A 72,089-nucleotide genomic window follows, 5' to 3' on the forward strand; every position below is an offset into this window, starting at 1 on the left:
CGTAAATTGGTACAACCACTATGGAAAATGGTATGGAAGTTCCTCAAAATATTAAGAATAGAATTACCATGTAACCTAGAAATTCCTCTTCTGGAGATCTACCAAAATATTTGAAAACATTTATTTGTAAAGATATGTGCCCCTCTATGTTCATTGCAGCATTATTTACAGTGGCCAAGACATGGAAACAACCAAAATGGTCTTTGATAGATGATTGGATAAAGATGTCATACTTATATACAATGGAGTAATAATCAGCCATAAGAAAAGATAAAGTGCTGTCAATTGTGACAACATGGATGGATCTTGTGATAATCATGCTAAGTGAAATAAGGTAGACAGAAAGAGTTGAGAACCATATGATTTCACACCTATGTGTGAAAGCAACAAACAAACATGACAAACAAACAAAGAGTCATGGACAGAGATAGTGGATTAGTGGTTATCAGAGAAAAGGGGAATAGGGAGGAGGTAAATAGGGGTAGAAGGGATGAAATATTTGGTGATGGAACAAAATATGACTTTGTGTAATGAACACAAATGCAATATACATATGATGTATTACTGAATTGTACACTTGAAATATATTTAATTTTATTAACCAATGTCACCTGAATGCTTTTAATTAAAAGAAAGAAATAACTAATAGGTAGGTATACAGGTATACAACAGAAAATGAATTGTGATTGAAAACATACATTTTGAAATTGTTTAAATATAGGACTTAAATTTCTGTGGATAAAGAGGAGATTGACTAGCGATCAAAGTGTTTGATTAAGTCTATAATATAAACTTGAGAAAATCCAACTTTTAATGGCTGGGTAAAGAATCATTATTTAAAAACAATAAACAAACAAAAATAAATAAAAATAAACAAAAATGATCAGAGATGTAGGGTAAAAACTATCAAAGGATAATTTCATGAAAGCGAGAAAAGAGAACTTTAACAAGGAGGAAAGGTCATCACTAATTAATTTGTTGGGAGATAAAATGATATGAAGATCAGAAATGTACATTGGGTTTAACTAGTAATATGGTTTCCATTGATGTCTTTAGCTACATTTATATATATATATATATATATATATATATATATATATATATATAGTGTGTATGTGTGTATGTGTGTGTGCATGTGCGCGCACGTGAAAGTTAGGGGAGAGAAGATACATTGGGGTAAATAGAAAATACAAAGATGGAGAATGATGATATTCTGTGGTTCTTTCCAAGAGATTGCCTATTAAAAAAAGTTAGTTTTGGAGGGATTTGGAGTTCTAGGATATTTTAAAATGGGAGAAAAAAATGTTTGAATGCTGAATATCATTTAGAGTAAAAGTGGGTTAAAAATAAAATCATTGATATCTAATATTCCTAAGAAGATGAGAGGTATGAGACCCAAAACATAGATAAAAATATAGAATTTTATAAGAGATACTTCTATTAAAACAGAAGTGAGGGGGGAAAAAACGAATAGATAGAATTTGAAGATGTTCCAGTCGAATGATTTTTATTTAACCTGTGATTTAGGAGGCAATTTCATCTGATAAAAAGTGGGAAAGTTTTGGTGGGAAGTTAGAAACACAGGATATGAGAAAACTTCAGAAATAGCAATTGCGGAGAATAAGAAATTAACTGAGAAATTACTGTAAGATTGACAGGAAGCATAAGTGGTCCAGGTTTAAGGCAGGAGATTATGAATTTTTAAAAATATGCAGTTTTATAATAATAAAAATAATACCAAATGCATAGAACTTACTGTGAACCAGGTATTGTTCTATATTTTTACATTTTTAAAATTATATAATTAAAGAAGATATATAATTTGTTTAAGGTCAGACAGCTAATAAGTGTTGATGCTAGATTAACGATTTGTACCATTAGTCATCAATGGTGTGTGCTGTTACAACCAATTGAATTTTTACCCTACCTTTGCTATCAACATACCAACCAATTCTTCCAAAGCCAGCAATTAGAAAGAAAAACCATGACTCTATAATATTTCTCTCCATTCTTCAAATATTCAATAATGAATTATTTATTCTCTAGATAATTCAATACATTTTTACCCTCAGATACAAACTTTCCAAGATATTTTTTTCCACTTCCAGTAGATATTCTTTTATCTCATTTTAATTACAATAGGGGCATTTGTTAATTTTCACATGCCCTGTTTCTCTCCCATAGTAATATCTTTATTTATTTATTTAGAGAAAGACCAAAGCCAGTATGAACCTATCTCCTACTTGTTCCCACTCTCCTGGTTAGAAGAGAGGACATCAGACTTTGGTACATTTAGGGCAACTACTCCTCATATAAACCTTAAACAGCAAAGAAATATGTACACATAGAAGAATTGCACAAATTTCCCAACCTCAAGCAAATAACCATGCTTCTTTGGATTAGCTGAATTACAAAGCAATATTTTATTACCCACTGCAATTCATTGTTAGTTTTTTGATAATTGAACATATCATAAACAACATATATTATACTTTTTCTTATTCATAGATCCAAGAATAAAAACTGCTCAATAAATATCAAAACAAAACCATTAGCATACAATACAATTAAATTCCATTTTTGCATGATGTAAATTAGCTATGAATAGAAATTTTTCTAATTATTGTTAACAATTTATCTTTTAAGTTATTAGAATTTTCACCAGAAAATTGTGCATTGCATTGATGAAGTATCCCGTAGGATACATTGGGTATATTCAAAAGGGGGAAATGAAGAGAATTTTGGTGAAGAACCTATTCACAAACGGGATGAGAAATGGTAGGCTATTATGGGGATACCCTTAAAACTGAAGCAGCAAAGACACTAAGATTGTGTGTGTGTGCATGTGTGTGTGTGTGTGTGTGTGTGTGTGTGTGTGTGTCTATGCATATTGAGTTTATAATGTCATTGATCTGGAACTTTAATCAGCCTTAAAATAGTAAAAATCTTGCCATTTGCAACAACATGGAGCATAGATGAAGACATATGCTACGTGAAATAAACAAAACATTAAGAAAAATACTGTGTGATATAACTTATATGAGGAATCTATTAGAGTGAAGGGAAAATAAGAGATGTTGTTCAAAAAGTGCAAAATTAGTTACGCAAGATGAAAAAATTCTAGAGATCTAATGTACAGTATGGTTACTATAGTTAATAATACTGTATTTTATATTTGAAATTTGCCACAGGATAGATCTAAAGTGTTCTTACCACAAAACAAAAAAAAAACATGGTGACTATGTAAGGAGATGGTTATGTTAATTAGCTTGATTTCGGTGATCATTTCACAATGTCCATGTATTTCAAAACATCAAGTTGTACTTCTTAAATATATAAAATTTTTATTTGCCAATTATACTACAATAATGCTAGGGGGAAAAGAGATTTCCTTTGATCTATACAAATGGAGTAGGAGAAAAATGTGTCTTGTTCTCAGTCAAGACAAATCTGTGTTACTCACACAAAAAAGCTTGAATAAAGAAGTGAAGAAACATTTTTTGGAGTAATGTGGTGTGTAGTCTTACCTATTGTTTTGTAACAGGACTAGCAATTTTGGTTTTCAGGCTTGATAAGAACGCTATTCATTTAGTATGACAGCTCAACAATGTGAAATACTTACGGTCTCTGAACTAGTAAAGTAAAAGCTAGTTCTTACTTTCCCCCCCCCCTATCCATGAGAACTATTATTCCACATTTGAAAGTACAATGTAAATTTTATAAGGTTCCCAGCAGTAAATTTTGTCATTTTTATTCTAGAGAGGCTGATAAAGGGAGGAAATGGGAGGGAGTCAGAACCACTGCAGAGTTCGACTCGGTTTGCTGTTTGTCACCGCCTAAACTCATCATGGATACAGGGTTATGAAAGAAACCTGCTGGAAGAATAAGGATTTTACTAGAACATTTGTAAGTTATATTAAAGTGAGATTTATATTGATACTTAAGATAAAAATTAATGCTTACTTTGTTAGCTGCTGTGATGTAAGAAAATGTATAGTGTTGAGAAACATTATCCTCTCAGCCAGAAAAAGTTATACAAGTTATAAACAGAATAGAGGAAATGAAGGGTATGGGGGAAACAAACAAAAAAAACCGATCTATGTTTTTTTAAGAAAATGTGTAGGAAAAAGAGTAAAGAAGAAAATAGAGAAAGGCAGGGACGACCACAACATAAATTTGAGAAATAGGAACATTAAAAATAAGAAAGAAAAATGGTACTAATACCATTATTTTAAAAAGCGTAGAAAAATAAAAGTTGAAGGAATAAGCATAAAATAGAAACTGACACGAAAATATTCTCATTCACTTATTTTTACTGTGTATTATTCAATATATATTTTTGAGTTATAGCATGCATTATTTACTTTGAAATTATTTTAACTTATCTTTAACTCCATTTCTCAAAGTTTAATAATTTAAATGTACAACTCTCAGTTCAGATATCAGCTTAATAAAGCCTTTAATCAGCTTACATATATTGCCACAGGAGAGAGACTATGTAGCATAGTGGATAAAAGCTCGGACTTCTCCTGGTTTCAAAATAAAATACTTGGTAAAGGATTCACTCTCCATGTTTCAATTTTTTCAAATGTAAAATGTAGTTGGTTACAATAATACTGTCACAGGCTTTGGCCATGAGTATTACATGAATTAATACATGAAAACACTAAAATTAATTATTATTAAATAGTATGTGCTTAATAATATTACCATTATTATCAACATCTGTAGTGTATTAATCTGTACCTATTCATAAATAGTTCTAATAATATTTTATTAGATTATACTGTTTTCTAAACTGTTTATTTCTAATTCATTTAAGGGATGCGTAAAAGTTGCCAAAATCATATAAAGTGTTCTCTTATTCTGCTTTCCCTATGTTAGCATTTTATGTAACCATGGTACAATTTCAAACATCAGGAAATTAACATATTCTAATATGTTGATTTATTAGACCTATAGGCCTAATAAAATTTTATCAGCTTTTCCAGGAACATATTATTTCTGTTTCAGGATTCTATCCAGGATCCACATTATTTATAGTATTATATTTCAAGTTTATATTTTCTCAGCCTTTGTCTTTCATCGTGCTGATACTTGAAGAGTATTGATAAATTAATCATTTTATTGAATATCCCTTAATTTAGATTTATCTAATAATCTCTCATCATAGCAGTAATGATATTCATTTTTTGAAAGAATACTGTGGAAAGAATGCCAAAGAAACAATGCCGTATTCTTTTTAGTGAATCATATCAAATGGTTTATAAATTAATACATTTTACTATACATGTTGATAAATTTAATCACTTACTTAATGTGGCTTTCATGTCTCTCCATGGTAAAGTTACCGTCTTTCCCTTTGTATGTAACAAATCTCTTGGGGAGATAATTTGAGATTACAAAATCCTGATTCTTATTATATTTTTGCCTGATAATTTGATCAATTTTAAACAGATCTTATCTTCAAGATTTACTATTGTGGTATTTGCTTAATGGTGATTTTCTATTTTCCATTTACCTTCTTTATCATTTTGAATTGTAAGAAAGAAGTCTGCCTGTCATTCCTCAATATTTATATAGTAGATTATTTTAGCGATAGGAACTTATGAACTTTTATGGGTTAAAGTTCAATATTATCATTTATTTTGCTGTTCGAAATTTTTTTCTAGTTTTTCCATTAGGAAATTCTTCAGAATCCTATGTTTTCTCAGTAAGCCCTTATCTTTTTTGAATACTTCTTTACTTTCTGACAACATATGATGTTTCAGCTCTTTATTTCCTCTGCCCTGAAGTCATTCACTTCTCTAAGGAGTCAAGGTTCCTTTCATAAGAGAATGGTATTAGAAAGCAAAATGAAACACTAGACATGCTGATTTATAGTAGGGTGTTATTGCTTCCAGCATACATACATGTATATGTGTATCAATATGATTGTATTTATCTCTGTGTGTACACATACATATATAGCTACATATGTATATGAGCACAGAGATTGTTAGGTTTGTATATTAAACACAATGAGTTTATAATGGCATTTTATAGCAAATATCTCAGTATAAAGTTAAAAATCTGACTAAATGTTGAAAACATATCCACATATATTTTTGCTGGATACTCAGCCAATATGAGTTATGGGAAACTCTAGGACAGCTGCAGGTTTGTGAAAACACATATGTGCTCAAAAAACAATAGGCTTGGTAGGGAAGCAAACTTAACTGGAATTGTAAACATGAGGAAGAGGAGACAAGAGAAAGAGAAATCAAAAGGGAAGGAGTTAACTAAATTAACTAGGGCAGTGTGGTAAGAGGAAAATAGAGCAGGACTCAAATTTAACTATTTAATACCAGAGGGACCTCTAGGGGTAAGGGGAGAAGAAGGAGAAGAAGTAGTTGGAGAAGGAGAAGGTGAAGGAGAAGAAGGGGGAGAAAGAAGAACTAGAGAAATTGAGATTTAAAGAAAAACTTCAAAGATAAGATTATCATTGAAAGATAAATTTATTTCTGATCTCAAATTTGAATGAGAAAAAAATAATTGAACCTATGAAGGTTTTTTCAAAATGCCAATAGGATGAGCAAAATGCAGAATGAAAAATAATATTTTTATTCTTAATAGTAATACTGAGATATGGAATATTGGACCTGAAACCTATTAAAAGTTAAATATAAAGTAAAATGTGAGAATTATCCTTTAAATTGGACCCAATAAGAAACATGTAACAATTAAACTAGTAGTTCATTTTAGAATGTAATAAATATATTTATGGTTTACAACTCTTAATAGAGATCAGAAACAAATGAGGGTAAGACAAGTCATTTTAATTGTAGGTCATCTTCAAACAAAAGTGAACTGAGGGTGATGTAGAAAAGGAAAGGCGAAGGAGGTTATTCTTGGTCACTTGAGTCCAACACTGTGGGTTAACATTGTTACTAAACACATTATTTGGAAGGAAAAACATGTCCCTCTTTCAGTGACACTCCTGGGAAATTTTTAGACAGGATTAAGTAATTAGGCCTGGCATGGTAGAAACTGTGTGCTTGTGTGAATATAATGTATCCAACCACAAGTTCCATAACATGAACCCACACAGGATATGGATAGCAGAATAATGGCCCACTTGAAGATATCCCAAGTCCTAATCTCTAGAAATTTTGAATATGCTACTGGGCATTGAAAAAGGGATTTTGAGTGTTATTAAGATTATAAACCTTTAGATGAGAAGATTTTTCAAGATTAGCTGGGTAGTCCTAATCTAATTACAAGAGTCTTTAAAATCTGAGATGAGAAGTGAGAAAGATTTGACTTGCTATTAGAGGCTTTGAAGAAGAATGAAGGGGACTACAAACCAAGGAATGAGGTGGCTTTTGAAAGCTAGGATTAGCACATAGCCAGCAAACAAACAAACAAACAACCCTCCCAAAATAAAAAACAAAACAAACAAACAAGCAAACAAACAAAACAGAGCTTTTGGTTCTATATGTAAAGGGACAACAACTGAACCTAACAACAAATTCTCCCTTAAAGCCTCTGGAAAGGAATGCAACACTCTGATATTTTGATCTTAGCCCAGTGAGTCTTGTGTCAAACTTCCAACTTGTAGAATTGTAAGATCATCGATTTGCATTGTTTTAAGCCATTAATTTCTTGTAAATTATTCTAATTGTGGTAATTTGTTATACAGCAGTAGGAACTAATACACTGGGTTTTGCCATAATTCTGTATACATACATAGAAAAAAATCAGCAAATTGAAAGGACTGAATTAAAAACTGTTGCACTAAAATGGCAAAAGGGAAATTAATCTTTGTTCAGCATTTATTATGCATTAAATGTGTTTAGCATCTTTCAAAAAGTTATATATAATCACTTCAGTAACTCTATGAGATAAATATAATTTTACTAATTCAATACAAGTAGAAACCAATGTTCTTTGGGAGAGATTGAATAACACTGTGAAGGGTATGTAATTGTGAAAGAGTGAGATTATAATATGCAGCTAAGTCAGCCTTCAAATTTATATCTACAAGAGGCTATGTTTCTTAAAACATCTGGTCTGTGTAAGTCCTATGATATGCGCTTTAAATGTAGTATCTTATTTACAAAGTGTTTCTGCGATCTACTAGAAGCAAGCACTTTAAAGAAGGAAACATCAGTCAGAACTTTTTTTTATTAAAGATTAAATTAGAACAAAGACTGAACCTTGAATGTGAGATGGGTGATGAAAGGCGTTTAGGTTGCTGGAGAATAGTAAGAAAAGCAGCAGGAAGCTGGAAAGCTGCATTTGTGTTTCGCATTGCTTTCTCTCTCACTGTCTCTCTCTCTCTCTCTCTCTCTCTCTCTCTCTCTCTCTCTCTCTCTCTCTCTATATATATATATATATATATATATATATATATATATATATCAAAAACATTCACAACACTAGAATTATGTGTGTATATAATATAAAATGTGTATATGACTATGCACATTTTATAATATTGATATTGGCTTTTGATGTATATTTATGTAGGCTATTTTGTCTCATCTGACCATACTAATAAAATGTGAATGTTCATTAAATAAACAGAACATGGGAATTCACCTAATTGTTAAAAAAATAAACTTTAAGAAACACATAAGACTTATGGCTAAAGAATATTTTGTTTCTTATTTATAATCTATGATAACAATTTTAGAAATATAGATTATAACTGTAATCTATAGCATATTTATAATTCATAATCTGTACTTATTTAAGCTATATTCTAGAAGTACAACCTGGAAGTAATTTTAAAGCTCTAGTTTTAAGAACATAAGCAACCTTTGCTGTTTTATAGTGAATCACTCACTATGTAGTTAAAATTCTATTTAAATTTTGACTGTCCCACCAGAAGCAATGAGACAATTTTGTTCAATTTCCTTTCATTTTTTCTTCTGGTTTTGCCAACAGAATGAAATATTGGCATGCATGCTCCATTTATTTTGTGAGGTATAATAATATGCTGTACTATTTTGACCTTTTTGAAAGTATGAAATTTAATTAGTTGACTATTTTCCACTAGTCATCATCTCAACCTCATTGAGTTGTAAGAAAGGGTAGGCTAGCCATAAAATGTGTGAAAAATGATTAAGGATTTAACATTTCATATATCTTTAATCCTCATGATCCTTTCAGTTCTGTTTCAGGAATCTCAGATGTACAACCAGCATTTGATCGTATTGAAGTCATGATAATTATAGTACAGTGCTCATTACAACACATATATTACAATGCTTAAAAAAAAATTTAGCTCACTCTCACATATCTAGGAAATGATACCCCTTTAAAGTGAATGTACAGTGCACTGGAGAAGGATATTTGCCATGAGGAACATTATTTAGTATTTTGATATCTAGGAGTTTTGCTCTTTACTGCTACCGAAATGAAGGGCAGTTATTAGATGAAGAGGTACTGTAAGATACATGAAAGAAATAATCTATTCTGTTCCACTATTTTAAAAATATTTTATTATAAGTCTTAAATATTTTCTACCAGTTTATATTAATTAATAAATAAATCTGTGCTTCCAGAAAATAATAAATAGAGCACTTCAGCATTGTTTTTTAGAATGAATATATGGATAATAGAAATTGCATATGTAGTACTTTGGTTAAATAACTACATTTCTGGAAAATGAATTTCCTATTCTAGAAATAACTTTTGAACATGTGTGATTTATTTATTTTTTATTCAAATGTTTATTTCTTTTTGTGAAATGCTAAATTATAGCCATCATTAAAGTACACGATATTTTAACGTAAATGCGGTATTCTAGCTTTCCAATTGCTATCCAAGGAAGATCTGGAAAAAGGAAAATTTTTCTTTGTCACTTCTTAATGATTATCTATTTCCTATGTACTGTACACAAATTTAGTTAAAGGTAAAAATGACTTTTTTAACAAATACCCATTACCATAAGTATGAGTGCTTAAAATGATCTGTACTGGCATATTAAGTTTACTAAGATTTTTAAATCTAGGACATTTTAAACATGTTTGCTGTTGTTTGTGAAACTTGGGAAGCAGACAATTCTTCACTTACTGTCACCATGACACACACATACACACACAAATACTGAAAAACAGCATTATTCTGTTCCAAATGATTTAAGGAGATAGGCTTCAATCAGAAAAGTATTTTCTTTTTATATACTTATAGTTTCATCTTCCTCAACATTCTCATTGGTTCTCTGAGCTCTTCTGCCCATGGCTAAATTCATTTCTCTGTGCCACTAAATCAAATACTAATCAGACTCTTTCCCTCAAAATGACATATTTTAAAATAATTCTAGTCCACTTATGCACTTTGTATGAATGGGAACACTTTAATTAAGCCAAGTGAACAGGCTTTGAATTGTTACACAGTAATTCACACTAAGGGAATAGTTATAAACAGTATAATAATTCAAGTCCATGAATATATTTTTATTATTACAAAGTGATATTTTAAAAATTCTCATTTGTTTGAGAAAGCACAGGAGGACACTTACACTTATGATACCACTTTCCTAAAATGAAAATGATCCTGTGAAATACAGAAGCTAAGGCCAAAAGAGAACGTCTAGATGCCAGATTTGTTAATCTTCATTAAAAGAGTCAATGTATTTTGTAATGAGTCTTTGGCTTCTCTCTTGCAATGGCAGAACACAAGAGAAAAATATTTTTTAAAAACCTATTTACATATGCATATTTTGATGTGTTTTTTAAATACAAAATAATACTGTATATGTTAATTGTAACATGTTTGAAAAATTATTTGGCAGCTACGCAGAATTTCTGATTTCATGCGTAATGCCATCAACAAAGGTTTGTCCTCAAGTCTAGATTGTGACATTCAGGAGTGGTAGATAAAACATGTGGAATATGGAAGTTGTGTTAATTTTTATAATGGCAGCCACTGTATTATTTTATTATTTATTATTACTATTCTCATCAGGTAGTTATGATTCTTCTAACACAACTTAAAGCATCTCATGGATGATCTCTTCTCTTTAATATCTTTTTTGCCTAAAATCACATTTCAGGTAGTACTCAAGATGTTCACATTTTCAGCTCTTCCACTAAGATTCTGCCTAAATAGTCAGAGAGGAGGTAGCAACATAGGTAACATATCCTTCAGACCAAATTTCAGATGTCATGTTATCACTATTATTCTTTATGAGTGTGTGTGTGTGTGTATGTGTATGTGTGTGTTGACATTTTAAGTAATAAATGGAAACAGTTTTTTTAAGTAAACTTTTTATTAGATATGCATATCATAGTGTTATGATATTTATCATAGTGCTATAACTATGCTAGACTTTATATAAAAAACATGTTGATTAGTTACTTAATTTAGAATTATGTCTACTGCTGTTAACCAATATTTCTGATTCTCTTTTTGTGTGTTGTTTCTCCATTTCTTTGAAATTAGAGGAGGCATAGTGAACTGCTTTTAAGCAGAATTTATTTTGCTTCACTTTTAGGTGGACACATTTAACATTTAAAAACCAGTTTGTTTTCCATACTTTTTCCACAGGTCACCATGAAAATGGAACCACAAAGGTGTTAGGTAGTTAAGTAGACATGAGCGACCAGGGAATGAAGGCCCTACTAAAGACCTCCCTTAGGACCTCACCGAAACACCCATATTATAGTTAGAAATTATCCCTATATCCCGAGGCACAAAGGAGTAAAAAGCCAGAAAATAGCCGCTGGCTTGAGTCCAGCCACAAGTGCTTGCATAATTAGTACTATACTAACCTTCTTATAACTTTAGCCTTATTATGCCATCATCATATCATGTATATGCCTGGATGTTCATGAATCTAATTATAACAATGTTCATAAATCTAATTATAACAGACCGAAATCTGGAGGACCTCATACGTAGTAGGCAAGGGATTATATAACAGTGAAATGTCAATCAAAATGATCTCACATGCCAGTCATCTAGCACCACCCCTGTAAACATACATCCAGAAGCCAATATAAGACTCACATCCCGAGTTCCACGATGCTGCAGGCTTCTTTGGCATAATGTATTTTTTTTTAAGTACTTTCAATAAATCTCATTTTTCCTAAATCTTGCTGATCAATAATTCTTTATTGTGTCGGCAGAAAGAATTAAGGACCCTTTAGAGCCAACAGGGCAACAAAAGATTTTAGATCTCCCCAAGGTAACATTGATATGAATCTTCCATGAAATCAGAGTATTTTGGAATGAGAAGTCACCACCTAAGGGGAGTACTCTTAGAGAATTGCCTGAACTCACAGTGAGCAATTAACTTAGATGTTTTAAGTAAATGGTATTTTTGTATTATTTTGGATTATTTGTTACTGAGAGACTGAATGATAATTTTATTCTAAATAATAGTAATATTGTTTAGAATAAAATAATAGCTGAAATATTTACCAGTGGTACAGATAGAAGGGGTGCATGTGTGTGTGTGTATGTGTGTGTGTGTGTGTGTGTTTAATAAGTAAAAACAGGTACATGATCTAAAGAACTGTGGATGAGTAAATTGAATAACATCATCACATGAAGAAGAACAGGAAAAATAAACAGAGATTACACATGAAATTTTTCTGTGAAGAAATTCTACAAAACCAAAGCTACTGATGCCAGAAATTCCTTCTTATGACAAATTTACCCATGAGCTTCAGGTTTCTGTAAATACAGCCTATTGGACATTACCAGTGGTGTTTAAGGAAGCACCTCATATTCTATATTTTTAAATCCTAACTCATTATTTTCCCCCCAAAAGATTCTATAATTTATTTCATTACTTTCTTAGTCACTTTATCCAGAAACACAGAAATAACTGATTTCTTCTTCTCAACTTACCCTTTCACCTAGAAGCAAATCCTATGGATTCCAAATTTTTAACATAGTTCTCTTGTTCCTGTCTTTCTTTCCTGGTCCTGTGCTACTTCATTATTCCTTGTCTGTGACAGCCAATTAACCAGACTTCTTATATCCATTTAATTTAACATTTAACCAAACTTCTACAGAAATCCTTAGAGAAGTATTTTTAAATTGCAAATCTGGTCTTGTTACTTCCACATATGAAATCTTCAATGTTTCGAACCTCTCTAGGAGAAATTCTGATGGAATTCTGATCCTGTGAGATACCTCTTTTAAAAAATTATCTTGAACAAATGAGTTTAGGACTCACTTATGTTTGATAATTTATAAAGAACATAGATATATTAGAAACTCAAAGAATGCAAGCTTAATCTTGTTTAATTGATATTTTTTTCAAATTTACTTATCAATGAATCCCTTTTATTCATATATAATATCTATTAATACTCTACAGATTTGCTTTTCCACATGGACCCAAAGATAAATGTCAAATCTTTCAGAATGTTGTTTTAGCCCACTTACTTCTTCAGACCTATCTCTAGTCTTTAGTTTTCTGCTCTGGGATTAAGAAAAACATTGTATGTCTTTACACAGTCCTAGTTATATCTTCTTGTGTCTGCTTTTGCATTCTATCTAGAATGTCTTCCCACCAAAACATTATTTGCCTAACTCCTTCCTATTAAATCTTTATGTTTGAGGTCAGATGTAAACTATTCCTAAAAGTCTTCCTCATATTTCTATCATTATGATTTCCATAATAAATAGTAACAATCTATTTTTGTTTTTTCCTTTTTAAGAATAAAAACTTGAGATCAAGATTATCTGTTTTTTCTTGCATTTCAATTCCTGGGAGATGTTTTGTGCTCAAAAATATTCATTGAACAAATAAATGAACAAATGCATTTACAAAAAAATAAATAATATATTAAATGATAATTACGTGACTGACCATATATTACACAGGAATATGAATAGTCTTTAAAGTCCTGCACCACTTAACAATGAGGATACTTTCAGAGAAATTGGGTGATTTCATTGTTGTACAAACATCAAAGAGTATACTTATACAAACCTAGACATTACAGCTTACCACTGTAACTGAATGTGCTATACTTTGATACAACAGCAGCACAGTTGGTTTATTTACACCAGCATCACCACAAACAAGTGAGTAATCGTAGTGTAAGACCTGACAGTTTTTCTTTTTGTGAAGCCAAGGTAAGACTTAAGGCTTGATTTCTGAGGATTCTACTTCAAAACTCAAAGCTGGCTATCACCAATAAATGAACTGCCAGCCACAACTAGATAAAAATCCAGGTCACCTCCCCTCACTGAGGCACCTGTCTTTTATAGATCTTGGAACTGACTACTTGCTTTTTCTTTTCTCTTCTCATGCTATAAATTCCTTCTGTTATGTTTCAAATTCACCAATAAAGAGTAGGGCAGGAAACCCTAGGTTCCCACCCTCACCCTAATAAAAACAGAACCCCAGGCTCATGAACCTGCTCTCTCTCTCTCTCTCTCTCTCTCTCTCTCTCTCTCTCTCTCTCTCTCTCTCTCTCTCTCTCTCTCCCTCTCTCTCCCTCTCTCTCCCTCCCTCTCCTCCTCCCCCACTCCCTCTCTATCTTTCTCTCCACCACCCTACCTATGGCCCTGCTATTTTAGCTATATGTCCCCCAGGCTTGCCTCTATAAACTCTAGGGCTTGTAAGTAACAACTCCTTTTTTCTTCAGTTTCCTAATTCTTATTGGTGAATGATTTGTTACTATCATGATAAGAATCACAAGAGTTGTTCCAGTTTTAACACTGGTTGCCAAAGGGGAGATGTTTGTGGAAAGCTCATCTGGCCCAGGTGAGTGCCCCCTAGGCATTTCTAGCTGAGAGTATTGTTATCTAGACACTGAGTTGGCACAAAATGGTAATGTGTTGCCCGAGGACATTATCAATAGCTACATCACTAGATGATAAAATTTTTTCAGTTCTATTATAATCTGGAACTACTTTGTATGTATGGTCCCTTGTTGACTGATATGTTGTTAAATGACAAATATGACTTTATTTACATTATGACTATTTAAAATTATCAGCTTCAGTCATTGGCAAATTGTTTTATCTGTTCGTTTTTGTAACTACACCCAGATTTCAATTGTAGCTTCTTCTTGAATTCAAGATGGTTTTACCTAGATAATAGCACTTACTCCTCCACCCTGACTTCATCCTTCCACCCTTATAAATCTACTCCCTTAGTCATTAAGTCTTAGGGTGTAAGGTTCCAGCCAGTGTCAAATCTTTAAGAATGAAGGCTCAGGTCTATTGACCAGGAGGACAATAACTTTTGATTAAACTAAGGATAACATCTGGCTTTAGGTGTTTTTTTATCCCCAGGCCCATCAAGAGGAAACAGCCTCATCGACAATGGGACCAGATGGGATCCTGCCACAGCTGATTCCAGAACCTGACACAATACTCAATTATCTCAACTCTATCTAATTAATAGTACCCACAACCTACCCCACCCCCATTAGTTTCCATGACTGATGATTTTTCCCTATATAATTTATCCCCTTGAGACATCCAGAGAGCCAGGCCTTTGAGTGATAGCTTGCCTGGGTCTCTGGGACTTGCAACTCTCTAAAATAAATACTTTCTTTGCTACAAAACTTTCATGAATCTCATTGACTTAAGACGTGAGCAAATAGATGGACGCTTTTGCTCCAGTAATACTTTCAATTCTTTCAATAAGTGTGTTTTTATGTGATGAACTTATGTTAGGTATAAAAGCAGATTTCTCATTATCAAGGAATTATCATATTATGCTTTAATAATGTTCTGGTGAGATCAAATCCAAGACCCACGGAGCCAATTGAGATGAATTGTGAGCCTTTATTAGCCGGCCGGCGACTGACTCTCTACCACACAGGCTTAGAAGAGATCAGCCCCGAGCTCCCAGAAGAGGCAGTTTATATAGCCACCAGCACATCCCTGAGCAGATCACCACACCCTGGGTAACAGAATCCGAAGTAAATATTTAATACTGGCTTACTGGAAAATTGTCCACCCATAACAAATAACAGATTATAAGAGTTCCCTTTTGTGAGTTAGGTTCTCTCATAATCATGGACCACTTGTGTTTTGATTTACTGATTTTGCTTCTTATTCTCTGAATGGAAATGTTACCACGGGGGAATGTGAAATCCAGCATTGCCCCAGCTTCATACAGGAGAAGGATCGTGATGTTGTGTATTGTGCTTGGGTTCTTTACCACTGACACAGCAAAGAATTACAGGTCGACGAGATTTTTAAAAAGTGGGATTTATTGAAAGTACATTTTAGAAGGAGATGGACTACACTAAGGAAGGCTACAGCCCTGTAGAATTTGGGAGGTGAAGAGATAAGACAGTATGCCTCAAAGGGACCGATAGGTTTCCAGCCAGAAACACTGTAACAAGGCAGAAATGGAAAGGTCTGTTTATGTTTGGGCTGTGATGGTAGGAGGACCTAGATCATTCCTATGTGAGGTTACCTTGACTGACATTTGGCTGCTATATAATGTTTTGCCTACTGCTCATGTGTTTACCCAGAATTCAGTCTGTTATAATTAGATTCATGAACTTCTAGGCATAGTCATGATATTGTAATGATGGTTTAATGAGGCTGAAGTTTTGGTAGGTTAAGGTAGTAGTACCTCTTCTCCACATACATCCGTAGCTTGTTTAATCAGTAGATTTTATGGCTTTTGTGCTCTAGGATTTAGGGTAATTTATAACCCTAAAAGGGAAGTGTTTCTGGGAGGTCCTTAAGGAAAGTCTTCAAGGGAAGTTTCTATGGTTACAGAGCTGGGTATTTGCTCCTGTCACTCATGCCTAACTACCAAACAGAAAGATGCAGTTATTTCTTCTATTAATTTATATATTTCTCCTTGATGTTTGGCCTCCATCTCAAGATTCTTCTGATTCTATTCAATCAGATTGAGTCTGCATTTAAATAACACATCTGATTTTATAGTGCCAAATGCTTGGGAACCAACTGTTTTTCTTCTCTATTTCATAACCACCAGTTTTTTTTTTTTTTCTTTTTGCTATTTCTCCTAGGGTAACATCATGCATACAATCACCTATATGGGAAAAATCTGATAATCTTAGGCTTCCTTTACTACCTAGAAACTCATGTTCTTGGGTTTCCTATCTTTATATTATAACAAAATCTTTGACATCTAATATTTTTGGGTTTCTAACACTTTTGTGAGCCATTACAACAGAATCCACACTCCCCCCCCATATCAATTATTTTCGTTTTCCAAAATTTGGTGTAAACTGACAGTTTGATTACACTAAATCTAAAATCATAATTTTCAGTAAAAGTCTCATAGTTTATATGGCTTATATTTATAATTTATATAAAACAAAAAATACAATGAAAAACGATTCATCCTATTGTCTAAACATATAGTTTGCCCTGAATACTCTTAAAAGTTTCACTGAAAATCATATTTATCAACTTCGAACAATATATTGGTACTTTTCCAAGTTGGTAATTTAATTATGACTATGAAATAAATCTTTGGTTCTTGATGATGAATCATATGCCCTTGTTCTGAAGCAGACAAAAACCTTTATTTTTAAACTATATTCCAAAATTAAATCTCAATATTTATTTATATATTGATAAATATATACATTTTATTCACTTGTCATAGATTAGCTTCACTCTAATTCTTTTTCTGCATCAATAATCTTTATCTTATTTTAGTATAGTACTTATCAAAACTTCTGTTAAGAGAAAATAAATATTTATTGGTAATTGTCTGAAAGTTATGTGATATATTCATTATTACTCTAAAGTCTGTTTCTGGATTAAGTAAATTCACAAAATAATGGTGTTGGTTCATATTATTTTGGTCCTCCAAGACAGGACTGCCAAGCCAGTGTTTCATAGCTCACTAGATCATAACTATGCTGAGATATGAATTCCTCCATTTCTTAAGGGGGCCACACAGGGTCTGAGGTGATGGATCCTTTAGAACTGTTGCTTTGGCCATAAGCAGTAAGGAAAAAGGGACAGTACACAAATACAGGGTTATAATTCTTTATGTGTACTTTGGTTTGAAACTGGTCAGATGACACTACTATAATAACTTTTAAATCAAAATTTTTTGTGATATTATGGCATGTATTTACATTGAGCTATATTATATAAAAGATGATCTTATAATCATTCCAAGTGTCTTTAAGAATCTTATTTACTACTGTATCAGTCAAGCTTCAACCAGAGAAATAGAACAGTGGACAATTTTATATATATAAATATGTATATTTTGCTTATTGCAAGGAATTAGCTTTTGTGATTGTGGAGAACAAAACAAGTTTGAAATACAAAGTGCAGACCATCAGGAAGGATAGGCTAAAATTCTCAGACATGAATTGAATCTGTTATCTATAGATAGAAGTCTTAGTTCTACTCTTAAAGGCTTTCAACTGATTAAATCAGACTTCTCTAGATTATCAAAGAGATTCTACCTTACTTAAAGTTAATTGATTATGGACTTTTATCACATATACAACTAGCTTCATAGCAATACCTAGATTAGTGGTTGATCGAGTAAATCAGTAAATATAGCCTAGCCAAGTTGATACATAATCCTGGTTAACATAACTTCCATAGCCCATATAATCTTAACAAATTTCCATAGTAGAACTCTTTACCGATCTTCAAGACCAAGTATGATATACTTCTGGGAAAGTTGTTTTAGTTTGTTTGCTTTATGTATATTTATTTTACCTTATTGGTAGCATTAATCAGGTAACTGACCATAAGTTTTGTGAATAAAACACCCTAAGGGGACCTCATTGAGTCATACCCTTGTATATTCTTCTCTCCTTGAGTCTGGGTAAAATCCATGATTTTTTTCTGAAGGAAAATGTAGCAAAAGTGATGAGATGTCACTTTTATGACTCTGATTTTGCCTAGAAAAAGAGATTTCCCTACTGGTTTTGAAAAAGCAAATTAGAGAGGACCACAGAACAGGATTCTGCAATGACCTCTAAGACCTCAGGTCTCCCTCAGTCAATAGTCAGAAACTTGGAACTACAGTCATATGACTGTGAGAAAATAATTCTGCTAACAACATGAATGAGCTGGAAAGCAGATTTTTCCCTAGTCAAGACTTCAGATGAAAATGCAGCAGAGCTGACAGACTTTGTACCCTAAGCAGAGGACCTAGCTAAGTGATTCCTGATCCCTGATTCACAGAAATTGTGATATAATAATAAATGTAACTTTCTTTTAGCCACAAAATTTGATAATTGTTTTATACAGAAATAAAAAATATAATCCCGTTTTCCTATTTCTGGACAGAAAGGCCTAACTCTTGTGGGGTTCTGTTAGCTAGACCTTGTAGCACTTCCATAGATCCTCATCCTTCACTGTAGATTGTATCAATAAGAAAGGTGATATTTTGACTTCTATGAGTTTTACTACTTATTGGTACAGAACTTACATTAAGTAGAGAGAAAGTTTTAATTAAGCTATATAAGAGAATTGTACAGTCTGGTCCCTAATCTGAGGATATTGGGAAATAAAAAAATGGAAATAGAATGTGCAGAGCCAAGTAATAAATTGTGATGTTTTTGGTAGAGCCTCTGTACTGCAAAATCTTTGAACTTAATTATTTTGTTTTAGTTCATTATAAGGCCCAATGTAGGATAAATTCTCTTTACAGGCTTTATAGTTATTGGTAGATTTAATATTTTTACTCTAATGGTTTTTCTGTGAGGTCTTGATCGTGAAGAAATTTGGGTCTTGGAACAATAAGCATTGACCTTTATTCAATACCCAGGCAATTGTCCAGAAATTGTGTGGCTTGTCTGCCTTGGCATCGTTCTGAGACCTTACTCACCCACTTTGTGCTAATTATCCTTGTGAATATCTGAGATCAGTATTCAGGCTATACTCTCAGAAACACATTACTTAAAATAAAGGCAACAGGAAACCTTACCATGTCAGAGATAAAATATCTACTTCGAAAGATATAGAAAAAGCCAGACAACTTCTTAACAAATCTTAAGGTCAAGATATCTTTATAGAGTACTTCTGAGATGACTTGGTAATTAAGCATAGAACAAGGAAGTAGAACCAAAGATAAAGAAATGATAGTATACTTGAATAAAAGATTGTGGCTTAGGAAATAGTTTCAGTCTGAGAGTGGCACAGGCAGATACATATGAAGAAATAAAAGAGCAGAGGTCCTGTATTAAAGGAGACTTGAAACTTCAGAGCATACATTAGATAGATAGACTAACATAAACTTAAAAAGGAGTATATCTAAGAGAACTCTATAGCAAATTTTTCTTTAAAGATAAGATTATAAAAGAGGAGGTTTGATTTGTTACCTGGTAAGAATATGTTGGGGACCAAAAAGATCTATTTAGAAAGAAAGGAATCAATTTAAAGAGAAGACTGTCATGGCAATCCTAGGGAGAGATAGCATCTAGAAAATTCAAAATCACAATCCTTTCCCCTTAGATTTGCTATCTGAAGTGTGCTGAAAATGAACTATATTTAAATAATTAAGTGAGAAAGCAAAATATGACCTTACCTAAAATATGTTGTGAGAAAAGTTAACCTGAGTTTACTCATAGTCAGTATGAACCTCACTTTATATGAGTATTCATATATTAGCAACAGAAATATTAACATGTGCTGTTATGGAATACTCCTCATTTCTTGGACAATGTACCATTAATGGAGAAATTTACACTTCTATAATCCCCATATTTTGAATTCTGAAATTTGTTTAACTCCAAGTGTATGGGATAGGAATTGTGGAATTCTTTAAAGGAGAACCCTTATAAATCTGAAAATAAAGATGCCATTACACAAACAATTAAAAACTACTCCTTAAAGTTTAGGAAAGCAAACAGAAAATATAAACAAAGTATAGATAGTGGCATGCATATTGCTTGCCTCCTGAGGGGGAGGCATTTATGATAATTTATGAAACTAGAATTCTAAGTTATAGGAAAAACTATGATAAACCATGTTGAAGAGGAGCCAAACCAAACAATTAAATTTTGAATCTGACCCCAACATGAATTTTAGCCCCTAGGAAAGTATCACTTGCATATAATTACCTGATCAAGGAGATTTAGGTAGCCTCCAAAAAGACTGTAAATGCTGGTGTAAATCTGATAGCAAAGGGTTAAGAGCTTTCAAAGTACACTTTGTAGACTTATTTTCTACTGTTTTAACTTCATTTGCCCTATTTTCTTTCCTGCATATTTCATTTTTTACTTTTCCTTTTATGTATTTCACCAATTCTCTTCAATCCTATATAAGCAAAATAACATGTAAGCACACACAAATAAATATGTCTATCATGGTAGCTAGATTACTATTTCTAAGGAATAATTTCAAAAACATCACTATTCGACTAAAAAACCTTTGATGGTTACCCATTATTTATTCAACATAAAAATATTATATATTTCAAGTTTTATATCCCACGATCTCCTATATTCACTCAATAATTGAATACAACTTAAATACTACTTTTTAAGAACACAATGGGCCTTCTTGATAACTAATAATGAATGTTGATTTATGTATTTTTCCATTGTCAATTGATGTGTACGAAACTACACTAAAATTTAGTAGGTTAAGGCAACAAACTCTTCTTTTTTGTGACTGTGTGGATTAGGATTTGGAACAAGACTTTTCTAGGGGTTTATTCTGCTTCTGTGGGATCGGCTGAGAATTCATTTTGTTGCAATAAGTAGAAAGGTTCAAGAAGGCTTCACTCACCAGTTTAGAACTTCAGTGTTCCTGCACACGGCCACCTACTTTCTTTGTGATAACTTATTCTCTAGTGCTGCTTCTTGTTTTTCTCTCTCTCACTGCACAACAGCCTTATTTGTTGAGAGCATGGCGGTTGTTTTTACAAAGTAGGAGAAATGAAAGCTGTCACACTTTAGATTTGGGAGATACAGACATCATGTGCTGTATTCTATTGCTTAATGCAAGTTAAAATACATGTACAGAAAAGAGAAAAATTGTTAGTGGACCTATTTAGTGGCTCTCATTTAGTGAAAAATACATGTTAGGCAGAAAACTAAGCATTGGCAATATAGACACTAAAGACATACTTTTATTTAAAACTATCTGTTTACCTCTGTAACATGTCAGGCAGATTCCCTTATTTTATTGTGCTACATACATGTCTAATAATGAGGACAGGTATTAATCAAATAATCTATTTCAAAATTATTCCAAATTCCTAAATTAGTAATGAAGATAAAGTTCAGGGAGCTCTTTCCATTTCTAACAAGGCAAGCATCATTAACTTTGGGGAAATCAAAGAGTAATTTCTGGATAGCTAATAAAGGTTGAATACAAGTAACAAGATGAAGTAGTAGAAAGAGATGGCAGAATTTCAGCCAGAGATAATAAGTCCAAACACAGTTACGATAATTTACCAAATTCAGTTGGCAAGTGCTACTAGATTAGAGAGATTAGGTAAAGAGTGGCTTAAAATGAGGTTAGTCAGTCAGTCTTAATAGTTTTGGGTCTTGCAACTTATAGTAAGGGTCTTAATCTTTTATATTTATAATAATGAGCTTTTAGCATTAAGGACTGATATAAATGTCTTTATGTTTAAAGTTCATGCCGGCTGCATGGTAAATAATGTGAAGAAACAAATGCTTATAGGGGAAATATATTTTTTTATTGGCTATTGAAGTAATTTAGATAAGAGGTGCTGATATTTGGTAGTTGAAGGTAGAAATGGAGTGGGGCTCACGGATGAGATTTTTTAAAGTAAAATCAATAGAACTTGGTTAATTATTGGACAGATTAATTAGTAAAAGAGATATAACAAGGATATAACTTTCTCAGAGTCTAGAATTCTCTTTCTAGGTGTCTGGCTGGGAAGCTGAGAGAATTTTGAAAATGCAGTTCTTCAACACATTTGATATCTCTAAGTTGAAATGTTAAGTAGGCTCTTGGATGTATGAAATATATAAAATGATTTTCTTTTGCTTTGAATTTTATTTAATTAATAGTTTATTTTATAAATTTAGTTTATAATATATCATCATATCTATGTATATATTAATCATATCAGTTATTGTTAATGACTTAACACGTAGCATCTTCCAAAATACATTTTTAATTGAATACAATGTTATCAGAATCCCAATATTTAAGTAAATCAACCTGTACTCACTGGCTGAAAAAAACTTATGCATAAGCATAACTTTGCAGTATGAAAAAGAGGTTTATTAGAGAATTGGCCAATTTGGAGTGTGGACAAACTCATGCTCTAAAGACCTCACTCCTTGATGGTGTGTAGGTTACAGATTTTATAGGGCAAAATCACAAGACACTGGTGGGTTAGGAGTTCAAGGTCATGCCAGGAGCTGATTGGTCAGAGGTGAGATAAGGGTAATGAATCATTTCTTCAGGTCTTGAGAAAAGCTCTGAGGTCTGTTCTGGCTTCCCTCTGTCTAGTTCAATGGAAAAGTAGCCCGGAGGTCATTCCATCTTAGGGCTCAGAAGCTGAAATATAAATTAGGTCAAGATGTTGTCTTTATCCTGCCAGAGGTCCAGACCTTGTGACCATTAGTCAGGTCCAGGATGTTGTCTTCTGCTGCCTCAACATTTGCTCATTATCCAGGGGAAAGGCTAGGTCTATGAAGAGAGAAATATATTATATCTAGAATGAGGAGTCAAAGTTAAATTTAATCAAAGTCATAAGAACCCTCAGTTTCAATAGCTTCTAAGAATTACCTATAGTTTTAACTCTGTCTCTTGGAATTAGCTTGATCTATTTCAACATAATACATTCAGAATCATTCTCTACAACTTTCTCAGAGTGTGGCATTTTCTTTGCTCTAGGTTCTTCCTATAGAAATAAAAACATACTTAAAAGTTATAATCATACAATATTATCAGATATTTTATTCATTCTAAGAATACAAGTAATATTTGTATTTGAAACAAAATGGAAAATAGTTCTTTGTCTCTTTTCCACTTTAAGCGTGGAATTTCAAGGTCTATGTTACCTAAGTGAGGTGATATATGGTTTAAATGAAGATGGTATGCTTCCTCTGAAAGTTACTACCCTTGTCTTAGTCATGTTTTGGAAACTGACATTTTGAATCTTTAATAATTAGGATCTACAGACAAAATGTTAATTTTGTGAAGGAGGAAAGGAAGTATGTTTCTGAAAACATGCAGTAAAATTTCTTTGGATTTTACCCACATAAATCAAATAAATCTCTCAATTGTTTCTTAAAAAAAACACAAATATTGTATATTTTATTCATAGTTAAGATAGATTTCTTTTTCTAAAGGATTATGATAGTAAGACAAAAACATTTAATTTTTTTTCATAACTGATATATTTTGTTAACCTTTTAGACAAAATAAGCTTTGAATTGAGGAAACATTATTAGTTGTTTTCCCCCTGCTTAATAATGGAAAATATTAAAGTTCTGTTTGAGGAGATTTTATGTCAGTATTTTACAGACTGAAATTGGTTAGGAGAAGAACAATCTGGAGTTATTTTCTTTTAAAAAAAATAGGGACGAACATTTATTTAATATGTCTTTAGGTAGTAATGTAGTTTTCCATCTAACTTTAGTAAAGTGATTTGTAAAAGTAACAATAAATAGACTAGCATTTATTACTCTTACGTAAGTCTTGTCATAAGCTAAGCAAATCAAGAATGGTCACTTTTCATTTCGAGTTTATGGAGGGCATGAAAACTATATCTTAGATTGCTTCCTAGGTATTTCATTTTGTTGTTGTTGTTGTTGTTGCAATTGCAAGAGGAATTTTTTTTTCATTTCTTTTTCTGAAAGTTTATTATTAGAGATAGGCATTTGAACATTGATTTTGTATCCTGAAACTTTACTGTATTTGTTTATTATTTCTAATAGTGCTTTAGTGATGTTTTTAGGGTTTTCTATATAGAGAAATATGTCATCTGCAAATAATGACAATTTGACTTCTTCATTTCCTATTTGGATGCCTTTTATTTCTTTCTCTTGCCTGATTGCACTTGCTAGGATTTTCAATATTATATTAAATAATAGTGGTGACAACTGACAGTCTTGTCTCATTCCTGATTATAAAGGGAAGGATTTTAATTTTTCACCATTACGTATAATGTTAGCTGAGGGTTTGTCCTATATGGCCCTTATTGTGTTGAGGTATTTTCCTTCTATATCCATTTTATTAAGTATTTTAATCATAAATGGATGCTGTATCTTATCAAAGGCTTTTTCTGCATCTATTAATACGATCATATGATTCTTATTCTTTATTTTGTTTATGTGGTGTGTCATATTAACCAACCTGCATATATTAAACCATCCCTGTGCCCCTGGGATCAAGGGCACTTGATCGTAGTGCATAATTTTTTTTAATGTGTTGATGTATTCCATTTGCTAGTATCTTATTTAGGATTTTTGCATCTGTGTTCATAAGAGATATTGGTCTGTAGTTCTCTTTTTATGTGTGTTATCTTTACTAGGTTTTGGTATCAGATTAATGTTGGCTTCCTAAAATGTTAGAAAATATTTCTTCTTCAATTTTTTAAAGAGTTTGAGAAGAATTGGCATTAAATCTTCTCTGAACGTTTGGTGGAATTCACTTGTGAAGCCATCTGGTCCTGGACTTTTACTTTATGAGAGGTTTTTAGTAATTGTTTTAATCTTCATACTGCTGATCAATCTATTTAGATTTTCCAGTTTTCATGGTTCAGTCTAGGAAGGTTGTATATTTTGAAGAACTTGTCCATTTTTTCTAGGTTATTAAATTTGGTCTCATATAATTTTTCATATTATTAGTGTATGATCCTTTGGATTTCGGTGGTATTTATTGTAAGTTCTCCTCTTTCATTCCTGATTTTGTTTATTCGTGTCCTTTGTCTTTTTTGTTTTAGTGAGTCTACTTGTCAACTTTATTAATCTCAAAAAAAATCTTTGTTACATTATTTTTTTTCGATTGCTTTCTGTTCTCAATTTCATTTAATTCTGCTCTAATTTTAATTATTTCCTTCTTTCTGTTAATTTTGGGCTCCATTTGTCCCTTTCTCTAGTTTTTTTAAAGGTATAATGTTAGGTATTTATTTAGGCTCAGCCATTTTTCTTAAGACAGGCTATTAATGATACAAACTTTCCTCTTATTACCAGTTTTGTGGTGTCTCAAAAGTTTGTTGTACTTTTATTCTCATTTGTTTCTATGTACCTCTTGATCTCTCTTTTTATTTCTTTTCTGACCCAGTTATTCTTCAGCAGCATGTTGTTTAATCTCCACGTATTTGTGGTTCTTCCCATTTTCTTTTTACAGTTCATTGTTGGTTTCAAAGCTTTATGATCAAAGAATGTGCTTCATAGGATTTCAATCTTCTTAAATTTATTGAGGCTAGTTTTGTATCCCAACATATGATCTCTCTTCAAGACTGTTCCATGTGCCCTAGAGAAGAATGTAAAAGCTGCTAGTTTAGAATAAAAGGGTCTGTAATGTCAATTATGCCCAATTGGCTGTGTCCAAAAGACACAGTATTGTTAAAAGATTGTTTTCTTTGGATTATATTATGTTTTTACTTATTATAAAAATAAACTATAATAGAATACACATAACCTTTAAAAACATAAAGATAAAAAAAAATCCTTGTTTTTACGTTGTCATTTTGTGCTAGAAAACAGAATATTTACTCATATTTATTTTATAGATTTCAAAAAATTATAAAATCTATAATTTATCACTTGAGTTGTTTGATTTCATTAGGTATTTAGTGGGTATGATATGTATGAATAAATTTTAATGTTTTCCTGATCACAATGTAAATGGGAGGGAATGATTAACCTTAGAAAAATCAATCAAATATTTTTATTGTTTGCTGAAGAATCAGTCAAGTAGCAGGCAAGCTTTTGCATAATCCATTTCTCAAACAGGCATGCTAATGCTGTGATTCATCTGAACAAAATAAATATGTTTGACCAATAAACATCTTAGAAAACTATCTTCAAATAAATTATAGGGAATGACAGAGAAAATTTTATACAATTTAAAAATGTATAACTATATTCTTCAATTAGCAATAAAAAAATGCTATAGTCCATCATACAGATAACAACTTCATATTGATATATATTTCCTATCAGCATTAACAAGGTTTATTAGCTAAACATTATATAAACTACTCGTCTTTTCCTAGGATATGATAATGTCTTTTTTAAAGAATATTTTCACACCAAACACTTGTCATGTTGCTTTCATCAAGTACTCTAATAGACAAAAATTAATGATTATCCTTTTACTTTGAATGTTATCGATTTCAATAAGAACAGACTTTCTTTTCATATGAAAAGTAGCATTTCTTAAGTAATTTCTTATATAGGTCCTTCACTCTTTTTTCTATTTGACTTTGTACATTCTTATTGAAATATTATTTCATATAGTTTGTATTACATTATTTTTGTTATTTTATTTTCTGGTTTTGTTTGACTTTTTGTTTTGACATACATGTTTCAAAAATATGTAATCTATTTTATTCCATTATGTCTGTCTTTGAAAAAGTTACTTTTTTTGTCACCTTTTACTTAAATTGCTTAGAATGAAGTTAATTATGTTGAGATTACATATGTAGCAACATTTACCTTTAATATTGATAGTTTTTAAATATATAATTCTTTGAACCAAATATGATTTTTTTTCCATATCTATAAAGCAAGAAACTAAAGAAATTTGTTTCGAGTAATTTATAAACTCTGCTAGCACAAGTTATAGCTATAATTCCTCATTTATCTAAAGATATGTCATGGCATCTTCCATATCTACCAAATTTTTATAGATGCTACCTCTGTTCTTGTGCTTTTTATTCTATTTTGTGAATCTTACTCTCTCTGTTTTGCAATAAACCAGAATTTTAATTATTTAACTATCATTTATTTTATAAATTAATTTAGCTATATAATAATTATTTATTGTTATGGTTAAGCCTCTGTTATATTTATCCAGTGTATTCACTATTTATTATAGTCCCATTACCTAGAAGATAAAACTATTGTTAATATCTCTTTTAAATTTGCCCTCTTTAGATAATTTGGGGGATCATTATTTAAAAAGATATATCTTTCAGGTTAGGTTAGATTATGCTAAAATGACCATAACAACAGCAACAACAAAAGATCTCTGTGAGTAATTTAAATAAATAATGGTTTATTTTTCACTTATATTCCATGTGTTTTGTAGGTTAGCAGGTTGAGGGTAGAGGGCGTGTATAATCTTCTTATAGTGCCCAATAAGGATCTAGGCTGTTGAAGACCCCATCTTGATGTTTGTTTCCACAATAGCCAAAGAAAATAAAGGAGACAGTGATTTTTTCCATGGTCTTTTAAATCTTCTAGACAGGAGAGACATACATCTCTTTGTTAATGTTTTATGTCAAGTGAGTCACATGATCACACCAAACTTCAAAGAGGCAGGGAAGTATAATCCTACTGTGTCTAAACAGGAGAAATTCTGAAGTAACTGCTGAAGAATTTGCCCTTTGGTCACCTATCATTCAGTTCATTCTTCTTCAAAGGTAAGATACACTTACTCATAACCTGAAAGAAATCACCCAGCTTCAAACTGAAAGTTTAGAAGCTCTAGGTGTTCCTGCTCATTTCTTCATCAGCACATAAGGTCAGGTGGTCTATAGTATGTCTAAAATGTATTTTCTCTTGCTTCTTATATTTGAGAAATAAAAACCAAGTAATATGTTTCCAAATACCCAATATATAATGATACAATTGTAGAACAAGGACAGGGAAACCAAAATGCACACTTCTATTCAGAAATAATTAATGGTTATAATGTAAAAGATGCAGCAATCATACGTGTGTGTGCTTGTGTGTGTATGTACTCAGCAATCAAATATATATACTTATTCCTAGTAGACATTATGTCATGTCAATATAATTTTTCAAGTATACAATTCTGTGACCATAGATTATGAAAAGTTGTAAAAAATCTAACATTAAATGGAAATAAAATTTAAAAAAATATTGAAATCTCAAAGAGAAAATACTACAAAAAGCAAAATTGTATTACATCAATAAAATAGATTATTACATTAATAAAATAGATGTTAAATAATTTATCAAAGCATACAAAAATTTAATTTTATCAATTTAAATTTCAATGGAAATTTTTAAATAACAAAATATTACGTACTTGAAAACAGAACAATTTAAGCATCAAAGAATAGTGGCCTTGAGAAAAACTGATCGATAGATATACAAAACCTGGAATGATATATATAGTAGCTCAAAATCCTCCAATTTAAGAAAAAGCAATTAAAAGAAATATATTAATCAATGGAACTATTACCTGAATGTGAAAGGAACTTGAATCCCTCTCTTCTCAGTGATTTCTCTTTTCATTGAACTCATTCTTTCTTAATATTTACTTTTGACTAACATAGATAAGAATTGAATACCATAATATCACTGCAAAATAAATGTTACGTAGGAAGGCAGAGCTCTTTTTATCTGTAAATCTTAGTCCTGAAACAGCCACTAATGCTACCTTTTGCATACATATTAGTATATATAGAACATATATTATATAATTACATTATTATATTGCATATTATATAATTGTAATATAAGTATTATCCTAATTTATATTAATGATTTATATATACATACAATGTCCATATGTGTATCTTTTGGTAAAACAATGATTAGATATGTTACAGGTCAGCATATTATAATATATGGAATAATATGCAGTCATTAAAATGAATAAGGTAATGTTGTGGCCAAAAAACAAAATAATTAATACTTTTTTTCTCACTTTCTAAGTTCCTCTAGCTGGGCTAACAATCAAATCAGCAGAGTTAGTAGGAGAAAATAAAAATGTTAATATATGTAAATAAGAATTCATATAGGCATAAAAATTCAAAAAACAGTAAGGTAGCATTGGGTTTATAAGACATTTTGAACAAAGAAGAAAGTTGGGGAAAGAGATATTAGATTTCAGAAGTGAGAATGCAAAATTTATAAGTAGTTGAGGAAGAGAAGAACATACAAGGCAGGAAACTTATTGCCAGGCAACTCAGAAACCAGCGTACATAGGGTATCTAGCTAATACCTGCCTGCCTAATGTTCTCTTATTTACCATATTTAAATCAAATTAGCCTAAGTTAGCATTCTAAGATTTCTTTCTTGAAGGAGTTTTCTCTGTCTGAATCTCTTAGACAAGAAGGTTCATTCTGAGGCTTGTTTCTTAATAAACAACTTAAAATCAATATCCCAAAAAGCTACTTCAAGGTGGGAAAATTTTGATTCCCTTCAGAATCTACATATGAATTATCATCCAGTATATCAATTATATGTTGTTAAGTGAAAAGAAAAGCTATTTTCAAAAGGTCACAAAAAGTACATTTTGTAAAAACTTTAAGTATCTCCACACTGGCTGTGAGCGTGTATATACAGAAAAGGTTTGAGAGATGCACACTTCACTGACTTTTTAACTCTATTTGGACCACAGTGAGATCTTAATAAAGATTAGCTATGTTTGGGAGGAAATGAGAGTACTTGTAAGGAAATTCTTCATTTCTATACCCTAACCTATTGCATAGATTTGATTTTTACGGTAATTCTATTAGTTTTAAAATAACTAATAAAATCCAATTATTTTAAGAATAGAATCATTCTTATGTTTAAGCATGCCATGTTTTCTTGATTTTTTCAACAGGAACCCTTTTTAGATATCCTTTTTAAGTTTGATCTATTCAGATACATCTGCTTCATGTCTTATGGTTTTTGCCTTGGAATTTTGAACATCTAGATCATAAACATTTTCTTTTATTGACTTCATTAGTTTTTATTAATATTTTGTTAAATTTATCTTTTATTAACTTCTAGAAACTTTAATAATTTTAACTTTTACGCATAATTTCTAAACACATGTGCAGTCTATCTTTGTATATCTTACTAGCTGGAAGTTCCATTTCATTTTTGTATATATAATTTGCAAGCATCCTCGAATCATCTTTTTGCACTACCTTTGTCTCTCTCTTTGTCTCTCACTGTCTCTTTCTTCTGTCTTGTTTATTTCTTCATGGTATATCTTAGAATTCAGTAAGGAAGTCTTTTATCTTTGCTTATTTTTTTTTCTTATTGACATAGCTCTTTATGAAAGTGTATTCTATTCTTCTAAGAAAATATCAAAATGTGTGAATTAGGTTACTCAAAAGTCTGAATAAAATATTTATTTTTATTTTATAATTTTAAATTCTCCTATCTAAGAGCATGGAGTTTTTTGCTTATTTTGAAAGTTTTATGTTTTTTAATATAATTTTTTACTATAGAGACATTTTAATTTTTATTTTAAATTGTGTATTTAAACCTAGATATCTAAGTATTTTATAGTTTTTGTTAATATCCTTATTGATATATTACTTTTAATAATTTATTTTTTAATGCTCTTTGGGAGAAATGTTGATTTTTATATTCATATTATATTCACAGCCATGTTGAATTGATTTTGCAATAAAACACTGAAATCACTTGAACTAATTTATATCACATTTTTACATAAATATTTATATTATCTCTAAATAATAATGATTTTATTTTTTCTTCTCATATGTTATATTATTTATTTTGCTTTTTGTGGTTACGTCCCTGATAGTTACAGAAATGTTTGTCAAATAACTTCATTAATGATAATAGTTGCTACAGATTTTTAAAAGTTCTGCTTATCTTAAAATAATTTCCCTTTGATTCTTCACTCATTAAGATTTTTAAAAATCATATTTGTTTACTTAATTTGTTTTTGCTCACAGATTTTGTCTATTCTAACATGATACTTTAAGATATATACATGTAATCAAATGGTGATTTATGGCAAAATTAATATTTAAAACAATTTAAAATAATGCACTCATTTTATAAAAAGCAGTATTAGCGTTGAATTTGTGGTCATTAGAAGAATGGCTCACCTATATAACTCTCAACTCAAAGTGAACTCTCTCTACAAGGAATCTGATCACATGGACCTCAGAGTAGCCTAAAGTGAAAACAATATTCAAATAACGTGCAAGGAAGTTTATTAATATTAATATCTGAATATATATTACTTTATATTATCTATTGCTCAGTTTCACCATGATTCCAAGAGAGAAATTTTATAATAGTAGCAAAGGCTAATAGTAAGTACACTGTTGCTCATAACAAATGATAGAAAACGAAGGGATAATACCAACATTTATTACATTCTGGGTGCTTAAGTGTATTTAATATGTGTGTACATATTTACATGTATTAAATAAAAGGTATTGATATATCATTAAATCCATACATCATCATCAATGTTTTATAAGTAGCCCAACTACAAAGATTGTGCTCTTAACCACTAGAATATGCTAAGGATATTGCTGTTTCTATAAAAATTGTGGTTAACAATTAGTAATCACTAGCTAAGATGAGTACTATTGATTTCTTTTCTTTTGTTTGTTTGCCTTTATAATTTGTTGATTTGTCACTTATTTCCTGGTTTCTGAATCTCAGTTCCCCTTAGTTGATCTTACCAATTATTTGTATGTGTATGTGTGTATGTTTAGCTGTGTGTCTTTGGGTTGTAGTGCAGACCAAAATACATTAACTTTTTATACTCCATTGATAAATATCAGAAGCTTCTAATAAAGAACTACTATCATTTTCTAGTCTAGAGTTTCAGCTTGTCCAATACTAAGGGGATTCCCAGGATGCAGAACTTTTAGTTATGAAGCCAGGAAAACAGTCCCATAAAAATTGGAATGAGTTGGTCATCCCATCTTCATGGCTAAAATGAGTAGTTTCCTAAAACCAGTTCTCCTTTACTTACATTTCATAGTTTTGGTGTTGCTGTTGTTGTTGTTGTTGTTGTTGTTGTTGTTGTTGTTGTTTTAAGTTGTGAAATAATCTAAAGTATCTTCTAAAATTCATGGGGATAATTTGCACTAAGATCTGAAACTCTTAGATTAAATAAAACTTCTTATTTAAGAGTTTGCATAGAATAAATGCCATGGTTAAAATGCATTCACAAATTACCATACACAGGCTTCAATAATAAGAATTATATTCTTAAAAGACTTTAAGGAAATACTTGAAACCTGTTAGACTACCAGTGTTAACCCTTTTCTCATAAAGGCAACTGTTCCTACAAGACTTTGTATGTCATCCTTCATTTCCATTTTAGAGTCATAAATTTTAAGTGACACTTCTCTCCAGAGCTGAAAAATTACATCAGCTCATTACTTTCTGTTGTTCAACCAGAGAGCCATATATCTTGCACTTCTATAGCAGCATGCTTAATGGCCATCAGGTAATAATAATAATGTAAAATGTATAGGAGTACATGTTTAATGATACAAAGGGTGAAATATGGGTAAAATATCTCCTACCAATAACTTCACTTACATTTGAAGGAATAGCTCTTTCAGAGTATGGAGAATGGAGCTTTATAATGTTTAATTCTAAATTGTTGGACAATGGTCTCTCCATCTTGACAGAGCTCATGGTAGACATAGAGAAATCACTTATTTTGATAATATCACTTTATGCACACTGCACAGCTGAAAAACATTTCAAATCCCCTAATAATTAAAACTATAATTATCATCTGTGATTTATGTCTATGTATCTGCATGACTCTCATTGCTAGTATGTTATATAGGCATGTGTTTGGTGACAAGACTTGCATTCCAATTTTCTCAAGACTCTATTACTTAAAAAAAAAATCAGTGTTATGAAACACTATGGTAATCACATGTGTATTCCACTTTCAGCACATAAACATCTATTATATAACTTTTCTAAACAAGGTTCTCCTACAGATTCTTAGGAGACCTCCTATGCAAGTATATAATAAATGGGAGGTAAATTTCAAACAAATAGCTTATTTTTATTTTCAATTCAGTCATCCATTATGTAGGTCCATTATGTTTTGGCTCCTATGGAGCTGAGCACTGCAGGAGCAATGAGTCGAGCAGTGCTGACTACCATTCTGATTAGACCAGAAGCTGAGACAGGATATTTAAATAGAATAGGCTGTCCAATGGCTAGATGGAGGGGGCTGAATGAAGTGAGGAAATCATTTACAGAATTGGACAGTATCACAAAAGCGAGATTATCCAGGCTCAATCCCTCATTCATAGCTCATGTGGTCCCCCTTGGAATACTGTGGCCATTGCCTGCTGTGAAAACTCACTTTGTTCTCTTGCAGGTTAGCAAATAACATCTATTTGGAACTATTAGGATTTGCTATGGTTTCACTAAGGAAATACCCCACAGAGCTTTAAATAAGAAACTGCACCTGTACTTATCTAATTCTATCTTCATATAATCTACACTCTGGTAATTGAAAATCAAACAACAGATGTAAAAATGAAGGTTATTTAGGTCCAAGAATTTAGAACAAATAACAATAAAACTGATTCGCATTGCCGATGGAAGCAGAGATAATTATAGCAGATATTGGACGACTTTCTTTGCCTTTAGAAAAACTGGAGAGTGAAAGAGAACTGGAGAACAAAGTTAACGGTAAACCTTTGATAGCAAGTCTAAACATTTGTAGATTTAATGATCCTGAGAATTCATTACAAATAATAGCATTTCCTGTTGCTGAGACATGAATTTGAAATACAATGTAATGTCAACGTATGGAAGGGAATCCTGTGATGAGGGTTCAAGCCTGGATGGCTGCCCCTTCTCAGAGCAGCCTCCTTGGTCTCATTTAATGCAACGTTTTTTTGAACTCACACAATAATGCAGTGAAATTAGTATTACTATCTATATTATACAGTTAGAAAAATGAGGAGATGATGTGCTATTATGAATTTCATGATTTTAGGCAATTACTGATGTCTTTGAAAATACCCTTTGTTAATGGTACCAAAGAGCATGCCAAAAATTACAAATTGTATATTCATCCTGGCAGTCTGATCCATTTTAAGTGTGGTATTTTGGAAATAGTTTTGTTTATCACTACAGAACTAATGACTAGTTCACTTCTCATTGAATCAATAGCACTATCCTGTATACTGCACAAATTTTAATTAACTAGTCTTATTATAGATCTTTAATATTAAGAAACATTCAAATTCAAAAATTTATTAACTATTTTGACTAAGACTTAGACCCATTCCAAAGGTTTTCTTTCAGCATTTAAATATTCAATTAACGTTAAATACTTGCTTTCTTAGGAAATGCTGAGAAGCAAATGCTTTCCTATTTCTTCTTCTTCTTCTTTTTTTTTAGAATATAAAGAGCACTTTTTGAGATTTTCTTTCTGAATTAATAACTTTTTCAGTGTGGAAAATAAATCTAAGAGATCAAATATAGTATATGCATATAGAATTTGGCCCTTAAGACAGAGCTTTCCCAAATCCTGCTCTCAAAAAGCTGAAGGCAAAATGATCTTGTGTGAAATATTTTTAGTTGGCAATTTCCTCATCTAGTGCAGAACATTATTCTATACCTTAGGGTAAGACTGGCAGATCATCATCAATCCTGTTTTTGCCTCCTAATGCAAATTAAAAACATAAAATTTGGTGAGTATGAATTAAATTAATGGTAGGAAAAACACAGAGGCCTATTTTATGCTGTGAGATGAAAACATAAAGTTGACAATTATTACCAAAGTCTACTCTGGAGACCTTTTTACCGTGGATTGATTTATTTCATCTACTTTTTCTGGTATCAAAAACGTAGCCAAATAAAGCACTACATACTTGGAGACAGCTGTAGGCACAATATACACAGTTGGAAGGAGCAAATGCCTGTTTGTGAGCTTGCCTTGCACTCTAATTCTACTGGTGGCAGTGGGCAAGGAGAAAGATGCTTTCCAAAGAGCAGGTGCACACAATATTCCAGCCAAAAGCAGGACTATCTTGTGGAATAATATATTAGCTTAATCAGAACTTTACCTCTCTAAATCTCTAAGCTGGAAACTTCAAGTTCCCAGGCTACTGCATAACATAAAGTATGCTTCATAAAGTAGTGTTAACATTATTTGTGGCTCCTCTTACTATGCATGTTCCCAAATAGGGTCCTGAAGTACACTTTTCTTCTCTTGTATCTTATTACAGCAAAACATTCATACGAAAAACAAAACTTCTCATTTCCCTAAGCAGGTTACACAAACACACACACACAAATATATTTTTGTAATGGGCATATTAAAGTTAACCTTCACATCTGTTCCACTCTCTAATTACATATGGAAATAAAAGCATAACTCACACTATACCATAAAACATAAGTTGTGTATGATTTAAATTTGTTTGCAACATATATTTTATTTCAGGCAGTATACATCTGTTATGTTACTCTCCTGTCACAGACTTAAATCAATAAGGAATGTCTCTCCCTGGGGAAGAATTGTATGCTGAATTTTTTTCTATGTAGACAAAACATGTTTTTTTCTCAATAAACAGGGCTTTCATTTCATTTAATTTTAGAGTGAAGTTCAATTGACCATATTGGCCCAGTGAGTTTTCTTTGATTCCAAGGACTAGCCCCAAACTTAAAAAAAAAAAAAGAAAAGAAAAGAAAGAAAAGAAAAGAAAGAAAAAAGACACTCAGATAAGGGAAGCAGTTACTTCATGATAATTTTACAATCACTAAGCTACATAGGAGGTTTTTCTTCAGAAATTCTTAAAAAACAAAAAAAAACAAAAAAAACTTTTTACATGAGGAAAGTTAACAATTGAGTTTTCTTTTTTTTTTTTTTTTGAGAAACATAGTAGAGTAATTCCTTTATTAAATAAACCAATTTTTCCATTCGTTAGCCTCAAATTATACTAAATAATTTTATCTTTATTCCAAGCAATTCAGTTTCTCCAAAGAATAAGCTGGATATAGAAAGTTTAGACATAATATTTTCATTTGATTTAAAAATAAACTGTTTCAAATTATATTATTTATAATGGAATTTGTTTTAGGATAGTATAAAATATCAGATAATCACATTCTTTTCTGTATAATAGTTGTTTCATAAATGTTAATTTACTGAACAAACTGAACTGAAAAAAATATGTACCTGCCATCCATTTCATCCTCCTTGACCCCATTTTTACTCTCATTGCCTTGTATACTGAGTTCCTATATAAAGAAGTCTAGTTAACAAGTCCTTCTTGTTCTAAAATCGTTCCTAGAACAGATTTTGTACAATACTCTGAAGTACTTCATTCTTAATTATAATTTTTGTGAAATTAACTTTATTTTTATTGGCTATCTAGTGCTTGTCAAATTACATTCAGATTCTGTATTTTATTGAGGCATATTTTAAGTCCCTACCCTATCTTTATTCTCTTTCTAATTCTGGGAAATTTTTTGGTCATCATTAAGTGACAGTATATCATATTCCATGTGGTTTACACCCAGCTTTTTCTGCTTTCTCTTTTTATCAAACCCCATCTCTGCTCCTCCCATTCTATAATTGACACTTCTTATTATTAGTATACTTTTAGACTGAAGCTAATTAGAAAAAAAATCTAATCTCAACATACCTATTTTTTTCCTACCCCACTCTGCATTCAGAGAAATATCATTTAGTTTTGTTTACCAAATCCAACCTGCCTAATGAGACTATGATTTTTTTATCTTATCATATATGACTTTTCTCTTTCAAAATCTTTCTCTTAACTGTATCCTTTCTGTCCACTAAAGACACATTCAAGGGTAATTCATTCTAAAAGGTAATAACAAAAAAAATAAAATAAAATAAAGGTATCTAACCTCAAATCATGTATCTGTCAAAGCCGATAAAGGTGATAAACTTACTTCCCTACTGCTATGATTAATGTGCATTTACTTCCTCTAGTATAATTACAACCAAGTCCTGAAAATCCCTTGCAGATTGGCTTGATTCTCATCACAACTCTTCACAACTGCTCTTATAAATGTGATCAAATCATTATCCTCAAGCTAACATATACTGAAAGTTTTTTTTATGCCAGACGTAACCTAAAAACTTTACATGGATTATTTAATCAAACTCACATAAGGATAACACATTGGAAGGGTAAAAAAGTAAAAAATCACCCAAGGGCACAACAGAGCTAGCCAGTGGCAAAACTTGAGTTTAAATCCAGGTTGTCTAATTCCAGAGCTTACCGACTAACTGACCTTTTCTTGTTAGAGTACAAATTGCAAAACAAACAAGTTATCATAGAAGTATTTTAGCTGTTATCTTGACTTTTCTGTGCCATTTATCATTATTGACTGCCATATTATTAATTCATTTTTCTACTTCTTTGGCATCTAGCATTGCAATTTCTCTGTTCTCTTCTTAATTTCCTACCTACTTTATTTAGTGTTCGCATGGCTGAATTTATTTCTGCTTCACTTCACCAATTCAGATGTTACCCAAGGAATCTTTCCATGAGCACTTGCTCTTTAGACAATTTCTCCCTTTACAGTATAATTTTTCTACCAATACTGCTACTTTGGTGAAAACTGAGGAACTGATCCAATAGAGGAGATATATTACTCAGGGTTATAGAAACAGGGATATAACAAGTGGAGCAAAAAGTCATTTTATTAAGTTGTAAAATAACTGGAATTTGTATTTTTGGAACTCAATATGTTAACTTTTTATGGTAACATACTATATTAGGGGACATTTATTAAGAAATAAAGTCTCTATGGTTTCCATGACTATGTTTGTCAGCTCCATCACTTCCTTGAAATCAAATACTGAACATGACCATAGTCTTGTTATCTTCAACTAACTTTATAATTTGTTCATTTTTCTGTTCCAGGTCATCCTCAGTGGTCATGATGTTGTGCTGATATTATGAAATTTGGAAATTTGTTTTAAATAGTTTGATATCTCTTTAATACTAATGAACCTCAGACCCCACAGTTTTCAGATGAGTGAGACATACATTAATTCACAGAGATAGTAAAAATATATATTTTTATAGAATTTTCCTTGTCTTCACAACTATTCCATATTTCTATTCTTGGTAATTCACAAAGTTCTCTTATAAAGAAACTTAAGCAATCTATTATTCCTCTTGTTTCTAGTGGATTTATTAGTGCTGAGAATTGCAACAAAATCACAGGATAAAAAAACTGTGTTCATTCTTAGACTTTATGAAAGATGATAATGACCATGACAGTGTTCTGGATAAAATTACCATTGCCTGTGGTATTGGCACTATTGAGCATTACAGCTGGCATATCTTGGAAACTGCACCTTGAGAAATATTAATTCTCAGCTGAAATAAAAACAAAAGGGAGGTTGACAATTCAAAAGAAGTGAATTGTTACCATGTGATGAGCCGAAGTTAAACAGGTGGTAGATGAAAACTTACTGTCAAGTAGAGAGAAAATCAATGTGTTTAACCTGAAAAATTTGTGAACTGGTATGTGGACACTCTCTATACATTTTTATGTAATTGTTGACATCTGTAGCATGGGTGTCTCAGATTCATTTAGTAAAATTAAAGCATTTTAGATTTCTTTATAACTTTCAATCTAAATATGGAGGATACTGAACATAATATGAAAGATTTTGAACAGTAGCCTATTAAAATTGTATGTAAACTAAGAGCCATGATTGGGTTTTCTGTTATAAAAGAAATTTTCACTATTGAATAAAGAAATAGTTGCTGAGTTGAGAGGATGACAGGTAAAGAGAGCTATAATGTACTATTGTGATTGGACTACATTTTATCATTGAGATGATGGGAAAGCTGTGGGAGGGGCTAAATCTCTAATAAATTCATTGTGTTAGGAATTTAAAGGTTCTTAGAAGTTGGAGGATTTTCAGCAATTTCTTATGTTTCCCATACCTGTCCTTGTTCTAGGCCCATGCAGCATGCATTTTTATATACTTAAGATTATTATTTCAGATGAAAGGCTACTCAAAGCCCTTAGGGCTATGTTATGTATGTTTGATGACAAATTATTAGGTAAATAAAAGAATAAACCTATAGAAAATTAACATAGTTTTCTCTAATCAATCCATTCAAATGGTCTTTCCGATAAAATAGGAAAACCTGAGCTTTGAACTTCCTAAGACTCTAGAGAACTCTCAGTCTTAGCCATTTGTGTACATTTCCAAAGACTCATGGCTATTAATTTAAAGAATTTTTGTGGGGCAGGATGACAACTGACTTCTTAAGCAAACATTTCCTTCTCTTGATAAGATGTCTTATAAGACATACGAGTCTACATGCTAGTTTGGATTTCCTGGCTTTAGAAGTCAAAACTGTCGAGGGGGTCTGCAGTGGCACAATCTGAGTTTCCGGGCCACAGTCAGCTGCTGTGGGTTATGGTCCTTAGAAATGACTATTGTTGACATGGCCATTTCTCTAAGACACTCCTACACATTGAAAATATTTTGTTCTCATTGATAGTCACCAAGGCTGTCTTTGGTGTTCCAATTCTCTCTCTTCTGAAAATGTGATAAGATTGCATTTCCTTACATTCTTTAAGTTGAAAATGGCTGTCTGAGTTGCTTCAGTAAATAGAACATGAAACAAAGTGACACAATTCATTTCTTTTTGGATGCCATTAATAGCCAATGAGAAATTTGCCAAATGCCCTTCTTCCTGTATAAAGAGTCTCTACTTCAGAACCTTTCTAATCAGTTTAGTTTATAGTCTAACAGCCTAAGCATTACCTGTGAACTTATGGACATTAAAGCTTGAGAAGTATTGGTATGAAAGCTCTGCTAGCCAGTGCCTCAGAGTGAGATCAGTTTGTAAGTGAGCTACCAGCCAACCCACTATAAACTTTTAGCAAGAGTAGAAATAAACTTGAGTTGTCTTAAGCCACATAGATACAGAGTTATATTTTTCCACAGCATAACCTTGCTTATTATGGTTGAGACAAACATCAAAACCCCACTGCAACATAGAATAAATGATCCCATATAGATAATAACAATACAGCACATAAACAGGAAATATGAAATATTGGAGTAATTAAATGCTTTCCGAACATGCAATGCCATACATTAAAAGTTATTTTTAAAACATCTTCGAATTATGTTATTTTCCAATTATACAAAAATAAAAACTTTTATTCTTCTATTATTTTTTTGTGGAAAAATATACGTAGCAACATTTAACATCTTAACCATTTTTAAGTGTACAGTACAGTGGTATAAACTAAATTACATGTGGTGCTATCATCACATCACCCATCTTTAGAACTCTTTCTATATATGACTTTCATTATGTTGAGGTAGTTTCCTTTTATTTCTAGTTTGTTGAAGGCTTTTATCACAAAAAGATGTTTGAATTTTATCAAATGCTTTTTCTGCATCAAATGAATTATCATAAGATTTTTTAAAAAAATTATTCTGTTATTGTGGGTTTTTACTAATCAATTTTTGTATGTTTAACCATCCTTGAACTTTGAGAATAAATCTCACCTAGATGTTGTGTATAATCTTTTTCATATGCTGTTAAATTCAGTGTACTAGTATTTTGTTGAAAATATTTTCATCAGTGTTCTTAAAGATATTAGTTTGTAGTTGTATTTCCTTGTAGAGTCTTTGGCTTTGGTATCAGGGTAATGGTTGCCTCAGATAATTAGGAAGTATTTTCTCCTCTTTAGTTTTTATAAAAAAATACAAAGTTTGAGAAGGATTGGTGTTAGTTCTTCTTTAAATGTTAGAATTCACCAGTGACACCATCACATACAGGGCTTTCTTTTGTTGGGATATTTTCTATTGCTGATTCACTCTCCTCAATAGTTATAGATCTACTCAGTTTTCTATTTCTATGTGAATTAGTCTTTTCAGGATGTTTCTTTCTAGAAATTTGTTTATTTTATTTACTTTATCCAATTTCTTGCTGTACAATTGTTTATAGTACTCTTACCCTTTTCATTTCCATATGATCGATAATAATGTCTGTAATTTATTTTTTATTTTAGCAATTTGAGTCATCTCTATTTTTTTTTTTTAATTCACCTAACTAAAGATTTCTCAACTTTTTTGATATTTTTAAGAAATCAATTTTTGGTTTCATTGATTTTTCTTAATTGTTTTTTATTTCCTATTTCATTTATGTCTGCTCTAATTTTTATTATGTTTCCACTGGTAGATATAAGTTTAGTTTGTTCTTTTTTCCTAGTTCTTTAGATACAAAGACACAAAGGCATTAAAAGGAAAAGTACAGAAAAAATGTTCAAAGCAAACAATAACCAAAAAAAGCAGAAATGACTACAATATGTATGATATAATAGACTTTAAATCAAAGATCTTAGGATACAAAGAATGATATTATATGTTTAAAAAGATTGAACTCAGCAAGAATATATATTCATTACAAATATTTATGTACCTAATAATATGTAGCAAAAATTGAAAGAATAAAAAAAAGACTGTTACACAATACTAAAGATTTTAATATTTCACTTTCAATAATGGACAGAGCCACCAGACAGAAGATAAGTAAGGAAATGAAGGATTTGAATAACACAATAAACTAACTAGATTTTACAGAAGTAACAAAAAACTCTACCAAACAACAACTAAATACATATTTTCTCAAGGTCACTTTTTGAATATATTGGCCTATAGTCTTCTGATTTCTAAAGTTCCTCATTATAAATTTGCTTATACACTTATTGAAGATCATTTGTATGTGATGAATCAGTTTTGCTGCTTTCAAAATTCTTCCTCTGTCTTTTGAAAATTTGATTGTATTGTATCCTGGAACAACTGTCTTTGACTTTATCTTATTTAGAGTTCCTTTTACTTGGATGTTTACATCCATGCCCTTCAAATTTGAAAAGTTTTCTGACATTATTTCATCAAATGTTTTCTCTACCATTTTCTCTATCTTTTCCTCTTCTGAGACTCTCACAATGTATATGTTGATCTGCTTGATGGTGTTCCATAGATTTCTTAAGACTCTATTAACTTTCTTTAATATATATATATATTTTTATGTTCTTTAGGCTCAATAATTTTCATCGTGTTACATTTAAGTTTAATTATTCTTTACTCTGTCTGTTCAATTCTGTCTTTAACTCCCTCTAGTAATTTTTTAAATTTCAATTGTAATTTTCAGCTTCAGAATTTATTGTCAGTGTTTTTGTTTTTCTCTTTATTGAAATTTTCATTTTTATTCACTGTTAATTTTACTTTCTTCACATCTTCTTTTTTTCTTGCACACTTTTAAGACCATTGTCTGTGTCTAGTTTATCTGTCATCAAGTCATTTTCAAGGCAAGTTATTGCTGATTTCCTTTTTTTTCTTTGAATGATCCACATCCCTGTTTCTTTATATGTTATTATTTTATTGTTGTTGAAAACTAAACATTTTAATCTAATAATGTGATAATCCTGGAAATTAGATTCTCCTCCATCCCCAGTGTTTGTTTTTATTATTTTGTTTATTATTTATTTATTTTTTATTTTTGTTGTTGAAGATTGTTTTACAGCCTATCTGAGTTGTAAACTTAAAGTCTCAATTTTCTTCTCAGGCTATGACTTTCCTTGGACATACATGGTGACTTTCTTTAATTTCCTCCACATATACATCTACTTTTGAATGTTTTACTCTTTAATGTCCAGCTCCCAAAAGAGAAAAAGGAGAGAAATGAAGAAGACTAAGAACACCAGCTTTTAAGTTCCTTGGTGGTAACTTCAGCCAGAGGTGGAGGGGCTTTCAATCTTTGAGGGTTGTACAACAATAATGGCTGCTGGGTTCTGTGTCTGTACCTCTGAGATCCGAAACATCAATAAATATCAGAGTACAGATCCCCAATATTTACAGGAAAGCATCTTTTTTTTACAACTTTGGATCCTACTAGTTACATGCAAGCTGCTCTTGGAATGAGTGCGTAGCTATCTGACATGGTGTAGGAGGGTGGGAAGTATCTGCTACTGTGCTAAGAAGAGCTAAAATTAACTGAAATCCATTACAGTTTACAATCTAAGCTTTCATTGGAAATTGCAAACCTTCAATAGACACCAGAGTTCCAAATTATTTACATCAGATAGATATTGCCAGTGTAATTGCCATATAGGAGAGACAGATTCTCAGTACTTTTTACCCCATAATCTTTTCTTGTATTTTTCCTATATTTTTAACAGCCTTATGGAGGTATAATTGATATACAAAAAATTGTACATATTTAATATATATAATTGATGAGTTTTTATATATGCAAATACCTACAATACCATTACTACAACCAAAGGAATAGGTATACAATCTTTACCAGAATCTCTTTCTCTCTCTCTTTCTCTCTCTCTCTCTCTCTCTTTTTGAGTGTGTGTGTTAATGACACTTAACATGAAATCTATTCCCCTAACAAATGTTGAAGTGAATAATACTGTATTGTTAACTGTTAGAACTATATCATACAGCAGACCTCTAGTAGAACTTATTCATATAGCATAACCAAAATTTTACACTCATCAAATAATCAACCTTTACTTTTTAATGAGTCTGATTAATTAATATAAGAAGATATGGCTTCGTCAAATCATTGAAGTATTTTAACATTTGGATCTCAATCAGATTATTTGAAAAATAGCTACTGATTCTTATTAATTCAAAGAAAATTTCCCAGGAGCTTCTATCCCCCCCCCCAAAAAAAAAAAAAAAAACAGCAACCTTGAATAATTTCTTTTAAAACAATGGCAACAATTTTCAAAGGAGAGAGTGAGATTACTAACTGTTGTAATTCTGAGAGGCAAATTTTATACTAATTATGTGTTACTATATGTTATCATTTTTAAGGGACACTCATAAAAAAGAATGGTCTTACTCTCTGTTCTACACTTCTTTCATAGAAGTTAGAGAAAACAAAGTGTGAGCTTTGTTGAATATTTAAGATAAAATATGTATCAAATTGGACCCATGAATGATGGATGCATGTTTCAAAAAAAATCAGTAAGTAGACCTCTTCTAGAAACTAAAAGAGTTTAAGTTATGAGTTTGAATGAGAACACTTAAGAATGAGATCACTTGTAAAAGTGGAGGAAACTTATATCATCAGGAGCCATCATTCTAGTAGAAATAGCACCTCTGGGTAATTAAAAGAGAGAAAAAAAGTTTAATAGGAGAAAATTAGGAGATAGTATTAATGCATGGAGCCTATCACATCAGAAAAGCTGGGCATTGTCCTCATCTAGACTTAAGTAAGACTAGGATGCAGTCACAAATTATCAACTATTATTTCTCATTATTGTAGGTTAATTCACCATCATTTAGTAGGGGAAGCCAGAGCAGAAACTTTTACCTGTTTTTCTTGACATTCTATGAAAGGTATTCTATAGAATGGAATGTACACTTGATCATGTAAAATAAATAAAATATATCTACTTGGGGGATTATGCTACTTTTAGAAATCTATAAAAACATAAACACATAACATTCTAAACTAACTAATGGAATGACAAAAAGAATAATATTAAAAGGTTTCTGTATACAAATGCTAGGCTTGCAATTATATTTCGCTATAAGAAACTGAAACAAAATCTCTGCATAAGACTCAAGGGAAGATTCAGATATGCCTGTCCACCAAATTAACCTCAGTTCAACCATTTCTAGCCTCGCTTGAACTTGTTGTTAGGCCTCTATGACATCAGGCCTCTGCAACATTAACCAGGTTACCTGTTGAAATTCATTAAACAGCTTATGTGTAGCAATTCAGAAAACCAAGGCATTGCCCTAGAGATAGACTCTGAACAGACAACTCACAAAGAAACCAAGAATATGTATTCAAGAAATAAGAACTAAAACTATAAGTTAAACAAGAACTGTGTCATTGAAGCCTTCAGAGTGAGATTTCTGAGAATAGCTTCTGAACTTGGACAAACTTATATTGAGATTCCAGCAATGAAACATATTCTCTGTGTGACTCTAAGCAAGTTATTTTTCCTCATGAAACCTCAGCTTTCTCATCTATTAAACTGATATTTATTGAGAACTTTATATTGAGAATTAAAAAAATAATTCATATGAAGAACCTGAAGGATAGAAGGCACTAAATGTTAGCTACCTACTTCTTCCTAAGAAAGTTACTCCTAGAAACTTGAGTTTACTAATACAATGTGAAGGCACTGGATGTAATATGTATATGTGTATGTGTATATCTGTGTGTATGTGTAAACACAACAATTTTTTCACCTATCAGGAAGTAAAATATTACCTGAAGTTTATCAAAAACATTTCCCTATAATATATTTATTCAGTGTTTACAGTTAGGTTAGGCACTTCTAAAGAAATTACTTCATTTTGTTGTATAATTTATACAGATTCTGGACTATAAAACAATGTGTACTTAACAGATTAAGCAATTTTGAGACCAAATGTGTGAAATCATTTTTAATTATTTACCATGACTTATCAACCAAGTGTAGAATGCAGATTTCAGAAAACACACACCCACACACACAAATACACACACACACACACGCACACATATTATCAATAGGGCAGAATTATTCTTGGCACATGAGAACATCTTAAATGATATGTAAGAGGCTTGATGTTTTAAAAGGCCTATGAATATTTGTGATATCACATTTTTTTCAAATGGAGTTGGAATCAAATGGAATCAATTTATGATTCTCATGGATGAAAAATCTAGTTCATTAGAGCTTGCATTCAATTATTTATTTAAACTTTCATTATTCAAAATATATTTTCCTATTTCTTCTGTTTAATGGTATTTAAGAATGAAAATAATCCCTCCCTCTAAAAGACCATCATGGCTTGTGTCTTCTATTGACAGACAGTTCTGCAATACCGCTAATATAACAAAAGGGTCACTCAAAATACCATGTGACAGTCTGGAAGAACTGAACTTGTTCAGCACAAATTTTATCTGAGAATCAATTAATTCGCCAATGTGTGTCTGCAGTGTCCTCTTGTCTATCTAAGCAATCTTGGCTCGGTGAAGTCTTATTTTAGATTAAAGATGAGAGAAAATCGTTGGTGAGTCATGGGAAAAGCTTTAAAAAGCACTGAAAACTACTTATAGCATGTCCTATTGAACAAATTTAAAAGAGGGGAAACTACTATGCATTGACAATGGGAAAGAGTTTGTTATTTATCAGATACTCTGACTTAAATTGTGCTTTTAATAATATAGACCTCTTTTTGCTTCATAATATTAAATGTTACCAAAGTAACATAACCTTGCTGTATTGTTACTAAAAAGCATAGAAATTAAAACAAAAGCTTTTTATCTACTTGGTTTGTCTTCCCTCTATCTTTGTAAACCCATGTTTTTGCTTGTAAGAAGCACATTGCATTGAATCATTGAAAGGATGATGCATTTTTTTAAAATGGAAGAAAAAATTATTGAGTGGTCTTAGGCAAAATTCTTTGTAAATATGGAAAATCTATTAACTACCTGTAGGGTAACTATACATCTGACATTTGTCACAGAAGTCTAGCGCAAAACGATTACATGAACACACAAGGGGAAATCTCTAAAATCTCAAACAGAACATAGATGAAATTCTAGACAGAAAATAGAGTTTGCAAATACCATATAAAATTATCCCAAAATAAGAAGTAGCACAGAATATCATGTTAGCTTTTATGGACCTTTCTTATGACATTTTCTATTATGGAAAGGAAACTCAATACTCTAATTATTCTCTCTCCAAAGGAAAATTTGGATCGTTCTATTATTTGACTTCAATAATAAGAATATGGAAGCTCCTCTGTTAACTGACTTCTCCAGTGCACTGACTTTTCTTATGACAGGTGGTTTATTCTCCTTTAGATTTGCTATTCATTCTTCTTAGCAAACCTGGTAACACTTCGGGATTCTACTACTGCTGCCATTTTTTCTAATGGTGCAGCTGGTAGTATTTACATCACTTGGAACTACTCCAGCCCTTTTATCCCCATACTCTTTCTGTGCAAAATGCTTTGTCTCTGAAACCTTACTTAATGTGTGCATAAACTTTTCTTCGCTATTGGAGATTTCATGCATTATTTGAGCAACCACACAGGAAGCCTTTCTTCTGTTAGTAACTATGTAAAGCACCAAATGTACAGAAAAAGCTGCCCATTCTCACAGGAAGCTCAGAATCGATTGGAACTACACATAAAATATTGTATGATTTACTCTAAATCATAGGAATGAACAGTGGAATGACCACTAACCTGCATTCAGCAAAGGCTTTTAGGAAAGATGGATAAGTTGAATTTTAAAGAATAAATATTCATTTGGTGAAAGGAGAGAGAGAGAGAGTGTGTTGGTGGAGGTGCTGGTGTTTTTACTTATGTTTCCAGGAAGAAAGAAAACCGTGTGTGAAGGTGCACACAGATAACATTACATGGTATTTTTTTATATTATGGGAATACTGTAAATAATTAGCCTAGCTGGAATATAACAGACAAGGCTGAAATAAAGGGGCATGTATAGAAAGAAGGGAAATAAGCAGACAACTGTAAGGATTTGCTTGAAGAATGAGCTGAGGGACAGATTAAGATATACTGTGCTCTTTTTGATTGTTCTAATCAAGTAGGTCCAAAATTACTACTACTACTACTACCAGCCTTACGAGCACCATTGCTGAAATCTCAATATGGACCAGGTATTGTGCTAAACATTTTACACATATTAAGTTCTTTTGTACATTAATTCTATGAGGTTTATTATTATTTTCAATTTTCATATGTGACATTTTAAACTTAAGTGTTATATAATTGTCCAAGTACAGCCAGTAAGTGGTAGAGCCCAGTAACAATTCTCTCTTCTTACACAGATAACCACACTATATCTGATATCTATGTTTTATTTCTCTTGCAGTAGACCCATAATATAAGTCTGTATTCCCAAGTGCCATAAATTGAACTTCCCAAAAAAGAATGAACAAACACTAATCATTTCTTCAAGAATGGTTAAAAGATAAAGAATTCAATCACAACTTAGTTCCCCATATTCCCTAAGAACACTGTCATTATATATTTTTTCCATTCTCAGATATCTTATTTCTTTCTAATTACCCCAACACACATGTTCATTTGATGACATTGCCACAGAATTCTCTGTAAAAATAATTAAAGCCATTATATGAAAACTCCCTCATCTTTTAATAGCAACTCTAGAACTTATAGCCATATACTCCAGGTTTTATTTTTTTCCCCCCGCACTTTTAGAAAGGAGAAAGGATCTCTCTTCCCAGGAGAAGCCAATTCCTTCACATTTTCTCTGCATCTCATCATGTTTTGTCTATTTAATGAATTTACACCTTTAATTTTTGCCCCTTTCTCCTACATATTTAAGATATTCCTTATAACTGTATTATTTGAATTTCTCGTGTTTCCCATTTACAAGTCTTTCTTGATCCTACATCTCTTTACTTCATTGCTCTGTTTTTCTGAGTTTCTTGTTCACTCTCACAGGAAATTTCCCAGCATGTTTTTCTATACACATGGTCTTCAATTTCAAAACATATATTCACTCTTTTCATGTAGTGTGGACAGAGGGTGGACATTAGGATAACAGAGTCATAATAATGACTGACTAGTTAAACTAAAGGTTGGAATTAAATAATATATTACTTCTTAGCATTACATTTGGAGAATATAAAATGCTTCACTTCAGCCCTATTGTAACTATACTGTCCCACTCATCATTGCCAGGTCATAGCCATTACAGCAAGGGTGAAGGAATGGTTGTCATGGTTTGGAAACATTAGTTGGCTTTGGATGTATCAGCGGCTACAGAGCAATCATATCCTAAGGTCTGGACACTGATCTATACAATCTGTGGCTATATGTAGGAAGGTTAATGAAAAGTAATTTCTCTAAAATCAAATTTAGCCAATACATCCCACTCATTGAGATGATTGAACCATGAAATAACATGGTCCCCATATTACAACTGTTCAAAGGCACAGGTAGTTTTCTACCTGCCCCTGGAGCAGAGCCTTGAATGTCCTTATTCATGTTACCATTCCCTGGGCTGCTCCATCCACTCCACTCATGGATGCCCCTTCATGTGTTCCAGTATAGCACTTCTATGTACACTTGTTAGCATAGTCTGTATGGGTGATCATGCACTAATGATGGAAGTTAAAGAGCTTAATGATACTCCTAGCCTTGAATTTAGGTTCTGTTATCCTCATTCAATTAGAAAGTCATAGAATAGGCCTACATTTATTGAAAAGATAGCCACAAGCAAGTTTCAAACATCTGCATTCTATCATAGAGCCAGGACCTTAGGCATACAAAATTTTGCGAAATCTTGCTTGCCTTTACTTCATCCTCATAATATTTTTCTTCTCTCATGTCTATTTTTAGTTCTTCTGGTCTCCTATCATTTCCAATGTATTATACTCCTCTCCAGGAAGGGTCATCATACATGATGTCTCCTATATAGAAAATCATCATTCCATTATCATTCTACCTGACTGTGGATGGCTAACTCTTAATAATATATTAAGTCTTAGATCAAAGGCTACTTCTCTAGAGAAACTATCTCTAGCCTCTCAATCTAAATTTGATGTTTTCTGTTATTTTCTCTTATGAACTGATGTCCTTTAAAGTCATTATTACTTTTGTTTATCATTAAATTCTTAGCAGCTAGCACTTTTCTATACACAAGAATACCTCAATTAGTATTTTTAATGACTAGATAAATGAATAAATATATGAGTGAGTGATGAATTCTTTATTTCTTCTACTCTTGAGGTGAACAGGCAGGAGACAGCAATAATCGCCTTTCATTAATTTATTTAACACTGAGCTATGACCTTTTCCATTTATTTTCTACTATAACCCTAACTAAAAAATCCATGAAGGAGTATCGATTATTATACCAAAGATTTATATTAAGGAAATAAACTCAGACTTTCACAAATTTACTCAGGTAAAATGTTTATTTATGTACTTACTATGTAAGGAGGGCTATTTAATTCCAAATTGAATGCTCTAAGACATCTCCATTTACTAAGATATATCCACATTTACATTAAAAATACCTATTCTGATGCAACAACATGACTTATTGCAGAAATTTGATAATTTTTTCTTCAAAATTAAAGATTCTACTTCTCAAAAAAATACTCATGAAAAAGACATGGATTGGGAGAATAAAATTTGCAAAACATATATTTTATAGAGGACTTGTGTCTAGAATGTGTGGAGAATTGTTAAAATTAATAAGAAGAAAATTAAAAACTCGGTAAATAAATGGCTAAATTCTTTGAACAGATACTTACCACATTATGTGTGTGTGTGTGTGTGTGTGTGTGTGTGTGTGTATGAGCTAAATAATCATACAGAAAGAATTCGACATCATCAATCATTAAGAAATAATTTTTTTAAAAAAAGACAAAAATGTGGAACACCTATAATTCTCGTACATTGCTGGTAGGACTGAAACATGTTAGAAAGCACTTTGGAAAACAGTTTGTAAGTTTCTAATTAAGTTAATGCACACTTAATATGACTAAGCAGTGTAACTCCAAAATAGTTAACCAATAAAAATAAAAATATTTGCATGGCACAAAAACCTGTATGTAAATGTTTATGGGAACTTTATATAATCAGCCCAAATTGGACAAGCCAAATATCCTTCAAGCTGGTGAATAAATGAATAAACCATGGTCCACACATATAATGCTTTTTATTACTCAATAATAAAAAGTAAGAAACAACTGGTACATGTAGCAACATGGATGCATCTCAAATACATTATGCTAAGGTAAGGAAGCCAGATTCGAAAACCTCCATATATTTATATATTTTTAGAAAAAGATAAAACAACTATGGTTGTAGGAGCAGAAAGTTTGAGAAAAGGTTGATTTTAAAGAGGAAAAAATATATTTTTTTGATGGTGGTGATAGCGTGTTTTCATCTTGATCTTGACTGATATTATTGTATTTGTCAAAACTCATAGGACTATACAAGAATAGTATATTATTGCATATATTTTTTCTCAATAATTTGATTATGATAGCTATTAATCTTTCAAAATATTTAATTCTTACATGCTGTAAATTTTCTTTCTTTCCTACTTAGCCTGTCTCACTTTATGAAAAATATTCTAATAATCTTATTTCTGTCCCATTTTCTCATGAAAGTAGACATACTACTGTACTTTAGAATTATAGACCTTAGGATACACAATTATGAATACCAGAGTTGATAATGTACATTGTAAGTTTTTCCTTCCATCTGTACAATTCTTCTCTGTTATTTATATTTATATTTAATTAGTTTGTTTACCATTAAAATGTTCGTGGAGAATATAAGGTATACTTTATTTAATTTTTGTATAAGTTAAGGAAGATCCAGCATCTTCCATCTACTTTAGAAAGTTTAAACTGTTAAATTGACTTACAGGCTTTTTGTTACTCCAGCCCTCAAAGAGAAGCGGTAGTCTACAAATTCTATTTTCACGTATTTCTAAAGTTAAATTTTTCATGTAAAGTTGATGGTCTATCAACCTCATTTTTGTAATAAGAAAGTCATGATTCTGAAAACAAAAATGTCATTTACTCAAGGTTGCGGGTTATGTTGGTCTGGATCTTTTCCTTGCTAAATAGGAGCTTCTTCAAATCACAGTTCTGTCATTCTGAAGATGATGTAGAGATACATCAAACTGAGCTTTTTTTCAGAGGTAATTGCACCTTCTGCTAATACAAACAGAGAAGCTAAGAAATCACAAATTTTGATACAGAACAATCCTGTTATTAACATGTTTTATTATTGCATGTTTGGGAAAGACTCTGAGCCAAATTGTATCCTGTCTTATCATGGGTATAAATGATTTAACAGCACAATGCTAGGCGAGCGCCCCAAAGACAATATGGAGGTATAATTTAAAGGAAGTACCGAAATGGTTAGTGATGTCTGCAAAATAAAGGGATATTTTTCATTCAGCTCAAGACAACAACAACAACAACAACGACAAAAAAAAAAAAAAAAAAAAAACACCTTTTTTCCCCCCTGCTAAAAGCCAGAGACAGATAAAAATTCTGTTTCTTGGTAGTACAAGAATCATGAGAAAAAGCTCATGCAGTGTATTCATATGGCAAGTCATTCTTAGGACAAAACAGGCGGCTGACATTTTTCTATGTTAAAGGTAGCATTGCGTATCAAAATAGAAAAGATATGTAAAACCTCAGAGATATACATTATGAAGATCATTACACATCAACATACTAAAGATGTCCTATTTTAGTAGTACAATATACTAAAAAAAAAAAAAAAATTCAGCCATTCTTCACATGCCTGAAAAAACTCGTTAGGTAACATTTCATTCACTTTTATTACACAAAAATATCATTTTGGAAAATTATTTGACTAGTTCAATATTCAAATCTCTTAAGAGATGATGAAACTTTCTTTGGTATAGGGAAAGTTTTCTGATACTTTGGCATTAGATATACGGCTGCTGAGTCAACGGTCTGTTCTTGCTCCTGTGTGTTTTCTGATGTGCAGGGAGTTGAATTCTTCATGAGTTATGCTCCAACTTACACCTGCTGAGAAATATTCCCATTTACGTGCAACTCTGTGGCATATGCTCCTAAAATCTGTGACTAATGATTCTTTTCCTGTTTTTCTTGACTCAGGAACTAGTAGTATTTCATAAGGATAGCTGTTTAGCTGAGGTACACTTCAAAATCAAATTTTCTGACACATAGGGACTATGTAACTAGATTTCAGTTTGACAGTTTAGCTATGCTGTCCATATGTAGAGGGTAACCTTCATTTTTCTGATTTAATGGAATGATCTTTTTTCGACAAAAGGAATTTGGAGCACATGTGAACTAAATGTGTATGTGTAAGTGTATCTCTTTTATACTTTTAATGTGAGTCAATACACACTTATAAAAGTTTTATATATTAGTATTCAAGAATCAAGGGGAAAAAAAACCTTTGTCAATTATTTTATTCTTATTTTTTAAATTTGTTATTGAAAGCTTAAATAAACAGCCTTAAATTAATCCAGTTAGAGATCTTCTTGTTCTAATGCATTGCATCACATCATGAAAAGCATTTCTTTTCATGTCTCAATTTTATCTAAATAGGGATGATTTTGGGCAGTTGTTTGGTTTGTTTTATTTTTCAGGCACATTTTCATAATAATGGCAAATGCTTTAATGTTCTAAATGCCCAACAATATTAATGTTGTAATTATTGAAGACTTGTTTAGAGGTAATGAGCTAAAGTGCTGGCAGAATTTGTGAATATGAAAGCCTAATTTTTGGACATGGGATCCACCTCACCACAGAAGCACATATTGAAAAGCTGAATTGTTGTAAATTCCTGTTAGTAGGGCATCCAGCAACATTTCCTTTTGGCTGGCAGTTTATGTGGGATTCAGTTGTATGTCCTGAATGCTCTGAATCTTCATAATCGTATTATGTCTGTTCTTGTTCATTCTGAAACTGGCAACCTCAGACATGGTAAATTGATTTTTAGTTGGCTGTTCTCTATTTTATTTCTGGAAGTGGAGTTAGTTGAATAGACCTCAATAATAGAAAATGCACCTTCACTGGATTTAAAGTCAGGCTCTTCACTAACACTTCTTTATGGGAAACTCTCTTACAATTTTTAAAAGTATTTTATCTTTAAAACCTCGTGTTCCAAATCTACATTAATCATAATCTCTGCCTTGAAGATTCGAGGGCTAATTGAAAATATTGAAAATAAAATAGTAATATTATATTCAATTAATAATAGCAAGTTTGTGCATAAAGTATGTTTTATAATTTTTTTTATTGTTTAGATTACTTCTAACAGCTCTTCAGACTCTATGTGCATTAGTAAAAAAGTAGGCAAAATTGAAAGTAAACAATATTAAAGTATAGTACTTTCCTCTTCCTTATATTTTAATATTCATTCCTCTCAGCCTTAACATGAGCCAACTTTAAAGAAAATGTTCTTCCCATAAACCAGGCCGTTGCCAGAGACTTTTCTTAAAATATTAGAATATATAAAGTAGTCCAGAAACAATAAGAAGGTAAATATGTTCTCAGTCTCATTGCTTCACTGATGGTCCTTGAAATCAAGGAGACATGTGTGTGTGTGTGTGTGTGTGTGTGTGTGTGTGTGTGTATACACACACACCTGATATGTGTATATATAATATATATATACACACACACCTAATATATATATGCATATATACATATATATACCTAATATATTATATATTATATATAATATATTAGGTACTATGATATAGTTGAGAAAGACTGAAGAGGGTCACAGAATCTAGCTTGTGGAGCCAAACAAGGTTTATCAGTCAAAATATTATTTCAGTTGAATCCTGAGGTATCAGTAAAGGGCATTACATATAAACAAAACTAAAAATCTAGGCTGGAATAAGATGATAATTATTTTTATATTTTTCACTTAAGAGTTTAGATTTTATCAAATAGCAAACAGACAACAGAATACTTACATCTGGACATGGCATGATTAGTTTTGATTTTTTATAGAAGTTAAACATTATCAAGGAGACATTTTCAAAGTTGCTTCAATGGTATAGGTAAGATGGGGCTTCATTCTATGTTACTAAATATTTAGCAAGTGCTTACTATTTTCATGACAGCGATGTTTAACTCCTCTGTGAAGACTTATGTAGTCTTTCTACCAATCTTGATATTACCAATTTTAAACCCCAATATTGATTTCTGTAATTAGTACTTTTCTGATTATATTTGGCTATTTATATGCTAGTTGATATTTATAACTTGACCATAAATGTATCTCTTAGACCATATAGCAGAATGTCAAGGACATAGTATGTATTCAATGATAAGCAATATAGATTACTTAGAATTAATTTTTTAGGATTTGTCACTAAAATGTAGTTTTAATGTGATGTACTTAGTAGTTTAGTAAGGACACTGGCAAAACAACAAATGAAAGAAAATTATGTTCAAAAATAAAAGGCAAACTAAATAACCATTTATTCTGTTTTTCTCATGGACTCAAGATTTTTGGTTTTGTATAGAAACATAGTACACCAGGAGAATACATAATAAACACAATACACCAGGAGAATATATCATAATAAGAATATATGACATCATAAGAAGCCCAGACAACTGTGCATTATTAAAATGAAATTTGGTCCTTGCACATTTATGAACAAAAGACTTTTATAAGTTCTTATAAGATTCTTCTTTATAATTTCTTATAAGTTCTTATAAGATTCTTCTTCTTATAAAATTGTTTTTCTATTATATCAGAGGAAAAAGATATGATGAAATTGTCTTAACACATTACATAGCTATGATTTGATTATTTTACCCAACTGAAACTTGAACAAATATCATTTTTTGATACAAAATTTATTTAACCAAAAACCAGAAGCACACTTCTTAAACAAGTTGGAAATAATTAAAATCATAAAACCTGAATAAGGAGAGAAAGAACAATACAGTTAATCTTAAATTAAAAATAAAAATCCATTACTTATTATGTGTGGAAAATTAAGAATTTTTAATTTTGTTTTCTGTGATTTGTAGTAACACCAAGAGATTGAGAAGAAAATATATTTTAAAATTTGCTGGGTCAGATGGAGGGGATCAACTACCAACATCAAACATAACTCATCACATATCTAACTCCTGAGTATATATTTAGTACAGGATGCTAGAGTAAGCAAAAATAATAGTTGGATTAATGAATGTCATAAAAGATTCCTTTATATAACAACATCCCTGGAGTCCAGCCTTTTATATATGTGTAAAAATGTGTAAATTACTAATATACCCTCTTGGAAGGTTTTTTCAGAAATTTATTTATTGAATTATTCAATGTATGGTTTATAGGCTTTTACATTTAAAACAAGGCAATGAAGTCCTCTTTTCACAGTTGGAAAACTATGAGGTTTTAGTACTACTGAAACAACAACAGTATGTAACATGGTACCCTAGGACAGTTTCAACTTGAACATTTAACACAACAGAGAATAATAAGAAATTTGATCTTTGTGACTTTAAATTTCCAAGATATGCTGACTCCCCTACAAAACAGACTATTAGGTAGACAATTCTATATGCAATATAATTTTTATTTGGTTTATATATTTTAAATAGCTAATAGCTAAAACATATGCTTCCTTATTCTTTTCTAGAATGAAAATAATTCCTTTTTCATTTAGTTTGACATATTTTAATGTCTTTTATTTTTACAGAATTTCAGATAAAATAAAAATATGAGATGCAGTGCTACATTTAAATAGCTTTATCAGGCCAACTTTGTCATCTTTCCAATCAAAATTAAGCTAGTAAAGAAAAGATGTATGGCTATGTTAACAACACTCTCCTATAAATCTTGATAATCTGATTTATATGAGATGGTTTCTTCTTAATAGATACATTGTCATTAGTTCAATGCAAGGTTTTCATAAGAAAATTGTAAATATAACTTTCATAAAAGAAGAAAGCATGAAAAAAGAAGTGAAAGTAACAATAAAATGTGAAAAGAAGCGAAGAGAGAAACAGAAGCTATATGACTCTAATATAATTCTAGTTCCTCCTGTATAAACTATAGAAAGAATAATGTTCATATAGAAATTATTTTTATGCTATATTTAAAAAATGGATTGTTCCAATTTTAAAAACACATTTCATATATTAAAATTATATTCATCATTATGTTAATATCTGCCTAGACTAAAAGAACAGGTCCAAAAGTATACAATAAAAGTGTAATGTGCAGTGCTTCAGTTATAATCATCAAATCGATAATGAACTACATGTTCCACTGGAAAAGGTTGTTTATCAAATGCTTGTCACTCTGGTATAAAGATGTAGCCTACATTCCAGTTTCTCAAACAAATGAAGCTGAGATATTACCAATCTGCTGAGCAAGGATCTGTTTGGTACCAGTTTTTGTGAGTACCACAAAAGGTCAGGTATGGGTGTTGGCATAAGTTAGTCACAGACTAGAAGTCTGAAATGTGTGCAATGACCCTGGCGTATTTTATTTAAGGTAGCCTGACAGCAATATTCCAGTTAACATTTATGACAGGATTGCTGTAAAGAATGATGGTTTCATTTGATCATCTCTATATCGTGTAAGTGGTATAGCCTTGAGGCTATATAGCTTGATAAACATGTTTTACTACCTGGAAATGTTTCTGTATTTTTAAAGTAAAGTGAACAATGCTTAAAATGAAAATGATCTTTAAAACCTATACTCAAAACAAATGAAATATAATCACTAAGATGAGTTTGATCTTGGAAAACTCAGAAGAAATGCTGCTACCTAACGGATTATTTTTTTAAACATAGCTTATGCATAATATTAAGTTCATAAACTGAATGGCAAAAAAAAAGTCTAGTTAGATGACAATCACCTGTTGAAATTATTCAATTTGTAGTATGTGATTAAATTTAGTAATCCGGAATACAGATTATATCAAATAAGTGCAACTATGGTGCAAGAGCAGGAATATTTATACATAGTAATATTTTCCTATATTAAATATACTTCCAATAACATAAACTTAACATGGCATAATGAAATTCTCATAAAAAAGATAATCATCACAAAGTATATGTCAAATATCTATAATAATAAATCCACTTTATTTTTAATTTAAATACATTTGAATGAGCAATTCTTATGAAACCTTTAGGTGAAATTCTAAATATTTTTGTTTTATATATTCATATTTCAAAGAGTTTAGAGCTCAGAAAGTAGGATCTTTTTGGAAAAAAGATATACAAATCAAAACTCTATAGGCACAAAGAGACAAAATGGACTATAATTTAAGGTTAAAATATCTGCATCTTCCATGCAAGATCCCTTCAGTTAATAAATTGACTACACTGTTCCTGTGGATAATATCAGTGCTCTATGTGTGTGTTTTCATTATAATCTTTCTTTTACCAAAAACATAAAATTATTACTCAATCTTTGTTTCAAGGACAATGTTGGAATCTATTTCTACATTTCTTTTTGATGACATGGAACATTGCCTACTGGAAGTGTATCCTCATGAACAGATTAGAGAAGGTGACAACATTATTCTCCTAGTTTCGCTTTCATCTCATACACATATCGGGTAAATTATTTATTCCCCAAATATCAGAATATAAATGAGGTTGCAGAAAGTGGATCAGAAAAGGCAAGATTAGCAGCAACAAAATGAGTCTAAGTCTATCTACTAGTTTGTGTACTGGATAGAAAAGCAAACCTTACTTTCAATGTCACTTTGAACAGGCAGGTTCCCTTTGAAAAAACTACACAATAAGAAATATATTCAAAGTGACCTCTAAATTAATAAAGAAATGTTGACATAGAAATTTACATTCCTTCTAGGCATGTGATACTTTAATGAAAGTTATATCAATAATCAAATTCTACAATTGATTTTATGATGAGACCAACATTTAAAGAAATTTTTGCTTTTGCTTTATCAATAAAATTTAAAAATTGACTAATTCTCTTGTGTAGTAAGATTGAAAAGAGCACTCACTGGTCTGAAATGCAAGAATCTTTGTTTTAATTTCCATTTCACAGTTTTTAAGATGGTCATACATCATTATGTTAAACGAACTTTTAGACAATGCAGTTAACTTCCTCTGGTTTTAATTATTTCCTTTGTAAAATGAGGAGGATGAAATATGTTAACTTTTATTATTAAATATTATATCAGATATTTTTTGCTGAGTTGTCGGAGATCCTAGACACTGTATGTCAGAATATCTATACTTCTTTTGTTTATCTTGCAAGGGTGGTTTTTAGTGATACCTAATATGACTTCATCAGCTATAAAATATCTTTGAAAAAATATTCAGTCATTTATTTGTGGATAAAATTTTTTACAGATGGACTGTATTTGAAAGAGTCTCCTTCACATCATTTAAATAGTTTAATCCTAAGAAATAGCTTATGATAAGCTGCTTTTTATGATCAATATTGTTGTTCGTGATGCCAGAGTAATAGTCTCTGTGTTTGATGATGTCAACAAAATCTTACTAATTTCTGCCTTATTTATGTTTTATAATGGACAAAGTACAAGAATTTAAATAATACATGATTTAACATATTAATAAAGGATAGTTATTAGGGCCATGTTCTCAAAAGTTTTTTACTGATTGAGGTACATTATTATGAACAATTGAAAGGCCGCTATGCTAAAAGATTATCTGTTTCAATGCTACTGTGCTTATTTATTTACATTATAATTTATTTAAAAATTTTATGAAATGCCATAAAAATTTAGTCATTAGTCAGTATTTTCTTTATTGTATAAAGTTCTTGGATAAATACATATCTTAGTTAAATATATGTCTTTAAAGATTATTATTAAAATCCATTTTTTCTCAACTAACATCTAAATATTATTATTATGACTAATATCCCAAAGTAATTTCCACATTATGAAACAAATTATCTATACTTTTCTTTTATAACTTCTTTACATAATATTTGGATCTATAAAGTGATATTTTTTTGCACAGCAGACAATACATCACTTATCTTTATCAATGACTTCCTTTGCTATACTTGAAATGGTTACTGTTTAGGATTTTATTTTGTTTTGCTTTTTTAAACAGCATCAGTGTAAACCATAAGACATACAAAGAGGTACTATTCAGCCTTAAGGAGAGATGAAATACTACCATTTGTGCAACATGGATGAACCTCAAGATAATCACGCTAAGCAAAATAAGCTATACAGAAAAAATTGAAAATCATTATCACTTATATGTGGGAATTAACCTAAAAGTAACAAGTGAACAGGACAAACAGAGACTCATGGACATGGACGATAGACTAGTGGTCTACTAGGGAGGAGGTAGAGGGGGTAAAAGGGGTCAAATATGTGGTGACAGAAATAAATCTAACTATGAGAGGTGAACACACAATGTAAATATATATATATATATATAATCTTTATATATATATATATATATATATATATATATATATATATATGCTTTACTGTTAAAATGTACAGCTGGAACTTAATGGATTCTATTAACCAATGTCACCATGAAAATAAAACTACAGAGAACATTAAAAAATAATAATAATAATAACTGTTATAAGAGGCTCTCAAGTCTCAAAAATTTCAAGGCCCATCATTTCAAAATTTTAAGAACTGATCATGAAATGCTGACACTTGATTCAGATTTGAAGAGAACTAGGTACTACTTGAAATGTTCCTATTCAGGTTTATCGATGTAAAATTTTCTTTAAATCTGTAACTTGTTTTGTTTCATCAGGAAAAGCTTTTCATTCATCAGGAAAAAATATTTCTGATATTTTGATTCTTTTAAAAGAATATCATCAATGGCAAGAACAAATGACAACAAAAAGAGACATGCTTATTTTACTATTTATTCCCTCACTTGATGATTGTGTTTCTTTGAAAACATCACTCAAATTTAATAAAGCTTATTAGTTTTTAAAAAAAATACAGAATATATTTTTAAAATTTTCCATCCAGTTTTTAACTGGATGATTTGTAAATTAAAGAGTATATATATATATATATATATATATATATATATATAGAGAGAGAGAGAGAGAGAGAGAGAGAGAGAGGTATACTATTATTTCTACTAATCAATCCATTTGACCTCATAAGTTATCTTTGAGTGAACTTTTTGGATTCCTTTTGAAAGCCAGAGGAATAATAAAAGCACATCATTTTATTTGATGATAATCATATACTGTTTCTGAAATTTTTACATATATTCATTAATTTTCTATATTCAAATGTATTAATAATATATTGTTTGTTTACTTTAAAATTATCCTGAAAAAGTAGAAAAAAGATTATGTATAGGTTAGAAAATTTTAAGAACACATACTTTTGGTTAATTTTACAAACATAGATGTTCTCCAAGTGGTTAATGAATACTTTGAATTTTTAAAAATGCCTCCTGTGATGGTGTTCAAAGTAGACAAGTGAAATAAAGTGCTATAAGGAACTGTAGTAATCTTTCCTTGAAGAGTGTTCTGTTTATGTTCAGAGATGGGCAAGATTCATTATTCTGTCAAAAGGTATTTATTGTCTAAATATTAGGGATGAATATAAATTTATCAAATATTTTATAAAATTTATCATCAAGGTCAATTTCTAGAAGTAACTTAATTCTTTCATGTGGACATTGTGTAACTCTATTTCTAATAACTCAATTGGAGTGTGAGCTTACTAAGGACAAGTCTTAATGTTCCATACTTATAAGGACCTTGTCAAATATCTGGAGCTAAATAAATAGTATTAAAAAAAGAAAAAAAAGAAAAAGATAATAAATTTGGGATAATCTGGTGAAAGACATTGAAGATTCAGTATGGAACAAAGAAAACATTTTTCATGGATGGAAAGAGAACAGACATTTTAGAAATGAATTATTAACACTATGAAATTCCACAAAGTAGAAGTACAATGATAAATAAAGCAGCTATCAAATTTGGTAATTTAGAGATAATTGGTAACCTTTAAGAAGACAATTTTATCAGGGATGGGTGTTAAAGTAAAAAAACAATGGCTTGAGAAGAACAGGAAAGGAAAAAGGGGAACAGTGGATTCATAGTGGCAGAAATAAAGAAAAGGTAATGAGACTTTAGGGCATGTTGCCAGCAGAGAATCCTACTTAAAAATACTCTCCATTCTTAGATGGAATCTGTCTATACTTGATATTAGTGTCTATTGAATAGTATTCTATGATTATATTAGTCCCTTTCACTTACATTTTTTCATTTCTAACATTTTACCAGTCTTCAGAAGGCTAATTGCCCATGCCTTGCCTCTGGCTTACACATTATTATATTATTTCGCTCTTTGTTGAACCTCTCCTATCATAAGAACTTTTTTTCATATTGTGAGACATTCAATACATAATAGTTCCATGAGGGAAAGTGCTTTATAAATGAATTAAAAGAGGTCAGCAAATATGCATGATACTATACCCATTTATGGAGCACATGACAGGCCTTCATTTTTTGTTGTTAATCACTGAAGCAGCTGAAAAAAAGAATTTTAGTGAGCTCATCCCAATCCACCAAGCATACAAAGATGAAATTTTTGCCAATTCTGAGATAGTAGTTTTGGTTAAGTTAAGGTAATATATTAAACTTGCCACTTTACAAAGAAAAATTCTAGTTTTAATCTAAAGAGTTTACTTTGAATCTTAGTAATGTTTATGTTTCATCCTTTTATTCACAGAGAGATTTATGTATGTATTTATTTCTTACATCTCCAAAAAGTTTATTAATTGTCCTGTGCTAGATACTCTGAGGGACTCAAAGGTCTTTAATGATCTTTTAATCTAATAAATGTGTATAACAGTATAGAATGGGCTAACAATTTATATTTTATGCATATTTTGTATTTAAATGGACAACTTAAAACTCACCAATCTTTAATACTTAAAGACAGACAAATATACACTCGCATACACATGCACACACACAGTTAGGCAGCTGAGGAAAAATGATCCATCTATTTCAGAAAGACTAAAGTTTTCAACGTTTTTTTTTTTTCTAATAAGTGATCTTCTAAACCGTAGCCCATTTATCATACTTCTAGAGAGAGAATAACAAAATAGACATTTTTTTTTTCTAGTTGCTATATACTATGTAACCGCACGCAAGGTGATATTTCCAATTCTCTTGTTCTACTGTCTATCCTGTGTTTATTTTGTCTTTGGTCAGAACTTCAACTGGAAGATTAATAAAAAATTAACTTTGAGAAAAAGAGAGAGAGAGAAATTGAAATAAACTGCCTGACAAAAAGCTACATATCATATTTCAAAATCTGGGTTGAATTTTTAGGGCGCACATATCACATCTGAGTGAGTACCTATAACTATGTGAAAGTGCCCCTGTGAACACTTTTTGAAGATATTATTGTTCTCCTTCCCTCAGTCAGACTTCTTAGACCTGCTGCAAATACTAAAAACAAATACATAAAAAAATAAATATTGTCAATGAAAGGTAAATGATTCTACAGTTTCCAAATTTCTGCTTCAGAATTAGGAAACTTTTCAGCCACCTATTTAGATATAAAACTTTATGATTATTTACTTGTATTTATTCATGAAAACCCTAAATTCAAACTCTAGCCATCTCTAAGTTTTTATTTCTTTATTCCTAAATCTAATCTTCTATATACATTTATGTTTTTCTTTTTAAATGTCATTCATGAGCACTCTTTCTTCTCTAGTCACTTCATCATCATCACAACCTAGAAATGCATGTAAGAAAACTGCGATAATTTTTCAAATTGTCACTGAATTCATCTTATCTCTTTCTCTACCACACATTTAAATAGAAATATCCCAATTTTATCTAATCGTTTACTGAAAACATAAGGAAAACTATATCTTTGCTTCCCATGATCTTTTACATACAAATTTCTAAGAAATCTAGGAAAGTAATGTGTTCTACTCTATATTTACAGATATACCTTCTGTTTCTTTGTAATATGAATCCTTCACTATGAAGAAGCTATTTATTTTTTAAATAATCCCTCACATTTTTTCTTAGGCCTTGAATAGTCTGCTCTCTCCTGGCTGCATGATTTAGAATAACACAGCTCTTTCTCTTCAAAGTCCGTTTAAATGGACTTTCTCTAGACAAGATATGTAATTGTGTGTCATCTGTCAGGTCAGAAATTTCCAGCGAGTGGGTGGGATGAGTGAATTCATACTATAAATTTCGCTAGAAGTTAGATTTTCTTTAGTAGAGATAATCATTGAAAATAGGACATTTATGAAGAATAGCATATCTTATATCTCCTTATACCTGGTATAAGATATTTTATTAGAAAGAATTTAAGTAATATATTATAAATATTACCCAAGTAATCAACATATATTTTAGGTTTAATTAACTTCTAAATATGTGCTTTTAAAAATTAATACATTTTGTGAGTTTAAGATTTGGTAAGTAATTATGAATTGCCAACATACAAAGAATATACAATGTTTATATATTAGAGAAAAACACCAATGTTTTAATATTACTTACTTTAAGATGCCATGTGATATACAAAAGCCAGTTTTCCTACAAACGGAATACATGGTATAGGAAGTAAACATAAGCAGTACTTGTAAACATTGAATTATGTATTATACGATAGTTTGGGATACATTCTATAGTACAATGACACATCAGAGTCAACCTTACTTTGAATTTGTTGTGTTCAAATGTATATTAGAAAATGATACAAAATGAAGAATGACATATAAAAGTAAATCAAGGAATACCATAATGTACCAATAAATTTACCATGCAAACATGCCAATACGAGTTCTGATTTAGTCATCTCATTAAGTAGCAGCATCAAATCTGTCAACACTTATATAAAAGTTCCTCAAAGAAAATTGAGATTTTACAGCAAATCGTGAGGTGGCATTATTCATTTTGAATGATAAACAAAGCAATTCTTAAGAACTGTAAGAAGGTTGGCATTATTTCAGTGCAGTATAGTTTTATTCTTTAGTATTTATTATGCAGCAATAGGGTCATACCAAAGCTTTTTGGACAAAACCTATTTGTAGGTAATTTATTTGGTACTTTTGTATGCGTTTGTGTATGTTCATATATTTACCACCTAAGTCAAAAAACAATTTAGTTAAATTTTAAAAGCTGTTGAATAAAATATATTTGTAGTGCTATTTAGCATATTTACATTTAAAATATTACTTTAGTGAAAAATTTGCATAATTCTAGTCCACGTTGTTTTTTTTAAATAAAAAAATCAATTTATATTGCATTATGTTATCACATGATTATCAACTGAAGAACATTATCAATAATGGTCAGCAGATGTATATTTAGGGATCCAGCACCCAAAATAAAAATTACTCTGTATATAATCTACCTAAAACACAATGCAAATTTAAATTTCTGCCATTCAAGATTCCTGGTCAAGATGGCAGAATAAATAAATACTGTGCTCACCTGTTCCCATGACCACATCAACATTATAACTAAACTATAAAACAACCATCATTGAGAATCACTCAAAGTCTTATAATAAGAGTATACAGAAGAAGCCACAGGGAGATTGGTAGGAGAGGAGGAGATACAGTGCAAGGGTGTCCCACATCCATATATGGTGTTTAAAAATCTGTAGCAATATCTAGATTAGAGATCCCCTCTGAGACCAAGGAATCCAAGCTCCACACCTTTGCTGGGGTTTCCAGTGCCAGAAAGAGAAGTTCTCACAACTTCTTGCTATGAAAACCAGCAGAGACTGTGGCTTATTGAGACAGAAGGCAGCTGGAGTCCAAGACATTTTTCTCATAAGGCCTGCACACAGAATTACTCATAGATAGATCAACTTGCTCTGAGCTCCAGAACTGCAGTAGAAGCTCAACAGATGCCAGAAACTCGTGAGGAGGAAATTAATTCTCTGTCTTCAGATAGAGGGCTAGAGGGGAAGATTTCCCTCAAAAAGAAGTGCAGGTAGATGACATAGTTCCTTGGGAACTTGGGCCCTTCCCTCACCCTGCCTGCCAGCACAAATGGCAAAATATTTGAGTCTCCATCAACCTGGCTAATACTGCTTGCCCTGCCCTGGTAGTTACCTCAGACCACACCCCACTCAACTTGCAGGGCCACCCAAGCTTCTTCCAGTGGCTTTTCCATACAAATGGCCTATCTTTGATCATGCTTCAGACTTTTCTAAACTCTCTTTCAAAGGTTCACAAACCTCAAACAAACAGCAACTAGCCTCTGCATATTTCTTACCTCTCACTTAGAAGCCCCAAGCCCATCACTGGCAGCAGCCAGCCACAGTTCACAGCTTAGCTTCTACCAGGCACCTCCAAGCCAAGCAAAGTTGCAACCATCTGCAGATTATTTTGTAGCACATACCAAGTGGCCCTATGCAGGGCACAGTCGAGGGCTGATTTTACTTATAACAGAGCTCTTCTCAAGACGTGCCACAAGCAACACATCTAGTAGCCAGCTTTAGACAACACCAGAGCAGTACCCAACCACTTGCAGAAATTACAGACCCAAAGGTAAGACTAGTCAGGTACCAGAGACTCACTAAAGCAAATCATGCTCCATAGGGTTAACCCCTACGCAACAGTTCCTCCACTTTAGTCATGGCCAGTCCTCACAACCAATCAGCCCTAGGGTCGGTCCCTCCCATTAATGTAAAACAGCAAACAAGGCTCAACCACAATAAGAGAGCACAGACAAATCACACAAGGGACACTCCTGGAGCAGCCAGTTTAGATGATCAGAGAGATTACATCATTGAGTCCCACAGGACAACTACTACATAAGGGCAGCCTATCAAGACTGGGAAACCTAGCAGCCCTACCTAATACATAGAAACAAATACAGGGAGTCAGCCAAAATAGTGAGACAATGAAACATGACCCAAATGAAAGAACAGAACAAAACTCTAGATAAAGAACTAAATAAAAGGGAGATAAGCAATCTATCAGATGCAGAGTTCAAAACACTGATTAAAAGGATGCTCAATGACTTCAGTAATAACTACAACAAAGAGTTAAGAAATATAAAAACTAGAGAGAGAAAACATAAAAAGAAAACCAGTAAGAAATAAAAATATAATAACTGAAATTAAAAAAAATACATTAAAGGGTATCGACAGTAGATTAGATGAGACAGATGATCAAATCATGAATTTTGGAAATAAACCAATGGAAAACAATCAAAACAGCAAAAAGAACAAAGAATCTTAAAAAATATATAGCATAGTTTAAGGAGCCTGTGGGACATCAAGCATATCAACATTTGCATCATATGGGGAAGCAAAAGGAGAAGAAAGCAAGAGGTTGGAATCTTATTTTAAAAAAATAATGATTTTAAACTTCTCTAATCTGGCAAAGGAAATAGACATACAAACCCTGGAAATACAAAGAAACCTAAGTAAGATGAACCCAAAGAAGCCCACTACAAGACACATCATTATTAAAATGACAAAGGTTAAAGACAAAGAGAGAATCTTAAGAGCAGCAAGAGAAAAGCAGTTAGTTTTGTACTTTGGAGGTCCCATCAGACAGCTTGTTTCTCAACAGAAACTTTGCAGGCCAGAAGGGATTGTCAAGAAGTATCTAAAGTAATGAAAAGTAAGGAACTACAACCAAGTTTACACTATCCAGTAAGGCTGTCATTTAGATTAGAAGGACAGATATAAAGCTTCCCAGACAAGAAAAGGCTAAAGGAGTTCATTAACACCAAACCAATATTACAACAAATGTCAAAGGGACTTTTTTAAGAAGAAGAAGGCAAAAAAATGATCAAAAATATGAATAATAAAATAGCGATAACTAAATAGCTATCAGCAATTATTATAAATGTAAATGAATTCAGTGCTCCAATCACAAGACATAGGGTGGCTGAATGAATAAGAAAATAAGACCCTTACATATCTTGGCTACCAGAGACTCACTTTAGATCAAAAGATACAAAGAGACTGAAAGGAAAATGATGGAAAAAGATATTTTATGAAAATAGAAACAAACAAACAAAGATTTGGGGGAGCAATACTTAGACCAGACAAAATAGACTTTAAAACAAAGACTAGACCAAGGAATAAAGAAGACCCCAGTAATCCCACTTCTGGGCATTTATCAGAAGAAACCCAAAATGCTTTTGCTACTAGAAGGGACATGTGCATCTCTATGTTCATTGCAGCATTATTTATGATAGTTAATATATAAAGGCAACCTGGGTGTTTACCAATAGATGAATGGATAAAGGAGGGGTGGTACATATATACAATGGAATATTACTTGATCATAAAAAGTAATAAAGTCTTCGCATATACAATAACATGGATGGACCTAGAAAGTATTAAGCTAACTGAAGTAAGTCAAAGAAAGACAAATACCATGTGATTTCACTTATATGTGGAATTTAAAGAACAATGTTAAACAAAACAAACAAACAGATACAGAGAACATTTTGATGGTTGCTAGATGATAAGGTAGTTTAGGGGATGAACGGAAAAGGGGTAGGGATTAAGAAGTACAAATTAGTACTTACGAAATCGTCATGGGGATGTAAAGTATAGGATAGGCAATATAGTTGATAATATTGTAATAACTTTGGGTGGTGTTAGATGAGTACTAGATTTATCAGATGATCATTTCATAAGTTATATAAATGTCTCATCACTATATTGCAGACCTGAAACTAATATGATATTTGATGTCAAGAGTAATCAAAAAATAATAAGTATTAATACAATAAAATAAAACATTAATTCAAGGACTAAGCAAAAACTAAATAAATGTCTGCCACTCAATCTTCACTTAATGCTATTTATTATAATACATGACACCAAACTAGTTATCAAACTGCATGGCTGTGGAAACAGAAAAAAATCAGCAATAGTAGGCACAACAAGGAATATCAAACAACAGTCAAAGGAGGAAACTTTTTTCAAGTCTAAAATGACAAAGTTCTTTTTCTGGTTATGAACAAAAACAAAAAACTTCCATTATTCTGTATATTTTAAGTATTAATTTGGATCAAAACTGATTTAAACATGTAATACTGCCCAGTTTTCATTATTAATGATCTATATGTTTTATTCTGATTTTGTGTTTAACAGTAGTAGATAATACTAAAAATAAAAATAAGTAAATATTTCAAAAATTTGTAGTGCTACAAAATAAAATTTTTAAGCTTTTTTATCATTTATTCCCAAAGCCAAGCCACCATTGCACAATCATAAGCAAACTTTCTTCAGAAAGCAATTTAATGATTAGATGGTCTCCTTTCTCACTTGGTGTGTGTGTGTGTATGTATGTATGTATGTATGTATGTATTTAAACAAGCATTTTGAGAAGCTACTTTTATTTACTTTCTACTGTGGTAAAACATAATATGAGATTTACCTTCTTAACAAAATTTGAAGTGTATAGCACAATATTGTTAATTATAACCATGATGCTGTTCATTAGATCTAGAAATTTTAAATTTTGTATACTAAAACTTTTATCTATTAAATATCAAATTCCTATCTTTGCCTCATCTCAGCCCCTGGCCATCATCATTTTACTCTCTGCTCCGATGAGTTTGACTATTTTAGATACCTTATATAAGTGGAATCATGCACTATTTGTTCTTGTATCACTGGCTTCTTGCACTTACCATAATGTGCTCAAGGTTTATTCATGTTGCTATGTATAATAGGATTTCCTTTTTTTTAAGGCTGAATGATTTTATTTTCTTTATTCATTCATCTATCAACAGACATTTAGGTTGTTTCCATGTTATAGCTATTTTGAATAACGGTGCAATAATCATAGGAGTGCAAATATCTCTTTAAGTTTCTATTTTCAACTCTTTTGCATAAATACCCACTACTAGTATTGCTGGATCATATGGTAGTTCTATTTTTAATATTTGGAGGAATCCAATACCATTTTTTACAGTGGCTGTTGCACAGTTTACATTCCCACAAACAGAGTGCAAGCATTCTAATTTCTCCGCATCCTTGCCAATTCTTTTTATTTCTTTTTAATTTTTTTATAATCATTATCTTAACAAATGTCACGTAATAGCTCATTATAATTTTGATTCGAATTTTCTGATGATGTAGAGCATCTTTTCATAGACCTGTTGGTCACTTACATGTCTTTTTTGGAGAAATGTCTGTTCAAGTTTTTTTGACAATTTTTAATCTTATTATTTTTTTTTTTTTTTGCTAATGAGTTGTAGAAGTTCTATCTAATAAGAGTTAACCTCTTATTAGATATATAGTTTGCAAATATTTTGTTCCAATTTGTGTTTCCTTTTCACACTGTTGAGTATTTTATTTGCTGCTCAGACACATTTTAGTTTTAGTTTATTTATTTATTTATTTTTATGCCTACATCACCTGGTCTCCTAGTTGGTCTCCCATCCAAATACTAAGCCCGACCTTGCTTAGCTTCTAAGATCAGACAGGATCCAGTGTGTTCAGGGTGGCATGCCCATAGACACATTTCAGATATAATCCTCCTTATTTATTTTTGACTTTGCTGACTGTGTTTTTGTTTCATATCTAAGAAATTGTTGCCAAGACCAATGTCATGAAGCTTTTCTTCTGTTTGTTCTAGTTTTACAGTCGCATGTCTTAAGTATAAGTCTAATCTACTTTGAAGTGGTGTTTGCATATGGTGTAAGATGTGAGTCCAGTTTTATTCTCTTGCATGTGGATTTCCAGTTTTCCCAACATCGCTGTTTTTAAATGCCTATTACATAAATAATTATGTATCCATGTAATAATAAAGTGCCAAACAGCCATAAAAAAATCATGTTTGCAAGGATTAGTTAGTGACATATGAAAATGCCCATGAAATCATGGAAAGAGAAAAAAGTTGCAATGTAAAAATGACCACATGATTTTAATTTTGTAAAATATGAATATATAAATAAACCATAGACAACCCCCCCTCCATTTCTGGCTGTCCCAGGGTGGAGATGAAGAAGGCTTATCTTTTACAAATTGTATCTCATGTTCTTTTTTCTTGTAACCAAGCCTGAATGGTGGAAAGGAGATAAAATTTTAAGAAATATTAGAACTTTTAAGAGGTAAGTATTCCATCCTCAACTATCAAAATGGTAAGAAGGCCAAACAAATATTTTGAACATTGCTTTTTCTATGGATCAAATGATTCTCATAATTTCATAGATTACCATAAAATGTAGAGCTATTAGCTTTTTATTATATTTAGCAAATGAAGAACTAAGAATCAGACAGGTGAGATGAAGTTTTTTAAATATAAGAAACATTGGACTTGATTAGTAGTCTTCTTTGTCCTAATTATACCTCTATCTCCATTTTGTTTACCAACCTTGAGTGTCGTTATTTAATAAAACTCTTTGGATCTTCTTATTTTCCTTTCCTTTATCTTTTAAAATATTATAATTATTATTATTATTAACATTATTTACATTTTGACCCCCTTCACCCATTTCTCTCACCTCCAACTCCAATCTCTGGCAACCACTACTCTGTTCCCCGTATCTATCAGCTTACCTTTTTAAATTTTTTTATTCCACATCTAAGGTCATATGGTATTTGTCTTTATCTGGTTTTACTTAGTATAATGCCCTCAAGGTCCATCCATGTAGTCACAAATGTCATGATTTCACTATATATATGTAATATATATCTGAGATATATATGCAAGATATATATCTCTCACAATTTTTTAATTTTTCCATTGGTGGACATAGATATGTCTATATCTTAGCTACTGTAAATAGTGCTGCAATGAACATGGGGGTGAATATATATATATATTTTAGTGTTTTTC

Source organism: Rousettus aegyptiacus, unplaced genomic scaffold (assembly GCF_014176215.1).
Source record: "Rousettus aegyptiacus isolate mRouAeg1 unplaced genomic scaffold, mRouAeg1.p scaffold_m13_p_4, whole genome shotgun sequence".
In the NCBI taxonomy this organism is placed as follows: domain Eukaryota; kingdom Metazoa; phylum Chordata; class Mammalia; order Chiroptera; family Pteropodidae; genus Rousettus; species Rousettus aegyptiacus.